The sequence below is a fragment of the Lotus japonicus genome, chromosome 3, assembly GCF_012489685.1.
Source record: "Lotus japonicus ecotype B-129 chromosome 3, LjGifu_v1.2".
Classification (NCBI taxonomy): Eukaryota; Viridiplantae; Streptophyta; class Magnoliopsida; order Fabales; family Fabaceae; genus Lotus; species Lotus japonicus.
This window is the reverse complement of record NC_080043.1, coordinates 43,367,774-43,439,862: the sequence shown is the minus strand read 5'-3', so window position 1 is coordinate 43,439,862 and position 72,089 is coordinate 43,367,774. Positions and strand designations below refer to the sequence as shown.

At 39.1% G+C, this 72,089-nt stretch overlaps 1 protein-coding gene and 2 long non-coding RNA genes across 4 annotated transcripts; 1 reads left to right on the top strand and 2 right to left on the bottom strand.

The window, feature by feature from the left end:
• Nucleotides 1-8,800: 8,800 nt before the first annotated feature.
• LOC130742893 (uncharacterized) lies at nucleotides 8,801-12,868 on the bottom strand. The gene is made up of 3 exons (XR_009021300.1): nucleotides 12,469-12,868; nucleotides 11,026-11,082; nucleotides 8,801-9,328 (listed from the first exon to the last, which is right to left on the bottom strand). It is a non-coding gene; the product is annotated as an uncharacterized LOC130742893 (long non-coding RNA).
• A 29,723-nt stretch (nucleotides 12,869-42,591) lies between these two features.
• On the top strand, nucleotides 42,592-51,923 carry LOC130742892 (uncharacterized). Its single transcript, XR_009021299.1, has 4 exons — nucleotides 42,592-43,028; nucleotides 43,886-44,002; nucleotides 45,738-50,039; nucleotides 50,991-51,923. It is a non-coding gene; the product is annotated as an uncharacterized LOC130742892 (long non-coding RNA).
• Nucleotides 51,924-52,785: 862 nt separating this feature from the next.
• On the bottom strand, nucleotides 52,786-57,167 carry LOC130742890 (disease resistance protein RUN1-like). Of its 2 annotated transcripts, XM_057594990.1 has the most exons (7): nucleotides 56,916-57,167; nucleotides 56,229-56,805; nucleotides 54,851-55,949; nucleotides 54,474-54,755; nucleotides 54,237-54,308; nucleotides 53,535-54,035; nucleotides 52,786-53,454 (listed from the first exon to the last, which is right to left on the bottom strand). In XM_057594990.1, exons 2-7 carry the CDS (start codon nucleotides 56,717-56,719, stop codon nucleotides 52,867-52,869), a joined length of 3,033 nt encoding a protein of 1,010 aa, XP_057450973.1. In that variant the 5' UTR covers nucleotides 56,720-56,805; nucleotides 56,916-57,167; the 3' UTR covers nucleotides 52,786-52,866. The 2 variants fall into 2 exon arrangements, with proteins under 2 accessions (XP_057450973.1, XP_057450972.1); XM_057594989.1 differs by having other exon boundaries at nucleotides 53,535-54,308.
• Nucleotides 57,168-72,089: the final 14,922 nt, after the last annotated feature.

Here is a 72,089-nt window from a genome sequence, read left to right as displayed (position 1 = left end):
CTGCTTACAGCGGGGGCTGTTATATATTTTGTATATTAGTTTTATTGCTTTTCATACTTGGGTTTTATTTAATTCAGTCTTGTCTTAGTTATTATAAAAAAAAATATTCACGTTTTTCCGCATTAAGTTTACTTTTGGTTACTAAAGTAACGCCACCGAAATCAGGGTGTTACACTTTTAACATAGTGTTCCTGTGACAGCCAAAGTTTCTTCTCTTTTCTATCACGCATGATTCTTATACCAAGAATCTGCTTAGCAGCTCCCATGTCTTTCATGGCAAATGACTTGCCCAATTGCTTCTTAACCTGTCAATCATGGAAATATTTTTCCCAACAATAAGCATGTCATCAACATACAATAACAGGATAATGAAATCATCATCAACAAACTTTTTAATAAAGACACAGTGATCAGAAGTAGTCTTCTTGTAGCCTTGCTCACACATAACAGACTCAAACTTCTTGTACCACTGGCGTGGAGCCTGCTTCAAGCCATATAAGCTCTTCCTCAACCTGCAAACATAGTCCTCCTTGCCTTCAACAAGAAAACCATCAGGTTGCTTCATGTAAATCTCTTCCTCCAAATCACCATGAAGGAAAGCAGTTTTTACATCCATTTGCTCTACCTCCAAATCAAGAGTAGCAGCCAAACTCAACACGGTTCTAATGGATGACATCTTCCCCACAGGAGAAAAAATCTCATTGAAATCAACACCCTTTCTTTGTCTGAAACCTTTCACCACCAATCTGGCTTTATACCTCGGAGATGTAGAATTACTCTCTTGCTTCACCCTGTAAATCCACCTGTTTTTCAAAGCCTTCTTGCCTTTTGGCAATTTCACCAAATCAAAAGTGTGATTATCATGCAAAGACTTCATTTCATCTTGCATAGCATCCAGCCACTTCTTCTTTTCATCACTCTCCATGGCCTCTTGAAAAAACTCAGGTTCACCACCATCTGTCAAGGTAACATAGTCATCAGAAGAATACCTGGTAGATGGTTTCCTCTGCCTATTAGACCTCCAAGGTTGAACTTGAGGTGGTTCAGGAGCTTCACCAAGATTCTCATCTTGTGACATCTCATGTTCCTCTTCAACATCATCAACAGGAACATCTACATCATCTCCAAGCTGCTGCTGATCATCAACATCATCATGTTGTTCATCATTCTGAACATTATTCTCACCAGTACCCAAATCATGAACAGGTGTCCTAACTGGATCAACATCAGACAAACTGCTATCTCTCTCGGGTGTAGTCTTCTCCATCTTATCAATGTCTTCAATGGTTTGGTCTTCCATGAACTTCACATCACGGCTTCTAACTGACTTCTTCTCAACAAGATCATACAACTTGTAGCCAAATTCATCTTGACCATAACCGATAAAGATACACTGCCTTGTCTTCGCATCCAACTTGGATCTTTCATCCTTTGGAACATGCACATATGCCCTGCAACCAAAGACACGCAAATGATCATACCTAACATTCTTGCCAAACCAGATTTTGTCTGGCACATCTGCATTCAAAGCAACTGCAGGACAGAGATTAATAACATGCACTGCCATGTACAATGCTTCACCCCAAAAGTGCTTAGGTAACTTTGCTTCAAAAAGCATACACCTAACTCTCTCAATCAAAGTCCTGTTCATCCTCTCCGCTAAACCATTCAGCTGAGGAGTTTTAGGAGGAGTCTTTTCATGTCTGATACCTTGCTGCTTGCAATAAACATCAAATGGACCACAATACTCACCACCATTGTCAGTACGAATGCATTTCAGCTTCTTGCCTGACTGTCTCTCCACCATAACATGGAACTCTTTGAATTTCTCCAGAACTTGGTCTTTTGTCTTCAAAGCATAGACCCAAAGCTTCCTGGAACAATCATCAATAAAGGTTACAAAGTAAAGTGCACGACTAAAAGACTTTACCTTCAACGGGCCACAAACATCAGAATGCACCCATTCAAGCAACTCGGACTTCCTTGAGGGAGGATGCTTCTTGAAGGATACTCTAGTCTGCTTGCCAGCCATGCAATGAGAACATTTCTTCAACTCTGCACTCTTCAATCCTGGAAGCACATCCTTTTTAGCTAAACAATTCAGCCCTTTTTCACTGATATGACTAAGCCTGCGGTGCCACAAAGAAGCCTCCATATCCATGGCGTTCACACTTTCTCTAGCAACCATTGCTTTAGTCCAATACCGTTTATTAATTTTCTCCCCTCTGGCCAAAACCAAGTTACCTCTGGTGAGTTTCCATTTTCCAGAACCAAAGTGATTATCATAACCACCCTCATCAAGCATATGCACAGATATCAAATTAAAGCGAACATCTGGAGCATGTTTGACTCCTCTAAGCAACAACTGCACTCCCATGTTGGTCTGCAAACAAATATCACCAATACCAACAACCTTAGACACACCATCATTGCCCATCTTCAACACACCAAAATCACCAGAAGTGTAAGATGTGAAGAAATCCTTCCTTGGTGTAACATGCAGTGTAGCACCACTATCAATTATCCACATGCTCTCATCTGATACAAGATTGACTAAATCATGGTCACGGAGAATAATCAAATCATCACAAGTAGCAGTAGTAACACGGTCATCATCATCATGATCCTTCTCTCTCTGCTTGCCCTTGTTGCCTTTGCTCTCCCGTTTCCATATAAAACAGTTCTTCTGTATGTGCCCCATTTTGTGACAATAGTTGCACTCTACATTCTTGTATCTGGACTTGGACTTACTTCTGTTGTTCTCTCTACTTGCACTTCTGCTTTTCTCTCTATTCCCTTTCGGTTCCTTTTTCTGACTTCTCCCCCTGCTCTCAGTAACAAGTACCTCGGAATGAGATGAAGTACCCTGTGCCTTCCTTCTCATCTCCTCATTAAGAATGCTGCCCTTTACATTTTCAAAAGAGACAACACCATCTGGGGATGAATTAGTAATTGAAACTCGAAAAGTTTCCCAAGAGTCTGGTAGAGTATTCAGTAGCCATAGCCCCAACACTTCATCATCAAACTTGATGCTCATTCCTGATAATTGATCTCGGAGCCCCTGAAAATCATTCAAGTGATCTTAAATAGAAGTGCCCTCCTTGTACCTCAAATTCATCAAGGAATTCAACAAATACAATTTATTATTCCCTGATTTAGAAGCATACAAAGACTCAATCTTTTGCCACAAGGATCTTGCATGTTCCTCACTAGCAATGTGATTGTAAACATTGTCTTCTACAAACTGCCTAATGAAACCACAAACCTGCTGATGTTCAAAATTCCATTCCTCATCAGACATATCTTCCGGCTTCTCAGTAGAAAACACAGGACGATGCAACTTCTTCACAAATAACAGATCCTTCATCTTGCCCTTCCACAAGTGATAATTAGTGCCATTCAAGCAGATCATTCTATTTGTGTTTGCCTCCATCATTCAAACAAGTCAAACAGCCCCTTAACCGAAGAGCTCTGATGCCACTCTGATGGGAAATTCAACACAAATAACAATAACAACTCTAACAAAGCAATGCACAGCGGATAATAATTTCCCCAACTTGCTGAATCTGTGAGGAGCAACAACAAATAATGCAGCAACTAAAAATCACAAACAAAGAGACACCAAGATTTTTAACGTGGTAAAAACCTTCTCAATGTGAGAAGGAAAACATCCACGGGACCAAGCCAGTAATAGAGCTCCACTATAATCAAATCAGGTTACAAGAGAGTCTTAATACATAGCACAATTCGTGCACAACAATGGCCAAGCAACTAAGCAACAAGTATGAAATAGAGAACCAAGAAAACCAGAAAAACCAGATTTTGCAGCTACTGTCCGACGCAGTTTTCTCCCAACACATGAATCATCTCGCCGATCACACCGTTCAGATTGAAGAACCACGAGTCACGAACCTGCTGTCCAAATTTCAGCCCGATCGGACGGTGAACGAAGGCGTGGCGGCAGATCTAAAAACGCTGCTCAGACTTTGTGCGAAAATCCTTTTTCTTCTCTTCTCTCTCACTTTTCTCTTTGCTTCTCTTGCCAAATTAGACCTCTCTCTCAACCCTAGCTGACCCCTCTCCACTTGTTTAAGTGAGACAAAGTGGGCTTACATATTTGGGCCTTTCTCCACATAGGAAGGGAGCCCAAAACCCCAACAAATCTCCCCCTCACAACTATGTGGAGAGAACCGCCAAACCGGCGATCTCACAGCAAGTTTCAAACTTGCTTCTCGGTAATGCCTTTGTCATCATATCAGCACCATCATCATCTGTATGAACTTTGGCCAATTCCAACAACCCAGCATCCAAAGCATCGCGTATCCAATGATACCTCACATCAATGTGCTTGGACCTAGAATGAAAAGTTGAATTCTTACCAAGATGAATAGCACTTTGACTATCACAAAACAACAAGTATTTGTCCTGCACAAAACCAAGCTCCTGCAAGAATTTCTTCAACCAAATCAATTCCTTGCATGCTTCTGTAATGGCAATGAACTCTGCCTCAGTAGTGGACAATGCAACACACCTCTGCAATCTGGATTGCCATGCTACAGCTCCCCCTGCAAACTTAATCAAGTAGCCTGAAGTGGACTTTCTGGAATCAATGTCTCCAGCCATATCAGAATCAGTATAGCCCACAAGGGTAGGCTTATCACCTCCAAATTAAACCTCTCTCTCAACCCTAGCTGACCCCTCTCCACTTGTTTAAGTGAGACAAAGTGGGCTTACATATTTGGGCCTTTCTCCACATAGGAAGGGAGCCCAAAACCCCAACAGTACTGTCACATGATTCTATCTTATGCAATAATGCCAATCTGAGATATTTCGAGGACTGGAAATATGACAATTTTCAAAAGTCGTATGTGATGTTTGGTTGAGATTCATTACAAAATCAATGATATAATAGTGGAGTGGGAGAAACTTCCTGGAAAATCTCCTAATGCTAATGTTTTGTTTGGATGAGAGAAAGAAAGAAGAGATTATTACGGATAAAGATGAGAAAAATATAGTAGATTTTATAAGGTATTTGTTTTGATAGAAGAATGTATCTAAAATGAAAAGGTGAGAGGAAAGAAAGAATGACAAGTTTCCCTCTCCTTCATTTGATTGAACAGAAATAGAGAAATGAGTTTTGATATCAAAAGACGTTTTAATCTCTTAAATGGAGTAATATATAAGGTTAATCATCAAATTGGTCCCTGTCTTTATAAGGTTTTTGAGATTGATCTCTCCCTGAAAAATATTGTGCTTATGGTCCTCATGATTGCACCATGTTTGTGTCTAGTCCTGGCCGGAGGGCGGAGCTCCGGCGAGCTTGATGACCGGAGTTGACGTGGACTGATGACTGGATTAATGATCCAATATGTGGAATTTTTTATTTTTTTTTAATTCAAAAACTTAATTTAAAGTTTTTACCCCACAAAATCTCTTAATAGAGTCCTACCCCAAATCAAACTAACCCAAAATCAAAATCAAATCTTCTGAACCGTAAATCAAATAACACCTCCAATCTTCAAAATAGATTAATCAAAATTTGTATTTTTTTAAATCAAAATCCCTTGGCTTGTCCTTCAAATTGCTTCTCCCTCAATTCAATCTCCTTCACTCTTCCCTCAAATTGCTTCAACCTCTACATCAAATCAAGCTCTTCCTCTTCATTGCAGTGAGCAATTCTCACCGAAAATTCACCGAACCCTTTTTCCTTCATCTTCACCCTAAGCCCCTTGTCAATACTGCGTAACTCAATCTGCTTCGCCCAGAGCTCCTGCTCCCGCTCCCGAATCAACCCTTCAACCACGCAAGGCCTACTTTCCTTCGCGCCGAGGTCGAGGCCATACATCTTGATTTCTATCTCACGCTCACTTATTAACCGATCCATCATCTCCAGTTTGCAGTTGCAATCCTCTTCCTTCAATCTCAAATTCCTCTCGCACTCGCCAATTTGGTTCTGTACTGATTTCAGCGTCTCTTCATCATTTTTTCACTTATACCCTCATTTAATAAATTTTCTCCCACTTATCACATTTCATATTTATCAACTACAACTCTTTTCTATTAAGTACATTCTTCTCTATCCAAGTATAATTTAATAGTTGCACATGGTACTAGTAAAATTAAATAAGGATACTTTAGTAATATTACCCTATCAATAATTGTTAATTTGTTATCTTACTCTTTGTGTCAAAACCTTAAACAACAATCTTTGTGGATTAGAGGGAGTAGTTGATTAATAGATGTATAAATTGACTTAAACATCATTATATAAAGTTAAATTATATTAAGAGAGAAAATAATAGTTATTGGTTAAGTAATTGATGAGAGTTGTGATAAGTAAAAATAAGAGGTGGTATGTAGGAAATATAATATTAAATGAGGATATAGATGAAAGAAAGTGAAATAAATAGTTTTAGAAGTCTAAAACAACAATATTTTTTAAAAATAGATGAAAAGCTAACACAACAAAAGTGATGGAATTCAAGGAGTAGCACATGAGAAAGTACATGATACTGATCAACAATGGTACTAATTAGACTTGGGTAATTGTTAAACGCACCCTGACATTTAATTCCACCCCCTTACATATGTAAAATCCAAAAACTCCCTTGGATTTTCTCCCTACGCATGCGTGAGTGTTCTCTACGCACTTCAAAAGTGCGTTAACTACGCACTTCAAAGTGCGTAGGTAGCTCTTATGAAAGTAGACTATTGGAGCTTTCTAAAAGGTGGTCATAAGCCTAAAACGGATAAAAGATAAGGGAGTTATGCCCGTTACAAGTTAAGGGAAGAACTTTAAAGGGCATGACTTGTAACGGGCATAACTTCCTCATCTTTTATCCGTTTTAGGCTTATTACCACTTTTTAGAAGGAAGGAGATGAAAAGGGAAAGTTTTTATTTTAAAGGGGTATTTTTGACTTTTCACCATTTTGAGGGGGTGGGATTAGATGTCAGGGGGGTGCGTTTAACAATTACCTTAGACTTAAGAGCACGAATTCTTATTCTGCAAACGAAGTCCTTAAACTTCAAAGATAGTACTCTTAGTCTGTGACGTTACTCTACATCAACATTCTTGGTTCCTCTTTTATTTTTCGTCCAAAATCTAACGGATTTGGGGACCAAAAATGCAATTAAGTCAAAAAGTTAATTAAAAAAAAAAACCAGAATTATTCTTCATCTTCATCAAGTTCTTCATCTTCCTTCATTCATCTCCATAAAAATGTCTAGAAATTTAACAAATGGCTAAACTCAAACCCAGAAATCAAAAGAACCCAAAATCATTTTCTCTCCCACCTTCACATTCCCAAAATCATTTTAGCACATAAAAAATAAGCTTTATCAAACCAAATTTCCACATGCAATTTCTACAATTTCTATGCGATACACGCGAATGGTGAGCACATAAAGGGAAGGGAGAAAGTAATCGCGGGAGGGGAGAGAACCAGAAGAACAACAAATCGATGATGAGGAAGAAGGAGACTCTCCCTGATGCTCGTGGCAATGCAAAAGGGCTCGTGAGGAACACGATGCCCGCCTCTGCCATTGCCCACACTCCATCTTCTCCAACTCGTCATGGCGAGAGCTTTATCTAGAGATCTGATTTAACACTTTCTGCAAACTCTTTGGGTGTGGCTTCAGATTTTGTGGCTCTCAAACATCACAAACAAAAGTGAGAATGAATTGAAGATTTAGGTATCACAATTTGGATTTGGAACTCATGATTCCCTTTTACCCTTATCCTTCTTTTCCCTTTCCTTTCTACTTTGAATTAATGTGTTGTTGGTTCTCCCTCCTTCCTTTTCTGGTTCTTTTTTTGTGGGTATCATGGCATGGGGATTTATGGGTTGTTATTTCTATGAAGATGACTTTGGATTGATGATTTTGATCTTGCACCAATCAATTATAGAGTTTTCTTTCCAATATTTCTTATTGGAACTAAAATCTGGATTTTCCCGGGTAGTAATGAAAAGGATGATGAAGAATGTATGAAGAAAGAGATGAAGATGCTGAAGTTCTTGATATTTTTAAAGGTTAAGAACTTCGTTTGCACAATAGGAATTTGTGGGGGACTAAAAGTACTTTTAATTCGGCTTCATCTCTCTCCCAATAAACATCCACATCATTTAAAATGATGACCTTTGGAACAAAACGAGGAGAGTAGGGCGAACCTTTCTATGGAAGCGGCATCACGAACGACGACCAGGACTAGGGGACATAAGGGTTGGGTGGGATGAAGGGTGAAAGGTCCAAGGTTCGAACCTTGAGGAGGGACTAATTTACTAACTTTACTAACAATTAACATTTGCTATAAAAAAAAATACAAACGACGACTGAACATTATTAGGGTTCCAAGACAAAGGGGACCATAATCAGAAAGAAACGAGGCTAACAAGCGCGGAAGCAAAGCACAAGGAAAATTAAATCCAAAGAGATTTGGAAAGCCCCGCGAGAGGGCTCACGCGAGAGGAGCCCCCTCAAGCGGTAGGATCGAAACTTGCTATGATACCAACTTGAATCTGATGAAAATATATTTCTGCGTATATTTTATATAATAATACTTGACTATCTACAAAATATATATAGACTAACAAAGAGATAAAAAGAAACTAAATCTATCTAAACCTATCTCTATTTAAATAGATACTAATCTAAAATAGAGAAACAAAACTTAACTATATCTCTATGAGATAAGACTTATAATAAACTAAATCTTAACATATAGTCAACGGTTAAATTAGTCCCTAATATCGTAAGCGAATTTGATTTAGTCCTTCAATGGAGAAATTATGTTTAGTGGCAGTAAAAAACCAGTAATTATAAAAATGACAGCCACTAAACGTAATTTTTCCGCCGAGGGAGTAAAATCAAACTCGATTACAAAATCAGAGACTAATTTGACCATTAACCCTTAATTTAACATACAATGGAGAATTTTATTAAAGCAAACTTCATTACTAAAAAAAACATAAAATTCATATACTGGAACTCTTACCAATTCTAATGGAACTAGATGTATTTGCTCATAAGAAGTCACTCAACGTAGGGTAATGGGAAATCAAACTAGGATAAGCTAAACATAGAATATATAGGTGTTGCATAAGCTAAACATGGAATATATAGGTGATTAGGTGTTGCACATAAAGTTTTTTTTTAAAAGGTGTTGCAGATGAAGTCACTGCAACAAAAGAAAAGAATAAGGGTGCAATATAAAAGGAACATCCATTTGAAAATAGCATTCACCTATTAAGGCATGAGGAGAGCTCCTGCATGACCACCATTGCCTTGAAATTCAATCTTTAGACTTGCTGGAGCTGCAATAACAGTTACCTGGGTCAAGAAAAAAATTAAATGATATTTGAAGTTAAGACTTCATACAAAGATTATGTTATCCTTAAGTCACTATGTTACTATCCCAAATTCTTTAATTGAAATAATTTGTGCAGAAAGTGAAGATTAATGCCATTGCAGCTCCGATAACAACTTTATATATGGTCATTTTTAAAAAAGAAGATTATCACTGGTAAACACATATAGCAGCACTATCAAAGGTAAATAAAAGATTATCATAGCAGACTCCACATTTCGAGCACTATCAAAGACTTACAAAATAATCATCAAATAAATTTATTAAAGAAAATGATTTGGATGCATTATAATCAGATACAAGGTTTCCTCTACAACTACGCCTCCTTCCCCCAGCAGCTACGGAGACAGAGCCTTCCACAGTTTAATAAAAGAATATAAAAGGTTCAGTTCTACTAATTATATGGCATGACATGTAATTCATGATATAGAAACTCATAAGTAATTCACTTTCACATTCCTGACAAATGCTTATAGCAGATCTTATAAGAAAGTTCATAATAAATATTTCACTTCATTCCAAAGGATCAAAAAAATTTAGTAGAGGTTAATGGTGCATTAAACTTTTAGTGTTTATTTTAATAAGCTTTGTTTGTATTTTCCTTCTCTTTTTTCCTGGAAAAATTTCACTAAATCTAAAAACTAACATAAAACTAATTCTTTGACCAATGAAGTGTCCTCTCTACAAATTAAAAAGTTCAATACAGGAGCATTTAGTAATATCAGTAGCAATTCTATACGCAAAGTGTGTATCTTTTTTCTGCAAATTTTGTCAAGTTACCGGGAAATAGTCTCTCAATGGGAGTCCCAGCCTTAGAAATAGACAACCCCAAACTCTCCATATCATTTTTGTCTACCTTCCTTTCTTTACTCCTTGCTTTTAATATTTCCTTCTAACAAAATTCAGACCTTACACCTTCCTCAATCAGAAATATGAAAAAGATAGGAACAACAGCATAATAAATGTGTATGAGCAAAGAGGATCTAAATACTTAAAAACACTCTTAATAAATGTATAGATGAATGCAGTTCATTCTTAATCAAAAAGCATAAAATGTTAGAAGGTCGAGTTTTGGGTTTTCCCTTGCTTAATTAGAGAGTATTTCTGAGTTCCTTTAAGTTTCATCAACTAATTGTTTTCCTAAACTAGACAGAAAGCACCAAGCATTAACTACATTTAGTGTTTGTAATGTATGTTCTTTCAACTTTCTCAGCAATCACATGCACACAATTTTTGCATTAACCAATGGATAAGAACTTTCCAAAGTATACTTAGATCAGTAGTGAACTAATAAAAGGGATTCAAATCTTCAGTGTATAGAATATCTGAGGGGAGAGATGCGAAATTCAGGGGATAGAGGCGAAAATCTGAGGCAGGTTGTAGTTGTAGGTTCAAGAAGAGCATAAGCGTATATTGACAGTAGTTGTAGTTTCTTCCCTCATGATTGGTTTCTATATAATGATGAGGGTTTTGGGGAGAAAGGCTAGGAGCCAGTGTGATGTTTCAGGGAGTTGAAGATGAAGTAAATTCTCACATTGCTATCACCTCTCTGAAATTATTTCGCAAGTAATTTTGCAGAAGTAAAAACCAACCGATAGAAGCAATCTCAGAAATTTCGCAGGGCATTTTGTTAGGAGTTGAAGATGAAGTAAATTCTCACATTGCTATCACCTTGAGAACGAACCAAAACATACAAGCTTTTCTCCTTTTTTATTAACTGCATCAAGACCACATTTTAATGGTTAGCAAATCATGAAGCAGGTTAGAAGAAAATATAGAACCATCTAGAGAGATTAAGAGAGAACAGGTAAACCAGAACTGCTTTGGTTAGTTGGTTTGCTTAGTCTTTGATAAAAAAACCAAGACAATGGCACATCTCAGTGAAGGTTTGCAAATCATGAAGCAGGTTAGAAGAAAATATAGAACCATCTAGAGAGATTAAGAGAGAACAGGTAAACCAGAACTGCTTTGGTTAGTTGGTTTGCTTAGTCTTTGATAAAAAAACCAAGACAATGGCATCTCAGTGAAGGTGCTCAAATACAAGCTTCTGCAATTACAATCTATATAGCAAAAAATTAAGACATGTATATATACATTGGGGACTATCACGCCATAAATTAGTCAACCATCAAATAATATATTTGTTGACAAGCAATCTTGCTTTTAGATTCAAGCCAACAAAACCTGTTTCACAAGGGATATAACATGTCCTTAGGCTTAGAAATAGACCACCAGTATACCATACCCTAAAACTTTTTTATAAAATTATCAATAAGTAATTCCTAGGTGCACGTTTGAGGACAAAAAAGATAAAATGGAATTGAACACAAAATATAAGCCAAAATGCAGGGGAAGTAGCCACCTGATAAAAGTAATCAAACAATTCCATGAAATAAGCTCAAGAATGTAAAGTCATATTGTGCTTTTTAATTTTTTCAAATTGTCCCATTTTAAGGTCATTAGGTCAAGGCAAGCCACAAGAAACTGAACCCAAAATATTTTCGTTGATTTAGTTCTATCTAACAAGTTTCAAAACCAACACTATAAACAAAGAAACAAGGTTATCAAATCTAGAAAATACATCATGTTAACAAAAACAACATCAATTGAAACTTTAGAAATAATAATATAAAGTCATTTATGTGACCCTTACTCAACACCCGCTTAAGTTTTTGGTATAATTGATTGTTTGACATGGTACCAGAGCCATTAAGACCAAGCCGTCAAGAGCTCGATCCTTTCCCCCAAACCATTCATATGACCCTTACTCAACAGCTTAAGCAATTGGGATAGTTGGTTGTTTACTTGTTTCACATAAACAAAATAAAAATCATAAGATTTGAAGGGGGGAAAAAAGATAATAGGTAGCAAGTGCATTAACTATTGGTTAACTCAAGACTCAAATGATCAGTTTTGTGTTAACTCAAGACTCCAATGATTAGTTATGTTCTACATATGCTAAAAGATACGGTGGTTACTTAATGTGCAATTAAACAAGATGAGGTGGATGAAGACTAAAATCTAGAAATGCTTGTGAGAGCAAAATGATGAGTTGAAGAACAAAATGAAGTCATTGAAAGGTTTGCAAAGATAGAGCACTTACCTACACAATAAACAAGTGATGATTAAAGCAATTGACATAATAGTTAAATGAGCCCCATCGGAATCGTGACGCAAGGCGACCTCGAAATTGAGAGCTTCGTCGGCGACATCAGCTTGTACCTAGCGTCGCCCATGTTTCTGAAGTCTGCAAGCAAGCTCCATTGACACCAGAATATGGTCACAGAAGAGAAGTAGGGATAGGGGAGGATTTGGCTTTTGGTTGGATTGCTTAATTTGTCTTATGGGTTCTGGAATGTTCAAATTTTGAGTGTGTTTCACGTTGTTACGCATATAAATAGGGATTGGCCTTGTAATTGAGATATGTTGAATATTGTTGAGATAATGAAACCCCTTCTATCCGTTTGTTCTCTCTTCTCTGTCCCTATTTCCTCTCTTCTCCCTCTCTGAGATTCTGGTTGTATTATTGGTATGAGAGCACCTATCTAGGTGCACCTAAACCAGTAATAAAAAAAAAAAGGATAATTTGTGGTGGATTCAGTTCGAAGAGCTGTGCAAGAAGACGGAAGAAATACGCCTGCGTGAAGAAGCTCGCCAGCGTGAAGAGGCAGCGGCGGAGTACGAGCGGCACGTGGCAGAATACCATCGGTACATGGCGGCGTACGAGCGGTACGAAGCCAAAGTGGCAGCGGCGGCGGCGGAGGCCTAGCGCATCGCCAAGGAAGAGCACGCGGCGGCGGCGCGAGAAGCGTCGAAGGTGTCGGCGATTAAAGAAAAGGAAGAAACAGAGTGTGCGATCTTCGTGTAGAACCCGCAGAACGGGTCTCCCATGGTGATTCCGGACCCAAACAGCAGCGATTTCAGGTCCATTGAAGTCGTCGTACCTCGAATTTGGGAATCCAGATTCGTATTTTCCCAAATTAAAAATCTAGGGTTCAAGGAGCCCCAAATCGAAGTTTTAGGGTTCCCCGATGGTGATTTGTCCCAATCCGCCGATGTTCTCTGCAATTACAGCGGCGATCTAACTTTCGGAGGAGGAAGAAGGCCTCCACGGAAGCTACCGGACGTATTCCTTTCCGGCGGAAACCCCTGCTGCTTGGTCAGAGAGCGTTACCTTCTGGTCTTGTCCAAGCGTCCACCGGCGAAGCCGCCGGACTCAGTTCTTTGCGGCGGAGAACTGTCCTAGGTCGTGTACTCTCGCCGACCACCTCGAAAACTGCCTGATTCCTCACCTTGCGGCGGAGAACCTTGTGTTTGGACCTCAGTCATGGCGACAAGGCCGCCGGCGAAGCCACCGGACTTCGGCGTCGGACCGGACACGGCGGCAGAGGCCACTGATTCCATAGCTCAGCGGCGAGGGGCGTGCGTGCGTGTGTGTTTGGTTGCTACAGGGACAAAGCGAAGGAAGAGGGATGAACAGTGCTCCCCTCCGAGTGGGCCAGGCCCAAACTGCTCTTGGAAGGACTTGGGCCTTGCAGGAGGAACAAAAACAAAAGGTCCAAGTGCTGCAATGGGTGGACATCAGCTTGTGTTGGCCCATTCGTTTTTTTTTGAGTTTTCTTTCATTTCATTGTTGCTTCGAGACCATGTTTCTGTGTGTTACATTTTCTTGTTTTTAATGAGGTTTGGTTGTATTTTGTTCTTGTTAGTGTTTGGATTTTGATGAGTTTCCTTGAGGACAAGGAAAATTTTAAGGGGAGGGATATGTTATGCATATAAATAGGGATTGGCCTTGTAAATTGTAATTGAGATATGTTGAATATTGTTGAGATAATGAAACCCCTTCTATCCCTTTGTTCTCTCTTCTCTGTCCCTATTTCCTCTCTTCTCCCTCTCTGAGATTCTGGTTGTATCATTTATCCTCTCACTGATTATTTCTGGGTTCAGAGTACCTCTACTCTTCAGTCTCAATTATTAATCTCATATTTCAAATTCCTTAGGGGGAGTTTGTTTAAGGTTTGGGATGACATTCCCAGGAATGTTATTCTCAATGGGCAGTGTTTTAAAATTCGGCTCGGTCATCGACTCGGTCGATGTACTGAGTCAATGAGTCACTGGTCGGATCAATGAGTCACTGGTTCGATTGCTTAACTCGGTGTATTTTAAAAAATTATAAAAATTAATAATATTAGCTAACACTAATTAATAAGTTCATACTCTATAATCGGTTCAACTGCGTAACTGATATGTTGAGTGTCTCGGACCGGTTAGGTGATCGAGTCCCGGTTGAACTGGTCGGACCGGTCGGTCCGAGCCGAGACTTAAAACTATGTTCCAATGGGAATGTAAGATTCTCAACCCTTTTCATGGGAATCAAGTTAAAGGAAATCAGTTTTCAATCTTGTAACAAACGCAGGAATGTTTATTCTCAACCTTCATATTCTCAGGCGTCTCTTTCCAAATTATGAAACAAACGCTTCCTTAGTGTTGAGTTTTGGCCCAACTGTAACACCCCCTTTTTCTCATTGTTTTATTTAAAAATGTATATTAGAGTTTAAAAACATATCAAGGGAGTATTACACTTCTTCACGAAAACTCATTAAAATGAACACTGATTGTGTCTGAAAATTTATAAGTTCATATGGTTTTCAAAGAATAAATTATTCCTGCCAATAAAATTTCTAAACCAGCCAGATAATTCTATGATGCATAAAATCACTTATTTAAATAGGTTTATCTTCCTTGATATTCCAATAAAATTCATCATACTCAAAACTGAATTTCATAGGCACTTCGGCCATCAACAGTACGACATCGCCATAATTTAGAAAATTATTCAACAACTTCCATAAGGAGAGGTTATAAAATCCTCTCAACAGAAGTGTAAAAGTAACATAAATATCTAGCCAGTGTTACATTACAGATCAAGACACTTATTTTATTATAATAATAATAATAACATAAACTAAGACTCTCCGAAGCTACTCCTCATGAGCCACATCTCTACCTCCAGTACCTGAGCGATGTCGCATAGAACATCATTCCAACAGAAGGGTAAGAACTTACATTGTATAAAATATAGCATAACAAAGAGCAAGTAAACAATTCAGATCCTGCTTTATAAACTCTTCACATTGTCTTTAAAATCTGAGTGATTATAATATTTTCTCTCAAGACAGTTTCACAATTCTTATTAATGTTTCGGAAAATTATAAGCTTAAAGAAGAATAATAATTCAACTTTACCACAACAGCAAAATAATTCACCAACAAATCACCAAACACATAAAACCACTGAAAACGTGAAACTTAGTGTGTGAGACTCTAATGTATGCATGTGGTACCAATTGTTAACCTTAGCGGTATCACCGCGTCCACTCCAGACAGTTAACCACCAATGAAGTCCACGCCAGACTTCCAGAACCACTCCAGTTCTGGGACAAACCTCAGTTTTCCGATGAAAACCGACACGTTGCCTCTTGACTAAATGAAGTGTATTTCGTGCAAAAACTCATAAATTAAAACATGCAATTTGAGACCACTCCAGCCCCAAATATATAACATATTTTCTCACCAAATTCCATAACGGAAATCACACCAAAATTGCACAAAATAACACTTCAATATAATTATCAAATCATTCACTATTCCACCAACATACTAGCAACACAAAATCATCAAATGTTTCACATCAATTACCAGAATCAGTTTCAGAATCAATCCCAGAAATAAGCAGAAACATAGCAAACTTGCATATAATCCTGGTACTAAATGAGCAGTCCAAAAATTATGAAAATTTTACCAAACATAGCCTTATACGTTAGCTTTCATATAAAATTGGTTTCACCCAATTTGGAATTCTGTAGAGAGAGTTATGCTCTCTACAGCACAGGCTGTTAGGGGGTCTGCGAGCAGAAACAGAGTGAACTTGCAGATAATTCTGGTATTGAACCAACAATCCAAAAATTATGAAAATATTATCCAACATAGCCCTATGAGTTAGCTTTCATACAAAATTGGTTTCACTCAATTTGGAATTCTGTAGAGAGAGTTATGCTCTCTACAACACAGGCTGTTAGGGTATCTGCGGGAAGAACAGAACAGAACCCAATTTTCCCCAGAACCTCAATTTCGCTCAAAATCAATTTTGCTCACCACATGTTCACACTCAACACAGTCTCTCAGTTCTGAATTTTCAAAGAAGATGGGGTTCCTTCATGTTAAACTCAACCTCTGTTATTCTACAATTATACAAGGTAAATTCAAACACTTACCTTCTATGACACCGGTACAAAGCCTCCTTGACCCTTTTCTTCTTGAAGATCAGATTCTAGGTTTTCTCCACCTTTTCTCCTCTCCTTCACCTTTCACGTGTTCCTCTGTTCTGCTGCTTCTCTAATCCTAATTTTCTGATTTCTCTCTTTTTAATTCTCTCATAACCCTTAAATAATCTTACAATGGGCCCCACTCCCAACTACTCACTTAAAACCTAAAACCCTTATTTATCTATATCACATAATAACTTAATTATCTAATAAAATCACTTAATTACCTTATCATCTAATTAAATCACATAATCACATAATCATCTAACTAAATCGCATAAATTATCAAAATACCATATAGCATAATAATAATTAAGATAAAATAATAAATAACCTAATAACGAAAAGTGGGGTGTTACACCAACTGTTTGTTTTGGCGGGGACTGGGGTGTGGGGTTTATGAATATTATTGTAATCTGGATTATTTTATGTTTGTAACACTAATTTTGTGTGATTAAAACTTTTACGTGTTTCTTTCTACTCTAATTTGTATTCGCTTTATTGTTCTAACACTTAGCTTTCAAATATTTGTTGATTGTCATTCTCCCGATTGTTTGACTAACTACCTTCAATTAAATAAAATTCATTACTGGCGGGCTTTTGTAACAAATTTTAGAAAATGATTTCCATAAATGATGAGAATGTTATTTCAATGTATCTTTTAAAATAAGCGTTTTAGTTAATAAATTCAATTCCCATATCTATTCTTAAGATTTACTTAAGTAAAATATTTAATATATAAAATTTGAAGTAAAAAGAAAAATTAGTGGGAAATAACTTCTGGGAATATAAGATTATCCATCCATGGAGATGGGAATAAAATTTTGGAGAAAATAAGGTAAAGTGCATGTCTGGGAAATCCATAGCATCTTAAAATAATTTTTTCAAAACCTATACCAAATATGAGAATGTTACACTTTCAACCTTATTTACCCAAAAAAACGTTTAAAAATACCTTTATACCATTAATGATTAAAATAAATGTAAAAGGCATATTTCACCCCATAACATAAAGTTATAAACAAAACATATAACAAATTTTAACACGATAAATAAAAATATAACTGTAACAAATTTTAAAGCATCAACCTTCAGAAGAGTCATCTGTTACCAATTGTTAGAAGAGCAAGGAGTACCAGAGAGGGAGAAACATACAATCGCAAGCAATGGAAAACACGAGATTTGTTCACGCAGTTCGGCCGATTTCCCTACCTCCGCAACTACATAGCAGTTGTAGTTCCTTTTGATTTCAGATCCAATCACTGGTTAAGTTTACAGTGTTACAAGCCAATTTATATAGGAATACTAATTGTTCCGTACTAGGGAGATCTGACGTCGGAAACTGACAGAAAGTAAACCCTAGCAGAGTACTAAAAATATCACAAAAGGAATATTCTCATTAAATGTTCAAAAGGTGCTTTTTACAAGGGGTTGACCTCTCCTTTTATAGAGGGAATGGTCATAACGTGGATTTTCTCTGTACTTGGGCCTGACAATCGGGGCCCAAGCCTTTATACATATAAGACAAAACTAAAGGAATTCTTCCAGCTGGCGCGTGGACCCATCCAAAAGAAGGGCGGGCTTCGACGTTGTTCCACAAACCCCGCCATGGCTGCTTTCGTTCATCTAAATGCTCGATTTGGGCGGGAATAGGGGATACTTATGTCCCGCCCAGTCCACATGCCCCCAAGACATGAGGCTTAAGTAAGTTGAGTCGAAATGTCTTTATACGTTGCTTCGTCGCCTGCCTTTATCATTTACCTCGTTCTTCTGATAATTGTGTCGCCGTTCTTTCATTTGTGTAGGTGACATGAGACTTAGGTTCCTTGAGCCGAGACGTCTTTACAGTGTATCGCCATTCTTTGTAGTCATGGGCCTGTCGTCGCATTCTCGCCTTTTCATGTTCCTTTATATGTCGCCATTTTTTATCTTTGTCGATACATCGCCGTTATCACACCTGTCAATCACGTCTTTTCAACTGACGCACGTATCCTTCTTTTCCGGGATTTTGTTATCATTTGCCATAAATGCAGTTGCGCGTCTCGAGGAGTTATGTCTTTTCGTTTCATACCTTTTCAAATTTCAAATCCCACGATCCCACGATCCTTCGCAATCTTTCCCACTCATTCTCTCTCTTCCTTTTTCTTCTATAAATACCCTTTTCACCTTTCACTTTTCACTTTTCTGAAAACCTTTGCTTTGAAAACTTTTTCATCGCAGCTTTCACTCTCTTCTTTGTTCTCCGGTGAACCTTGCTCACTCCGGCCGTCGTCATTGCGCGGTGCTCCCCCATCGCCGACGTTCTCTTTACTCAATCCTCCGCTTCTTCCTCCGGTGAGTCCTTCCCCTTTCTCTTTTCTTGACACTGTGTGTCTTCTTCTTTCTCTGTTTGGACCTGTTCATCTTCTTTTTTATTTTTATGAAATTACCCAGCATGTCGACACAAAATTTTAGCATTTCCTCCTTAGAGCTCACTTCCCCTTCTACGGAGGGGGAAGTTTCTGCCCCCACCGTTATCGAAATACAATCCTCGCCCTCCACTCACGAGGATTCCGGTCCCGCCGGCTCCGTTGATTCTATTCTCTCCTCTAATGGAGATTTGTCTTCGCCCGAATGGCGTTCCAATGCGCATTTAGTTGAAGATAAGTGTCTTTGGCGCTCCATCTGGGGTAGCCTTGGAAGCATCAGTTCGCTTCGAATATCTTCTCAAGGGTTTACAAAGATAAATCCCGCCACCTCTAATAACGAAGATCACCTGTTAAATGTTCTTCCCTGTGGCGAGGATGATTGCGTTCTTTTACGCAAGGAACCTACTGATGAATCGCCCGATTTCTTTTTTGTTTATGGTTATTTTTTCTTGGATTTGAATATCAAACTCCCTTTCTCGCCCTTTATATGTCACGTTCTTACCTTTTTGAACGTGGCGCCTTGTCAACTTCAACCCAACGCCTGGGGCTTTATACGCTGCTTTGAAATTCTCTGTGAACAGTTGAGTTGCACTCCCACCTATCCCTTGTTTTTCATTTTCTATAAGACAGTCACCACAAAACCTACATCTATCAAGTGGGTTCCTCTTTTGGCTCGCAAGAACATGAGCCGATTCACCGCCCTTAAGAGTCATTACAAAGTGTGGCAGAAAAAATATTTCAAAGTCATGGAGTCGCCTGAAATGAATAATTTGTTTCGAGATTCTAATAACAACCCTCTCTTCCCCTTTTACTGGACAAAAAACCCTCGCCGAAAAATATCCGTTTCATACGACGCCTTGGATGAATCCGAGCAGGCCATCGCCGATTACCTCCGCACATTACCAGTAATCTCTGGTCATGACTTGATTGAAGCGTCAAAATCCGGCACTTTAAATCAATTTTTTAGTAAGTTTATAATTTTTGCACAACTTGTTTTTCTTTTTGTTCTTGTACCTCGCCTAATTGATGTTTTCCATGCAGCCACGATGGGAAAAAGCAAGATTGATGCCAACCCCCTCAAGATGAAGGAATACCTCGCCCAGTCTGCTGCGGCGGCGAAGAAAAGGGCCGCCGAGACTGAGCAAAAGAAGAAGAATGAAGGTACTTCGGGCTCTGATAACGTCAGGGACCCAAAGCGCCAAAAAACTTCAAGCGCTGCTGGTGGTAAACCTCTTCACCAATCAACTCTTGATCCAAAAAGTCGTCCGACTGAGAAAAAGAAGGGGCATGACAATGTCCCGCCACCTTAACCGGATTCAGGCGCACTGATCAGCCGCCCATCAACTCCATTCATCCAAGCTGGCCCTAGCTCAGCTATTGGTGGCGAGGCTCCTCCCCCTTTGCTGAGCCTATCTGATCCTTGCTTCAACGGATTGGATTTTATGAATCGCACCTTTGACAACCGGATTCACAAGGATGTTTCCGGTCAAGGCCCCCCCAACATTGCTTCTGTGGCGATCCATCATGCGCTCTCTACCGCCAGTACTGTGGCGGGAATGGCTCAGTGCGTGAAGGAGTTGAAAGAAGGCGGCTGATTATAAGACTGCCTATGAGCGAGCAAAAGCCGATGCTGAGACCGCCAACAAAAACCTGAAGGCTGTTGAGGAGAGGTGTGCTAAGTTAACTGATGACTTGGCGGCTTCTGACTTGCTGCTTCAAAAGACCAAATCTCTGAAAGAAACTATCAACGACAAACACACTGCTGTTCAGGCCAAGTGCCAAAAACTGGAAAAGAAGTACGAATGCCTAAATGCTTCCATCTTGGGGCGTGCTTCTCTCCAATTTGCTCAAGGCTTTCTGGCGGCCAAAGAGCAGATTAGTGTGGTTGAGCCGGGCTTTGATCTTTCCCGTATTGGGTGGCTGAAGGAGATCAAGGATGGTCAAGTAGTTGGTGATGATGACATTAGCCTCGACCTCCTTCCCCAATTCGATGATGAAAGTGAGCCTGAAGAAGATGGCGAGGATGGGAATGAGTAGCACAAGAATGAGGATCACGAGAAGGAAGACCCTCAAGCTGGGACAAGCCAGGGAAACAACGCCAACAATGAGAACCTGGCTTGAATTTCTTCTTTTATTTCATGAAGTTAAAATTTTGCTTTGGGCATTGCCCTGTCTTTTATTATCATTCCAAATCATGTATGGGCGTCGCCCCCTTTGCCTTACTTTCAATGGATATCATTTTAAGTTCATTCGTTGTTACCTTTAGTTGTTACCAACTTTTGTTGTTACTTAGGTTTGCATACCTTAGCCGATTTTTCGACGAGGCTTGGTTTCTAGTGGCCACTAGAATTGCCAAGGCTTTTAACATTTGATGGTGACACTTTCTTATTCCGAAAGGTTTACTCGCAGTATTGCATACTTTGATACGATTTGCATTGCATGAACTCGTAATATAAATTATATTGAATTAAAAAATACAGGCGATTCTGTTGAAATAACCTTTTCATTAATTTTCTTTCACATGAGAACAATTGTCCCATTCTTTTTACATGCCGCCTCATTAAAAACCTCTCCAAAGAAAGGAAAAAAGAGTGCGGCTTCATTCACCTTTGGTTGTTTCTATTAACTAAAATACTGCTTTAGATGAGAGGCGTTCCATGTTCGTGGAACCTTTTGACCATTTAGTTGTTCCAACTTATAAGCTCCTCCTCCAACATCGCCTATAATCCTGTAAGGCCCGCCCCAGTTGGGTGAAAGTTTGTTGTGTTTATCGGGTATTGTATTTTTTCGGAGCACTAAGTCTCCTACCCTCATTTTTCTAGGCACTACTTTCGTTGAGAATTTTCTTGCAACCTTCACTTTTCCCGCCTCATTCCTTATGTGAGCCTCACGTTGTTCCTCGAGCAGCATGATTAGATTTGCTATTAAATTTTCCCCGTTGTCATTCTCATTAAACCGAACCACTCGCCAATTTTGGTTTTCAATTTCAACTGGGAGCATGGCGTCAGTCCCATAAGTTAAACGATACGGGGTTTCCTTTGTGCTTGACTGTTCAGTGGTGTTGTATGCCCAAAGAACGCCTGGTAGTTCCTCCGCCCAAAGCCCTTTTGCTTCATCCAGTTTCTTCTTTAAACCTTTCAGGATAACCTTGTTAGCCGATTCAGCCTGCCCATTGGTTTGTGGATGTTCTACAGAGGCAAATCGCATCTCGATTCCCATTTCTGTACAAAATTCGCGGGTAACATTACTTGTGAATTGTGTTCCATTATCCATTACTAACGCCCTGGGGACCCCAAATCTACAAACAATCCTTCGCCACAAGAAACTCCTGACCTTGGCGGCCGTGATAGTTGCCACCGCCTCGGCTTCTATCCATTTAGTGAAGTAATCAACCGCCACGATGATATACTTCATTTGTGCCTTCGCTACTGGGAATGGTCCCAAAATGTCAACCCCCCACATAGCAAATGGCCAAGGTGCCATCATGGTTGTTAACTCTTCTGGCGGAGCCTTGTGCAAGTCAGAGAAGACTTGGCATTTTTCACATTTCTTAACATACTCAAGACAGTCCTTCTTCATTGTCGGCCAATAAAATCCAGCTCTCACGATTTTCACCGCCAAGGATTTCCCGCCTATATGGCTTGAACAAACACCTTCATGGACTTCCGCCATTATTCCATGGGCGTTCTTGGTGTCAACGCATTTGAGCATAGGGGACATAATTCCCCGCCGATACAACTCACCATCCACCACTGTGTAAAAACTGGCTTCCCTTCGTTTCGCTCTTGTGTTCACATCGTCATCCTTTGGAGGGTTTTCTAGGAAGATCTTGATTGACTCCATCCAAGAAGGCTCGCCTTCAATTACTGACTTGACTGCTTTCAACTTTATTTCTACCAAATCAATGCTCGGGCGAGGCAGGGTTTCCTGAATGACTGTTTGGTAATTGCCCAATCTCCCTGTGCTCGCCAATTTTGCTAACACATCTGCCCTCTCATTTTGGCCCCTCGGGACATGTTCTATCTTAATTTCTTTGACCTCCATCATCAATTTGTGTACCACTTCCAAGTATTTGGAAAGTTGCGGATCCTTTACTTGGTACTCGCCTTTCACCTGTTTAACCACTAACTGCGAATCTCCCTTGATAAATAACTTTTGGACCCCCAGCTCAATGGCTAGCCTTAAGCCGGCGATCAAAGCCTCATACTCAGATTGATTGTTGCTCGCCTTGAACTCGAACTTTAGAGACTGTTCAATGATCATTTTGTCTGGACTTTCAATTGTTATCCCAGCCCCACTTCCAGTCTTATTAGAGGATCCATCCACAGATAGGACCCATTCTCCTCGAGTTCTCTCGCCTTCCGTGGGTGTTAATTCCGCCACGAAGTCGATTAAACTTTGAACTGTGACTTGGCCCCTTGGCTCATATTGTATATCATACTCTGACAATTCCACTGACCAGCTAACCAATCGCCCTGATAAATCAGGCTTCTGAAGTACTTGTCTTAAGGGGACATCAGTTTTAACTTTGACTTGGAAACTTTGGAAATAAGGCCTAAGGCGCCTCGCAGTTTTCAAAATCGCCAATGCAGCCTTTTAAATTTTTTGGTACCGCAACTCTGCCCCCTGTAAAGTATGGCTCACGAAATATATAACTTTCTGCTTTTTTCCTTCTTCTTGGAGCAACACTGTACTCACCACCTTGTCAGTAACTGCTAGATAGAGCACTAATGGAACGCCTGGTGTTGGCTTGGAAAGTACTGGCAATGTAGCCAATGATTCCTTTAATTTGGTAAAAGCTTGTTCGCATTCCTCTGTCCACTGAAACTTTGAATTCTTTTTTAAGCATGTGAAGAATGGGGCCGCTTTGTCACCCGCCATTGGCAAGAAACGTGACAAGGCGGCCATTCGTCCTGTCAAACGCTGAACTTCTTTGACACTTGTTGGGCTTTTCATCTCGAAGATCGCCCTTCCTTTATCAGGATTCACTTCTATTCCTCTCGATGTCAACATGAATCCCAAGAACTTTCCTCCCTGGATCCCAAAAGAACACTTCTCAGGATTCAACTTCATTTGATATGTTCTTAATTGAGTAAACACTTCCTTAAGATCGCCGCCATGATCACTAGCCCTGGCGGACTTTACGATCATGTCGTCCACATACACCTCCATATTCCTGCCCACTTGTTTTGAAAAGATTTTATCCATGAGCCATTGGTACGTAGCTCCCGCATTCTTCAATCCAAAAGGCATTGTCTTGTAACAATAATTCGCCTGATTGGTCATAAATGCTGTACTTTCTTCATCCGATGGATGCATCATGATTTGATTGTAGCCCGAGTAAGCATCCATGAGACTTAAAAGTTCATTCCCCGACGCTCCATCCACAAGCTTATCAACATTGGGAAGTGGATATGAATCTTTAGGACATACTTTGTTCAAGCTTGTGTAGTCCGTGCACATTCGCCACTTCCCATTGGATTTTTTGACCATCACAACATTGGCGAGCCATGTCGGGTACTGCACCTCACGGATGAAGCGGGCCTTGATTAGTTTCTCAGTCTCTAATTGTACTGCCTTATTCTTTTCATCACTCATTCTCCGCCTTGGCTGGATGACTGGGGTCGCCCCTGGTCGAATAGCCAATTTGTGAGTGATCACATTGGGGTCAATCCCTGGTACATCATTGATGGTCCATGCAAAGAGATCCAAATTATCACCCAACAGCGTGATCAACCTTTCCTCTTGTTCCTTTGTCAAACTGCTGCCAATCTTTAAAATTTTATCCTTAATTTGCACTTGCTTGGTTTCTTCCAGAGGTTGTGGGCGGAAATCATCAGCATCGTCTCTTGGATCCAAACTGAATCCCTCTTGCGGAAAGATTTATGTGATTCTGTGACTTTCTTTGGCGGCCTTACGCCCATAAAGCGCCACACTTCTTAGATAACATTCTCTTGCTGCATTTTGGTCCACATGTAATACCCCAACCTTTCCATTGCAGGCTGGATATTTAACGGTCAAATGAGCTGTTGAAACGACCGCACATAGCTTGTTGAGGGTGTCTCGTCCCAAGAGTACATTGTAGTTGGCTCTGCACGCCAGGACTAAGTACTTCACTTGAAATTTCTTTACAAACTCTCCTTCGCCAAAAGCAGTTGGTATTTCCACATATCCTCGAACAGTGACACGGTCCCCTGTAAACCCTACCAAGGTTCCTTTATACGGCCTCAAGTCTGACTCTTTTAGCCCCAGGCGATCAAAGGCATCTCCATAAATGATATCCGCCGAAGACCCCTGGTCTAAAAATACTTTCTTCGTGACATAATTGTTAACCCTGATTGTTACCACAATTGGATCGTTGTCATGGGGAATCACGTGCGCAAAATCCTGAGGAGTAAATATGATAGGGGAGTGATTCACCCAACACTCGCTTTCGCTTGCCTCATGTACTGAGTGTACAGCCGCCACATAGCGTTTTCTAGCCTTACTTGAAATTTCACCCCCGCCAAATCCTCCTGCAATGGATGAACATTCCCCAACAGGATCGCCCAACTCTTCCACTATCTCCTTGCCTTTGCCTTTGTCTCCTTGGGTGATCCTAGCGACTTCTGGCGTTGCTGTGTCTTTAACGAAGTTTGCCAGATGACCAGCCTTAATCAGACGATCAATTTCCCGCCTCAAATTCCAACAATTATCCGTCATATGCCCCAACGCTTTGTGGTACTCGCACCACCTATTGGTATCTACATTAGCTGGCGGTCGCCGCGGTGGTGGCGGGTACTGCACAACATTTGTTTACCCAACGGCCCTTAAAATGGTGCTTAAGGGCGCATTTAACTTTGTAAGTGGAACTGGAGCTGGCGTAGTACCATGCTGACCAGTTGTGGCTGCAGCGGGACCTTGAGAATTGCGGTGCCATGTATTTTGAAATCCTGGTTTGGAGTTTTGATATGGTCCCGGTCTTGGTACACGGGGGGTTTGTGCTACCCTGGTTTCCTTCCCCGCCTTAGGTTTATCCTGCGAAACTCCGCCGGAATGGGCTTGCTTGCGTCCTTCCTCTCTTTCTTGTTTTTTCTGATCATCCTGCTCAATTAATATGAATTCCTGAACACGAGCACGAAGGTCCATCATGTCTTTTGCTGGTCGCCTCGTCAAGTCCCGATTCAAATCACCCGCCCGAAGACCATTTTTGAAAGACGCAAGGCAAACATCCGGATTGCCCTCCTCCAGTTGAACCGCCATTTTACTAAATCGCGCCATGTACTTCTTGAGCTTCTCCCCTGGCTGTTGATGTATGCTGATAAGATCAAACATGGTTGCCTTGGTAGTTTTATTGGCGGAGAATTGAGTTAAGAACTTTGTGGACAAATCAGTAAAATTGTCAATGGAGAAGGGCGGTTGACGGATGAACCATTGCATCGCCATCCCCTTGAATGTTGATGGTAACAACCTACACTTCACCTCATCTGTTGCTCCTCCAATAACCATTTTCGTGTTAAAATAACGCAAGTGTTCCATGGGGTCTGAGTCGCCTGAAAAGGCGTCCAACGCCATCGTTTGCAGATGCTTTGGTATGCCCACCCGTGTGATGGCGGGAACAAAAGGCTGGAATTCAACAACGTCTTCGGCCTCGAGCCGTTGTTCTTGCTTATAGTCTTGTCGCTGAGTTAAGTACTGCACCTGGGCTTGCAACTGCTCGTTCTGGCTTTGTACTTTTTGCAAAGTGTCCAACATTTGTTGCAAGGCCGCCGGAGTGATTCCCGTCACCACCTCTGGCGCTTTTCTCGGAACGCTGGTTTTGAGGTCATCCAGATTTACATACTCAGGCGGCGCTGATCGTCGCCTGACTCCTGGATCTGATCTAGCTATCAGATCTGAAGGTCTTCCTGGAGCTGCATTCACCAACGAGACCGGTGACTGCGCCACCGAGTGAACCCCCGCCGAAGAAGCCTCCTGCTCCGGCTCTTGAGGTACTTCGCGGTTGTTGTACCGTCCACCGCCACGGCCGCCGTGACGACCACCCCTCCGGCGATGATCGCGGCGGCCCACACCACACGAACGAGTTTCCATGGATCTTAAAACGCACCTTCTATGTCAAGTAGTAGATCGAAGTAAGACCCACAGACGGCGCCAATGTTCCGTACTAGGGAGATCTGACGTCGGAAACTGACAGAAAGTAAACCCTAGCAGAGTACTAAAAATATCACAAAAGGAATATTCTCATTAAATGTTCAAAAGGTGCTTTTTACAAGGGGTTGACCTCTCCTTTTATAGAGGGAATGGTCATAACGTGGATTTTCTCTGTACTTGGGCCTGACAATCGGGGCCTAAGCCTTTATACATATAAGACAAAACTAAAGGAATTCTTCCAGCTGGCGCGTGGACCCATCCAAAAGAAGGGCGGGCTTCGATGTTGTTCCACAAACCCCGCCATGGCTGCTTTCGTTCATCTAAATGCTCGATTTGGGCGGGAATAGGGGATACTTATGTCCCGCCCAGTCCACTAATGATTCAAATTACAATAATACCCCTAGATAACCCCCTGTCATTCCCGTAACAAACATCTATTGCCTCATGTGCATTATGGAGACCATCCTTGGTCTCATGTACATTCTGGAGACCATCCCTGATCTCAAGTACATTCTGGAGACCATCCCTGGCCTCATGTACATTTGATCACTATGAGCCATACTCAACAGTCCAGCCTAGTGCGAGATAAATATATAAGTTTTCCCACTAGCTGCTGATACATGTCTTTGTCTACAACATTGTCTTCTTCTACTTCCAAACATTAGATTCGGCTCTATTGGGGTGCTTGCCGGTTTGCAAGCTATCTCCTTGAGAAAATCTACAATGTATTCTGTTGAGATATAAATATCCCTATCTTGGAGTGGGTCACCTCAATACCTAAAAAATATTTCTGCTTCCCCAAGGTCTTCATCTCAGAATCTTTGGCCAGACATTGACTCAACAATTTCTGTTCCTCATATACTAATAATATCGTTACTTTCCCTGAACTGGAGTGCTTAATGAACAAAGTATGGTCCCTTGACTTTGTTTGTAACCTAGGCCTGTCATAACTTTAGTAAACCTACAAGTTAACATGATAAATTAAGAAATTAGGAAGTTTGAAACCTATAATCCTTAATTTCTATGGCTGGCCATATGTTAGTCTTAGCACTAAAATGAGAGAAAATAAAATCCACAAACAACAAAGAAGAATTTCAAACCCAGTGGTGGATTGCAAGTTAATAGACGAGCAAAAAATCACCAAAGAAATTTAAGCTCACAATTTAAAAATTAAAAGGTGTTGCAATATCTAGACCAAATGCAGCTCATACATTGATGATTCCCATAAAAAGGTATTTTTATATCAATGTATTACTTTATCCTTTCTCTTTAACCATTTTAACGTTACTGGTGTGATCATAGGATGTCACAATTCACAAACAGCCCAGAAAGTTGAAGCAAGGTTTGTGTTTTCTTGGGTTGGCCTATGGTAGAAAGATAGACAAACACGGATAGAACTTCTAGAGATGAAAGTTGTCTAGAACTATAAAACATAGAAAAAGTTTGCTCATATCAGGCAGATAAAGTAAAATTTCAAATCATCTTCATTGGAGTTGCTGCAAGATGAAATTACTTACCAGTGTCAGGATCTTTTTGCCAATAGCATTGAAACAGTAAGGTACAATAAACTGGGCTTAGCCATTCTGTATAAGAGAAGTTAACATCAGTATCTAGACCGAATGCAGCTCAAACTCCAACAAGTTTCTCATGATTTATGAACTACGACAAGTCCCAAGTTCTACATTAAATAGTTCAGCAATAAAACCAGCTCTATGTAAATAATAGTATTTATTTAAAATTTATCATTCTCATACCATAACACAAAACAAAGAAAACAATACTTCTTTCCCATACCTCAAATACAGAAGATCAAAACTCTAATTTAATCAAAGAACAGAAAAGTCTCTAATAAGGTTTTGTCATCTACTTTTCCATGTAAAATATAGGCCTAGATAAGGTAACATTCACTGAATTAACCAATTGGATCTTCAATCATGCTTATACAATGTAATGGATCACACTGATATATCTAAGGGAGTCTACTACATGATGAGTCAAGACAAATTAGCATCAAAACGGTGTAAAACCACGGTTAATACAATAAAATTGAGAAGCCAGAGCTACCCAAATTCATTTTAAATTTGTACACCAAAAGTAAACATAATCAGCACAAAAGAATACAATTAACAAATCGAACGCATTGAACAGTTGGAAGCGGAGGGGAACAAAGCTTAAATCCGTTTTACCAAATCAAAAACTCCTTGGGGTATTTTGAAAACAAGGGGCATGAAAGGGCTGTACTTGGAGGAAACAAAAGGAAATTGAGAATACCCAAAAGCAATCAACATGAACGTAGAAGTGCCCCCCCCTAAACTGAAATAATGGTGCAAACCAACTTCATGGGGAGGCAGCAATGAGGAATAATATTGTGGAACATACAAGTGTTATTGGGGCTTTCAGCATTAAGTTTGGCCCTCAAACAAACTGTGGAGGAAGTCACAGAAACAGAAAACGCAAGAATGGTGAACTGAATACAGAGAACCACATGACTTGAAAATGGTTCTCACATCATTTTATAAACTGAGATTGTTAAAAATGGTGTTTAAAAAGCTGATATATAGGTATCCTACGGTACTAAGTGTTAGATATGAAACCATGAAGCAGCTTGGTATGATTGCTCTGACTTCACTTCCATTGTCCATTGCAGTCTTTCTTAGTTTTCTCCACTTCAACCATTGCATCCACATTTTTCCAACATCTGTTTCTGTCAATTGTACAAGAATCAATTGAGCACAAGTTTGCCGTAAGGCTCGCCTGTTCCTGCACTGCAATGCATATAATAACAACAAAACAACTCATTCTACTTTAACTACTCTGGTTTAGTATCCTCTGTTAGAAGTCCCACATTGGCTAGAGATAGAGCCAAGATAAGCTTTATAAGGGTAGTGCAAACCTCAACTCTTGAGCTAGCTTTTGTGGTTGAGTATAGGCCTCTCAATTTCTAATATGGTATCAGAGCCTATCCTAGATCCATTTGTTGTGGAGATCACCCATATTTGGGCCACCCGTTGTTGATCCCACGTTCCAGTCTGTTCAATCCTGGACGTGAGGGGGTGTGTTAGAAGTCCCACATTGGCTAGAGATAGAGCCAAGATAAGCTTTATAAGGGTAGTGCAAACCTCAACTCTTGAGCTAGCTTTTGTGGTTGAGTATGAATAGCCAATGAACACACATTCTTTAGAATGAAGAGACAATTTATTAGAGTTATAGGGTCTAAGATAAGGAAAACAAGTTGAACCAAAGATTTTGAGGCTTTTATAATCTGGAAGTTTGCCATAAAGTTTGGAGAAGGGACTGTGTCCTTGAAGAGTAGCAGTAGGCATCCTATTTATTAGATAAGTGGCAGCTAAGAAGGCATGATCCCAATATTCAAGAGGAATTTTAGCATGGGAAAGAAGAGTAAGACCAGTCTCTACAATATGCCTATGTTTCCTTTCCACACTACCATTTTGATGGTGTGTGTGAGGACATGTTAACCTGTGAACAACTCCCAGATTTGCAAAATGAGAGATTAAGGGTTTAAACTCCCCTCCTCCATCAGTTTGAACACTTTTGAGTTTGTGACCAAACTGAAGTTCAACCATGGATTGAAAATTAAGAAAAGTAGCACATGTATCTGATTTTCTTTTCAAAGGAAAAATCCAGGTAAAGCGAGTGAATGCATCAACACAAGTAAGAAAGTAATAAAATCCACAAGATGACTCTTTGGAGGAAGGCCCCCAAAGGTCTGCAAAAACTAATTCAAAAGGAGTAGAGTAAGTGGTAGAAGACAAAGAAGAAGGCAATCGATGAGATTTGCCTAAGCAACAAGCTTTGCAAAATGAAAATATGCTTTTATTGCTGGGAATTGGTATATTACAATGAGATAAAGCAAGTTTGAGTACATCATGATGGGGATGACCCATTCTATAGTGCCACAAATCATACAAAGAAATATTGCTACTGCTACTACTATCAACAACATCAGCGTGAGTGTTGGATTGTGTAAAAGAAGACAAAGAAGGTAAACTACTACTGGTAGCAAAAACTGCTTTATTGACCCTAGGCTGTGAGACAAGAGCAGCCTGGTGATGCTGAAAGGAAAGTGCTGAAGAAGACTGGCTTGAGGACAAAGAAGCTCGAGTGAGAGGTCCATCAAAGGAGTAGAGACCATCTTCACCCACACATCCTGTGAGAAGAAGCTCAGAGGTGTCCTGATTACGAACACAACAGTAAGTAGCATGAAAGGAAAAATACACATTGTTATCCCTAGCAAACCTACTTACAGAAACAAGATTCTTTGTAATGGAAGGAACTAACAACAGTTTATTAAGAATAAGAACAGCTTTAGGGTTAAAAATTGAGGGAAGAGAAGCTGAACCTATGGATTGAATAGGCAATCCTTGACCATTGCCCATGTAAATCTGTTCTGAGGAGCTCACTAGACCGTTATCAATAAACACAGCAGGGTTATTGGTGACATGGTGAGTAGCACCAGAGTCAGGAAACCACTGTACTGCTGCTGCAGCTGTAGTAGGAGAGGGACCCTGAGAAGGAACAGTAGCAAGCATTGCTTGTGGTGGTGCTTGAGGTGGTGCAGTAGGAGGAGTAAAACCTCTGGGAATAGCTCCTGCCTGTTGTTGTGGTCTGGCAGAAAATTGAGAGCCCAAAGTACCATGTACAGTAGGAGGTGCACACCAAGGACCAAAAGGATTGTGCATTCCAGCTCCAAGACCAGTATAGGGACCAAAACCTCCATATTGAGCATTAGGAAATCCCAGATTTCCTCCAGAGAACCCTAAATTGAGTCCAGAAAATCCCAAATTTGCTCCAGGAAACCCTAAATTCGTGTAGGGACCAAAACCCCCAAATTGAGCATTAGGAAACCCTAAATTCCCAAATTGAGCTCCAGAAAACCCTAAATTGGGTGCAGTAGTCGAATTTCCAAAATTGGATTGACCAATAGCACCATTCAAACCATTCGATGCTGTCGCAGGCTTCGACCAGCAAGAACTAACATCATGACCAAACTTGTGACAAAACGTACACTAGAGAGTGCTGCAACCTCTCCCGCGACCGCGTCCACGGCCATAGCTACCTCCATAGTTGCCATTGGTGCTTCCTCCATTGTCGCGATCGTGCTCATCACTCTGCACCGCAGATTGTGACGCTGAAGGTGGTTGCCACGGAGATGATGGAGAAGGATTGGCCACCGGTGGTGGTTGCGACACTGGTGCAGGAATTTGAGAAGGAACTTGGGTAAGAAAAACAGATGCAGTAGAATCTGCATGCTGCTTCTTCTTCATGCGCTCAAAGCGTGCTTCATGAGCAATCACCATGGCCTCAACTTCAGAGATCGTGAAAAAGGTGTCACGACTGTAAATCACAGTCATCAACGCACTATACTCATCTGGAAGTCCATCAAAGATGGCTTCAAGATGATCACGAAACAGAACTGGCTCACCAATCGAAGTCAGTGTATTGACAATAGTCTTGATTCGCTTGAGATACTCTGTAGCAGTCTTTGTTCCTTTTGTGATTGTCTTCAATTCCGAGCGCAGTTGAGTAGATTGAGCCTTGGAATGTGCGTTGAAGAAAGTATGAATTTCCTTCCAGATCTGCCATGAATGTCGACACTGAACCACTGTAGGAAGAAGAGAAGCAGATAGTGTTGAGAGCAACCAAGTAAACAGAGTAGAATCTTGTTGCTCCCATTCAGAGTATGCTGAATTCACTGTTTCTGTCAATCGATCTTCCTCAGTCAAGAACTGTTCTGGAATTTGCAGTGGATCTTGAATGAACTTCTGCAATTTGTGAGCCCTAATCACTCCTTCAACCAGTTGTTTCCAGGAGTAGAAATTCGTGTCATCAAGCTTGATGACAGCATGAGTCAAAGCTTTCTCATGCAAAGAAGAAGATGAGGGAAGCGTAGAAGAAGAAGATGAGGGAAGCGTTGAAGATGAAGCTTCTACCATTGAACCTAAGCTCTGATACCATGATAGAACCAGAGAAAACGAGAAAAGGGGAGAGAGAGAGAAGAGAGAGAAACTGTAACAGAATCTGAAACTGAATCTCTATTTTCATTATGCTGAATATTACAATAGTGAGTAGATGACTTATATAGAGTGCTGGTAGCTTGCTCTTCAAGCTAACTATTCAGTTATCAAATCCTAACTGAATCCTAACTAATAACAGCTGTCATTACAGCTGTATCCAGCTGTCGATATTTACATATCCCTATTCTACCCTTATACACTTATATCCTCTGCATCTTGTGTTTTTTTCACTTCCATTGTCCATTGCAGTCTTTCTTAGTTTTCTGACTATCAAGATAGCTGCTGCTTATCATTCCTTACATCAGGTAAAATCCCCTTAGAAACTTATTAAGTGCCTCTGGTAAAAAAAACCACAATGGCTGAAGAACAAAGCACCCTTTAGATGACTGCATACTGCATAGTAGCAAATGAGAGTATAATTTAGAGACCGTAAAATCAATTCTTTGAGTAGAGGATATTTTCGTTCTTTGAGTTCCTTAAAGAAACATTTGAAGTTGTGATCTTTAGAGCTCCTGGTTTCTGCTTACCCGTGCATTGAAAATGCATCTATTTGAAATATATTCTATCCCATAAAACTAGAAGCTAAATGTTTGTTCTGTTTTGGTCTTTAATTATATCACCTGATTTCTTTTTTTTCAAGGGCAAAAAATATTGGCTTAATACATCAGAATGCCCCTGAATTTGTAAAGGGAATCAGTTCCAGGGCCTGGAAAATTTTCACATCAAATTAGGTCCCTAACAAAAAAATTTTAATTCAATTAAGGTCAAATGCTGTCAAACCTCAATTTTGTCCTAGTCATCAATTACACGTGGCTTTTATAATTATTTTTTAATTAAAAAATTATAATACTTTATTTTTTTAATTCCAACTCATTTATTTAAGCAGAAAAAAATAAAAAACTTAATAAAATCTCTAATCTAATAACCCTTAACTAAATAATAACCTAATCTAATAATAACAAATTCCTAATCTAATAATAACAATTCAGCCCCAAATTGAACCCTCCTAAGTGATCTTCAGCCCCAATTTGAACCACAACAGGTAAAAGACAGCTTCATAACCACAACAAGATGTGTAATTACCAGTGCAGAGAAGCACTATCATTTGCAGAGAAGCTAGTACAATGGAAGAAGATAGAACCACCATCAAAGAAATTAAAACCACAAAAATCCATTCCCTTCAAACCCAAGCCTTCAATCACAACCACTGCATAGCTAACTGGACCCAGAACCTCAAGCTCCTAAATCAGAACAACACCCACTTCCCCTGTCACTGAATCTTCAAGCAAACAAATCTCCCTAAATCAAAACCAGAAAGAGACGAAGAAGAAAGAAACCTCTTCTCAATCACCACAAAGCCAACCATGTTCCAATCAAACCCAAAGCTAACCTGACCTTCCCTTCTGCCGTCCTCCTCTTCCACGCGCCGTCGCTCCTCACTGTTGCAACCACCGCACTACCGTGAGCCTTGCCATCTCGCCGCACCGTTGAGACCTCCATTGCACCACCATCTTCAAATCGTGGATCTCTTCAAGATCTTGGTATTTTCTTCCCAGCCTCTGTCGATTCGTCAGCTACTGTGGCCTCCATCGCCGGCCGATTGTGCGGAAGCTTTCTTCCTTCTCTCCTTCTCGCCAGGGATCAGTTAGAAGGTGGCGGCTGGTTGGAGGAAGAGGAAGGTCGGCCGTGTTTGGAAGAAGATAGTGAAGAGAGGAAGGAGGAGAGGGTTTGATTAGGTTTTCAAATTAGGTTAGGTTTTTTCAGGTTAGATTAAGTTTTTTTTAATGACTTGGAATTAATAATAAAGGAATAATAATTATTGGTTTCTAAAAATAATTATAAAAGCCACACGGAAATGCCATGTCTGTTAAAATTTAGACACATCAGCATCAGACACGCATTTGGCCTTAATTGAATTAAAAAAAATTTGTTAGGGACCCAATTTGATGCGAAAATTTTCCAGGCCCTGGAACTGATTCCCTTTACAAATTCAGGGGCCTTCTGATGTATTAAGCCAAAAATATTTATTGAATTATAAAGTGTCGAGATACAAGGATCACAAATCCAATCAAAAGAGGCAAAACCCAAAATATTCTCTGCCAGATCAAAACCCAAAACTGCCAAGGAAAAACCAACTACCAAAATCCCAAGAACAAAGCCTCCAAAAAAACAAACGAAAATAAATCATCGAGCCGAGATACAAGTCCTCTCGAGTCTCGATAAAGGACAAGCCACAAAGGCTCAGCAATATGTCAAAAACAAACCTGCCAACAAAAAACAAAAAGACCAAATCTAGCCATAGTTTCAGGGGCGACAGCAACGACATCATGGCCAACTCCAACAGCATCGGCAACCACCTCAACCACCGGAGGGCCACGTGCACGCTCTGATTCCATCGGACCCGCATACCAACGAGATCAAAGCAAAACCCATTGTCATCACAACCCAGATAACAATGGACAGAACGACACCCAAAGACCCCAAACAATGCATCTTCATGTCAAAACCCCGTCAAAGACATAATGTGGGTGACACTAAACATGTGATCGACAACTTACCTATTGGCTAATGCTAAAAACGTTCTTCATTACATTCTTTTTTTACTCCCTAGCTAAGATGCTGTGCCAGTGATCATTAATTTCCATAATTTCCATATTAGTAGAAAGATGGAAGTTCTTATATGTATGGACCAACTTTCATGTCTTTAATTTTGAACATGATATGTCAATCACCTAAATGAAGGGATGCCAAATTCAAAACTCAATCAATAGTCTTTTAGAACAATTGGACAGATTATATTATGATTGTCCCACAAGTATCTGATCTTAGATTGGTTGTAACATTTAATTGAACATAGCACATGCTTACTGTATGAATATGATTAAAATAACATGATCATGCAAGTAATTACAACGATCATGCATGACTAGCTGATGAGATTACCATAGTATTCAGCTAGTATGATAGGTGTTAATCTAAAATAGGAAGTCTTCTACAGACAGGCAGTGGATATCAATCGAGCAAAGGAATGAGAAGTAAAGAAATGCAATGTGCTAAAATAGTCTAGAGTTAGTGTATCATCAGATAAATCATTTAAAAATCCAAACTATCAACAATCTTAAAGATGGTTTGGGATGAGGTGAAGTCATCCATTTTTTTATTTAGCAGAACAATACCCATTAAAATCCATTATCGGTGAGTTCTTCAGAAGTTATACTTTTTTACCCTGAGAATACCTGGGACTCTTGTTTTAAAAACCCGGCCAATTACACTGATTATTTAAAAATTGATAGACTTTGTAATAGACATAAAGTAAAGCCACTAGGTAACTTTTCCTTAAATTAAAAACAAACTTACCTTTAATCTTTATTTCCCTGTTTAAAGTTTCAAATGAACCATCGTGAGTACTTGTCCAAGTTTTCATTACTTTGCATTCGCTCTACCTTCTGATTGAACCATCTTCTTCACCTTTCTCCTCAACAACTCCAGCTTTGTGATTATTTGATCAACTCTATTAGGAAAAAAACCTATCTGGCTTTTATTAACAAATTTCTCAAGCGTCGATTGATACCACTTGAAAGTAGGAGAAACTGTATTATTATTTCTTAATCATAATACAAAGGGTAATTACATTATATAGTAGAAGACTAATCCTAAATAAGGAAATAACTAATTATGTACACAATCTCCTAATAAGAGAATAAATCTCCTAATACTGAATATAATATTCTAATAATAATTCTTATATTAATTCCTTATTTACAACACCCCCCTCAAGCTGGTGAATGGATATCTATCATTCCCAGCTTGCAAGTAAGTTCTCTAAACCGCTCCAAGGGAAGTCCTTTGGTGAGCACATCAGCCAACTGAAGTCCTGAGGGGACGTACTGTGTAGATATAAGACCACTATCCAATTTCTCTTTGATGAAGTGTCGGTCTATCTCTATGTGCTTTGTTCTGTCGTGTTGGACTGGATTGTGCGCAATACTAATGACAGACTTATTATCACAGAAGAGTCTCATGGGAGCTTCATACTTTATTTTCAAATCATCTAGTATGATCTTCATCCACAACAATTCACAAACTCCTTGAGCCATGGCTCTGAACTCTGCCTCTGCGCTTGATCTGGCAACTACATTCTGCTTCTTGCTCCTCCATGTAACTAAATTTCCACCCAAGAACATACAATATCCAGTAGTGGATCTCCTGTCAACAATTGACCCTGCATAATCTGCATCAGTATAAACCTCCATAGACAATTGCTCACTCTTCTTGAACAACAGACCCCTCCCTGGACTGGCCTTCAGATACTGCAAGATTCTATCCACAGCCTGTAAGTGTCTCTCCTGTGGGTCATGCATAAATTGACTGACAACACTAACAGGATAAGCTATGTCAGGTCTAGTGTGAGATAGATAAATTAAAGCCCCCACAAGTCTCTGATATTGAGCCTTATTAACCCTAAGGTCCTCCTCACTGCTTCCAATCTTGTGGTTTTGCTCTATCGGCACTCCCATGGGCTTACAACCCAATTTTCCAGTCTCTTTGAGAAGATCAAGGACATACTTTCTTTGAGATATGAAAATCCCTTGCTTCAAGTATGCCACCTCCATACCTAGGAAATATTTCAGCTTTCCAAGGTCCTTCATTTCAAATTGGGCTGCCAACTCTTTCCTCAGATTCTGCTTCTCAAGTTCATCATTACCTGCAATGATCATATCGTCTACATAGACTGACAAAAGAGTGAGTTTACCATTTCGAGTATGTTTGATAAAGAGGGTATGATCACCTTGGCTTTGTTTATAACCCAGAGACACCATAGCATTAGTGAATCTCCCAAACCAAGCTCGGGGTGACTGTTTGAGCCCATATAAAGCCTTCTTCAGTTTGCACACCCTATTTCTTCCTGAAGTAGGGTCATACCCTGGTGGAATCTCCATATACACCTCTTCCTCAAAATCTCCATGCAAGAAAGCATTTTTAACATCAAACTGTTGCAACTCCCAATCAAAGTGAGCTGCTAAGGAAAGAATGATCCTTACGGTGTTCATTTTTGCTACCGGAGCAAATGTCTCATCATAATCAATTCCATAGGTCTGGGTGTATCCCTTTGCAACTAGCCTCGCCTTATACCTGTCAAGTGTGCCATCAGATCGGTACTTCACGGTATATATCCACTTGCAACCTACTGTCCTCTTGTCATTTGGCTTCTCAACAATCTCCCAAGTGCCATTTTTGTCCAGTGCATGCATCTCTTCATTCATGGCTTGAATCCAGTTCTTATCTTTTAAAGCTTCTTGTACTGATGTAGGGACTCTAATAGAGTTAATAGCTGAAATAAAACTTTGATGCTGCACAGAAAGATTTTGAGTAGACACAAATTGGGATATAGGGTACTTGGCACAAGATCATTTTCCTTTTCGTAAGGCAATAGGTACTACATCAAGGTTATGCTCATAGGAATTACTAGGCTCAGGGTTCGGAACACTTACCTCAGGATCAGATGGTTGGTCTTGTTGTTGGATCAGGACGGGTTTTACTTTCCGCTGGTACTTTATCCTGAACCTGTCAACATTATTTTGATCCGGTACTAGTTCAGGACCATTGTCATCATTCTGATCTGGTACTAACTCAGGACCATTGTCATCATTCTGATTTGGTACTTGTTCAGGACCATTGTCATCATCATCACTGTCCTCAGTGATAGGAATGGAGGAAGGCATCAAGGGCTCCTGTAGAAGAGGAATAACAGACAATTCTGGAGACTCAGCTTCCTGAGTATTCCCCCCTGAAGCTGAGGATTGGGATAAAAAGACTCTGATTCTTGAAAAGTAACATCCATGGATATATAGACACGACGACTAGGAGGATGATAACACTTGTATCCCTTTTTATCTGAGGCATATCCTATAAAGATGCACTTAATAGCCCGAGGATCTAACTTATCCCGATGATGACCATGAACATGTACAAAGGCGGAACAGCCAAATACACGACTTTGAAACCCTGACTTAATGGGCACTGACAGAAAGAAGCTAGTCATAACCTGCACAGGACTAACATTAGATAAAACCCTAGAAGGTAACCTATTAATTAAATAAGCAGCCGTCAAGAATGTTTCCCCCCAATAAAACTTAGGAACATTCATTTGAAAGAGTAAAGCTCGAGTGATTTCAAGAAGATGACGATTTTTCCTTTCAGCAACCCCATTTTGTTGTGGGCTGTCAACACAAGTCAACTCATGAACAACACCATTTTTTGTAAGAAATTCAGAAAAATTCTTGTTAACATACTTTTTCCCATTGTCTGACCTTAACCTCTTAATAGGTTTCCCAAACTGTGTTCTAATCATGTGGAAAAAGTTAACAAATAATTGAAACACCTCAGACTTATCTTTCATAAGAAAAACCCATGTAATCCGAGTACAATCATCAATAAAAGTAACAAACCATTTTGCACCAGAAACATTAGAAATGGACGAAGGTCCCCACACATCAGAGTGAACAAGATCAAAAGGTTGAACACATTTATTATTACTAGGAAGAAAAGTTGAACGATGATGCTTAGAAAACTGACAAACATCACAATGAAAAGATTCGACTGACACTTTTGAAAATAAATGGGGAAACATAGTCCTAAGAATACTAAAAGGGGGATGCCCAAGACGCTTGTGTCGCAACCATATTTGAGAAGTATTCCAGGACTTTGAACTCGTCTGATGACACTTGCTTTCCTCGTGCTGCAGACAGTATAACCCGTCCTGTTCCTTAGCAATCCCAATTATCTGTCCCGTGGCAAGATCCTGAAAAACACCATGAGAGTGGAAAAAGGTTACTGCACAGTTCAAGTCTCGAGTGAGTTTATGGATGGACAAAAGATTGTTAGAAAGCTTTGGGACATGAAGCACACGCTTTAAGGGAAGAGATGGACTAAGGTGAATGTTACCACATCCCGTAATCTGGTTTTGGGATCCATTAGCAACAGTGATATAATGTTTTCCAGGGTAAGTGGAATAAGAAGATAAATGTGAGGGGTGAGGTGTCATATGATCTGTAGCACCAGAGTCAATAATCCAGTCATTTTCAGTACTCAAAGCATTAAGAGATAAGAAGGTAGAACTCTTACCAGTCATTGTGAGAGAACAAGAACCAGAGGGCTTACTCAATGAGTCCATAAAAGCTCTCAGGCGCTCCAATTCTGCTTTGCTAAGGCTAGGGACATCTTCTACTGGTGGTACAGGTGGGACTTCACCATCATTCTCCATGTAAGAAGCTGTGTGATTTTCACGCCTTTGCGGAGCACCTTTGGACTTGCTCATATGTGCAAGGACGTTTTCCCTTCCATAAAGTTTGAAGCAGTACTCTTTGGTGTGACCAAACCTCTTACAGTAAGTGCAACGATCATCACGGTTGAAGCGATCATCACCGTTAAAGCGATCATCACGGTTGGGGCGATCATCACGGTTAGGGCGTCCGAAAGAGGTGGATCCTTTTATGGGACCCTTTCTAGAGGCTAAGGCTGCACCATCAACTGATTTGTCTTCCACCATCACTGTCCTCCGAGTTTCTTCACCACGAACTATAGAGAACACCTTTGAGAGAGAGGGGAGTTGCTCTTTACCCAAAATTTGGACCTGAATCGAATCAAATTCAGAGTTAAGCCCAGAGAGAAACTTAAAGATTCGCGCTTTTTCAATAAACTTATTCAATGTTGTGGAGTCAGAATCACACTTCATCTTCAGATTTGATACTGATCTAATTCAATCCAGAGACCATTCAAGGTCCCATAGTAATCTGTCACAGAGAGAGTTCCTTGCTTAGAATTGAAAACTTTATTTTCCAATTCATAACAAGCTGAGATCTTGTTTCTTAGAGTATGCTTGTGCCAGATTATTCCAAATCTCTTTGGCAGTAGGGAAAAACATATAATTCCGGCTAATTTCCGGAATCATGGAGTACCAAAACCAGGTCATAATAAAAGAATTCTCTTCACGCCATGTGTCATATTGTGGATCAGTTTCAGCAGGGGCTGTTTCTTCAATATAAATCATTTTCTTGCAACTTATGAGAGTGTGACGGACGAGCTCGGACCATTGGAGGTAGTTGTGCCCATCCAAGCGAAAGGAACCTTGTAATACCGGGAGATCTTTGTGGGTCAAAGGTGGAAGAGAGACCCCTTTCACTCCAGAAGTGAGTTTCTCCTTAGGTATGGGAATCTCGTCTCCAAACATACTGAGAGATGTTACTGTAGAAGGGAAACAAGAGGAAAATAACAGAAACAGAGAAGATTGCACTCTCCTTGAATGGAAGAACCAAAGGCTTCTTAAGAAAAAACACCAACAAAGTGAGGAAACGACCCTCGGAAATAGGACCAGAAGGCACGGGGAACCCTCTCTGTGCAATCGCAGTCAGGAACAGAGGTTGGCAGGCCGGTGATGAAGAGCATATGTGTGAGACCCAAGTTTTTAAGCTTAGAATAAATTAATTAAATTCATATTCACGATTAGGTTTCGATGTATCATGAAGGGAACCTGAACAAGTGTTTATCGAATGGAATGAACTTATGAAGGAGAAAGTTCAGGAAAAGGCTAAGAATAGTATTAAAGTCGATATAAGTTATAGCGTGACTCTTATTCGCTTACGCCTAGGGCAAGAGCGTTAGTAAACGATTAATTTACCCTCAAATCACTATAGGAACTAATTCCAAAAATCTTCAGAGGAATGTTAGAATTTCTCTTAATCCTTTCTATGACAAGCGTTTCGATACGAAACCCTGAGACATACGAACGTCCGATTCCAATTCTCGGAGGTTTGCCGAAACCAAATCCCTGATAGCTCAAGAAACCTAAAATAAACGGTCGATGAAGACTTTTTCTATTCGGAGCTTCAAACGAAGATTCCACACGCGTACACTGATTTCTTTCGATGTTTCTAACCTTTCTTCAGAAGGAAGTTTTCTCATCCGACATCAATTGCAAAAAGTAGTTTTGCGGTATATTTTGAAGCATACTACGTTCAAGCCATTTTCTCACTTAAATGAACCCGATGCAAGTATCGTCCTTTCTTGGATTGATACTTAGCTTAATTGCATAATATGACAACGTCATATTTGTTCTAATTGTCTAACAATTATTCTTTAGCTTAATTCTTACACATTTTCTTGTCCATGGATCATTTTATTTTGCTCAAAGTGATTCAAATTTATATTTCATTATTTCACAGAGTTCCACATAATTTTTGATATAGTAATATATCATCCTTATATTTTTCTCTTAACTTTGTGAGCTAAATCATTCAGTGTCCAAATCAATTTGTACCGATTAATAAATATCTTATCATTTTTCCATGCATATCCCTCCTCCACGTCCCACAAGTCAAGGTGCCACCAATCAGATTCCCTCCCTCTCATTCTCGTCCACTCTCTTTCTCACTTGTGACTTTTCCTTCTTTTCTTCATAATATCTTTCTCTCTTCTTCTTCTTCTGCAGACTTCTCTTTCTCTTCTTCTTTTCTTTTCTTTTATTCCTTGCAACACTTTTTCCTCTTCCTTAGTTACAGCACCATCTTCCTCTTTTTCTCCTTCTAATACACAACATCATTTTTCCTTTCTTTTCATTTCTTTTGGTGCAGCTCACCAATTCTTTCCACTTATTCTTCCTCTCTTTTCTTTCCCCTGAGCAGCAAAAAACGCACATCATGGTCCATTTTCCTCCCTCACGTGATTCCTCTCTTGTGCAGCACCATCATCTTCATCTTCCAATTTTATGGTAAAACTTCTTCTCTTTTCTTTGCTCATCTTTTTAGTCAATTAAATTTACCCTTTTAGTTTCCACACCTAGTATCTTCATTAAAGTTATGACTATGAAAAAGATCTAGTGAACAATGATTTTCATTTCCAAAAAGGTTGAGTTATTATCTTTGTAAAAATTTCAATTAGAGCTTTTCCCAAAGTGCTTTTATAAATGTTATTTCCCATAACTGGATCTATAGATTTCACCGATTAGTTTTCTAAAAAGTTCTTTTTTTGACTTAAGTGATTTTGATGTTTTAGTGATTTTAATTTAAGCTTTGATTAGTTGTTTTTAAATGTTTAAAATAACTTTGGAAGTGATTTGGGGAAAAATGAAAATTTGTACATGGTTATGTAAGGGTGGCCGAGGCTATGGCACATATTTTGGGTGTGGAAAATTAATTCTGAAACGTGTTTTTGTGTAGTGAAAATCATAAGATAAGTTTGAGTACTAAAAATTTATTGTGGGAAAACTTTGGGCTTAAACACAAGAGGTTGAGAAGGTTTGGGTTAAACTTTCATTATAAAAGTACTGGGGTTTATTTAATAAATTTAGTAAAGATTGAGGGCTGAAAAAGAACTTACTTTTATGTGAGGACCTTTTCATGATTATGTGCTTGTCAAGGGACTAGGGTTGAATTACTTAAAAGTTGAGGAGTTGTTTTCTAAAGGGGCCTTTCTTTAAAACTCACAAATATTTTATCTTTGGACTTTAGTCCTTGAAACATAAAGTTTGTGCATTTAGCCTAAGTGAGCTAGAAAGATTGGCTAAGTTTGTTCTGGAACTTTAGATGTGACTTTAGAGGCTAAGGTTTAGTATGTGAACTTGTGAAGGGTACGAAGGACGAAAGCGCCTTGCGACGAAGCTAAAGAATAGAAGGAAGCGAGCCGACGCGGAAAACAAAGATGTGATAGGATTGGAGTTGCAGTTTAGGAAGAAAATTGGCTAAGGTAAGGGTAACTCGGTTTTAGCGCGTCTTTGAGTCTTGCCTGCTTTTATCGCACTGCCTGCGTTTGAGATGAAGATGTTTATATTGATTGGCAGATGATTATGATTATTATGTTGAACTGAGAAAATGTTTTTTGGAGGCTTCGGCCGAGTGAACTTATTGAGACGTGTATCTCCGTTTTCTGAGAGGCTTCGGCCGTTTACTGGTTTCTGTCATTGAACTGAGTTGGTATGCAATTGAATTGAATTATGTTTCTGATAATATGAATAACATGTGATTATATTAATTAGATTATTGGATTTGAGATTGTTGTTTGAGTGACCACTGAGTTGGATGAGATGTTTTGGTTTGCTTGAAGTAGCGATGAGGTGGGTTTGTCCCACGGGATTGTCCCGTCTTTCGAGGCGTTATAAAGTGACATTCAGGCAGAGCTGTCAATACGGGTCAGCCCGACCCATATGGGTCAGCTCGTATGGGATGGGTTGAAAACGGGTTGGGTTGTGTCAACCCGGGGTCCAAACGAGCCAGAAAAATATGAACCCAACCCGACTCGCTACAAGCTCGCGGGTTGGCGGGCTGGCTCGCGGGTTGAGTGAAATAAATATAAAAATTTGAGAAATTGGATTAGAAAATGTTTAAAATGTTATAAAAAAATAATTTCAAAAAAATACTTGTAGAAATTGGTATCAACTCATAAAAAAGAGGTTTATCAACGCAATTATTTTTATCTAACATTTGAAATATAGAAAAAGAATTTAGTTTACAGGATTTAAGAACACAATTATTTTACTGTCACATTTAAAATGAGATAAATAATATAATAACAATAAATAAAACATAAAAAATTGACTCAAATTAAAATAACTGAAAATTTCCATTTTTCTATCTAAAATTAATCCATAAAACTAACATGGAATTAAAGAGAAATAAAATAATTTTTTTAATAAAAAATAACTCTAGCCCGACGGGTTGGCTCGCTTGACCCGCGGGTTGACTTGTCTAACCCGCGGGTTAAACGAGCCGGGTTGCACTAACCCAAGTTCTTTTCGAGCTGGAACTTAACCAACCCAACCCGGCTCATTTAGCCAACCCGTCGAGCTGACCCGCGGGTTGGAACCCATATTGACAGCTCTACATTCAGGGGAGTCCGTTCTCCGTCTGTCCCGTCTTTCATGGGTGTTATTAAGTGGCAGTGGAGTGGATATTTTCACATGACTGTCCCGTCTTTCATGGGCGTTATTAAGTGGCATTCAGGGGAGTCCGTTCTCCGTCTGTCCCGTCTTTCATGGGCGATATTTGGTGATAGTTCAGGGGGGCTCCGTTCCTTGCTCTATCCCGTCTTGCGAGACATTATTGATCGATCCATTTTGGTTGCAGCATATAGTTGCATTATAGGGCAATAATATTTGCTTCTGATGTTTTGGTTGATAATTGGTTTGTTGTTATATTGTTAAGGTTGTTGATATCTGATTTGTTGTTATATTGTTGAGGTTATTGTTATTTGATTTAAATATGTTATTATGTTGCTGATATCTGATTAAATCTATGTTGTTGATATCTGATTTGATTTCATGTTGTTGGATATATGTTGTCATCTATCTTGAACTAAGTTGATAGCTTATGTGCCATGTATGCACTTAAATTTGAATAGCATGATTTTCTCTTTTTATGTGGTAGGTTCATGGAGTTAACCCTTTCTATTTGTTATTTGTTGTTTGGGCGCTTAACGCTATTAGGCGATGAAGAATCTTCGATGAAGGTTGACCTTCGTACGAGTTTGAGATGAAGACTTGAAGAATTATGGAAGACTCAAAGAATAGAGTCGGGTGTAGGGATAAAGCCTTTGGTTAGAGAGCTTACCGTTATTGGTTTAAGCTTGCATAATGATTTTATGAATTTATATTTGAGGTTTCTAGTAGGTTCCGATGCATTGCTTTCCTGCGGTTGGTCGTAGGGAGTATTTCGGATTTATGGTGTCATTGCATAATAGGTTCTTTGTTGAGTTGTTTCTATTGGTTAGGTTTTGTAGGTTGGGTGCTTTCGGGTACTTGCCTTATTTAAGGCTCGATGTAAATTTATTTACAGTTGAGAGTATGCATGACATGTTTTGAAAATACTTTGAGAAGAAAAAATAATACTTGTGTTTATAAATTCTTTTGGAAAACATTGCATATTTACTTTATCAGATTGTTACTGTAACCCCTGAAATTCGGGGCGTTACATTGTGGTATCAGAGCTTTGGTTGAGAAACCAGAGCTTGTTGGGGAATAGGTATTCTGTGTTAGGTTGTTTGAACTTTGTAATTGATCAGCTGGGTGTTGATCGATTGACAGAGTGTTACCATATAGATAATATGATTAATTGTTTATTTTGTCTACTAGTTGTTTCTTGTTGTTATTGTTTTCTTGAACACTAACCCCTTAGCTTTTGACTAGATGGTTAGTACCCCCACAAAAATATTAACTATACTTGTTGTTTGCGTGCTTTGTTCAGTGATCCAGGTAGAGACTATATGTTGTTGAACAGGGAAAGAAGTTTGCATTAGGCACATTCCTTTGACTGTTGTGTGCATTCTAATTAGGACAATGGTATAGGGTTTAGAGCAGTTTCTAAGTCTTAAAACTTGTTTTGGTACAGATATGTTAGTAAGGAAGATAGAAGCTTAGAATGAATCGTAAGGGAGTGTTGTTTGAGTTCCAGGAACTAAGGTTGTACTTCTTCTAGATGAAGTTGTTAGAAATTGAGTAGATTAAGAGATGATCTTAATTTAGATGTGACCACTTGCTGAGATAGACTCATTGACCTTACTAGTGAGTTTTTTCTGAATTTTCTTCCGCAAGATATTGAGCCTGATCAACTTAATATTGAGGGGTTGATATTTGGAATCACAGCTGGCATGGACTATGATAGGAGTATTGATTGGATTTGATCGATGATTAGTCGAGTTTGAGAGATAAGTTTATGATAAGCACTTGATTGTAGAGGAGTGAGATTTAAATCTTTGAAAGTTGACGATTGTCGTATAGTCGATAATTAGTGTCCGCATGATTACTCTAAGTAGAGGTAGACTAAGACAAAAGATTCAATGCTGGAGAGTCTTAAGTATTCTTTCGAAAGTTATAAAACCATAGGCTATGTGATTTCGTGCTAATTGCACTAAGAGACTAGACTTGATGGATTACCTCCTAGTTATACTCTAGAGGTATAAGTGCTGATCAAGCAAAGATTTTGGATTTCTGAGGAACATGTTAAGTTTGACGACTGAGAGTTACTAAGTTGAACTTGAATCTTGGGGATAAGATTAACCTGGTGAGTTGAGAATCACGTACGAGTACGAGAACTTATGGTTGTAGGGGTGACAATAGAAGTTGAATCTTAGAAGATTGAAGATCCGAAGATGAGTTTCGGGTTAAATACATTGAGGTATAATATAAGAGTGATCTTGAAGTAAATGAATTCTAAGATGTGTAGAGTGTTAAGATGGATGATAAGTTGATGATTTGATTTGTGACTAAGAGAAAAGTTGATTGGATGGTTATAATGAGGATAGTTTCAGAAAGAGATGACAATAATGGAATGTTAGATATTAAGATGATGATATGTCTGTTGAGACGCCGTCGGTCAGCATTGGGGCTAGAAGGGTGAAACAATCGAGGAGGAAGCAGAGTGCTTTAGTGAAAGTTATTTGGAACAAAGACACGGACGGTGCTATATGGGAGTTAGAGGCAAAGGTCAGGGAATAATATCCTGAGCTTTTTACTGAACTCTAAGTTTCGAGGACGAAACTTTCTTTTTGGAGGGTAGTAATGTGAGACCCAAGTTTTTAAGCTTAGAATAAATTAATTAAATTCATATTCACGATTAGGTTTCGATGTATCGTGAAGGGAACCTGAACAAGTGTTTATCGAATGGAATGAACTTATGAAGGAGAAAGTTCAGGAAAAGGCTAAGAATAGTATTAAAGTCGATATAAGTTATAGCGTGACTCTTATTCGCTTACGCCTAGGGCAAGAGCGTTAGTAAGCGATTAATTTACCCTCAAATCACTGTAGGAACTAATTCCAAAAATCTTCAGAGGAATGTTAGAATTTCTCTTAATCCTTTCTATGACAAGCGTTTCGATACGAAACCCTGAGACATACGAACGTCCGATTCCAATTCTCGGAGGTTTGCCGAAACCAAATCCCTGATAGCTCAAGAAACCTAAAATAAACGGTCGATGAAGACTTTTTCTTTTCGGAGCTTCAAACGAAGATTCCACACGCGTACACTGATTTCTTTCGATGTTTCTAACATTTCTTCAGAAGGAAGTTTTCTCATCCGACATCAATTGCAAAAAGTAGTTTTGCGGTATATTTTGAAGCATACTGCGTTCAAGCCATTTTCTCACTTAAATGAATCCGATGCAAGTATCGTCCTTTCTTGGATCGATACTTAGCTTAATTGTATAATATGACAACGTCATATTTGTTCTAATTGTCTAACAATTATTCTTTAGCTTAATTCTTACACATTTTCTTATCCATGGATCATTTTATTTTGCTCAAAGTAATTCAAATTTATATTTCATTATTTCACAGAGTTCCACATAATTTTTGATATAGTAATATATCATCCTTATATTTTTCTTTTAACTTTGTGAGCTAAATTATTCAGTGTCCAAATTAATTTGTACCGATTAATAAATATCTTCTCATTTTTCCTTGGATATCCGTCCTCCACGTCCCACCAGTCAAGGTGTCACCAATCAGATTCCCTCCCTCTCATTCTCGTCCACTCTCTTTCTCACTTGTGACTTTTCCTTCTTTTCTTCATAATATCTTTCTCTCTTCTTCTTCTGCAGACTTCTCTTTCTCTTCTTCTTTTCTTTTCTTTTATTCCTTGCAACACTTTTTCCTCTTCCTTAGTTACAGCACCATCTTCCTCTTTTTCTCCTTCTAATACACAACATCATTTTCACTTTCTTTTCATTTCTTTTGCTGCAGCTCACCAATTCTTTCCACTTATTCTTCCTCTCTTTTCTTTCCCCTGAGCAGAAAAAACGCACATCATGGTCCATTTTCCTCCCTCACGTGATTCCTCTCTTGTGCAGCACCATCATCTTCATCTTCCAATTTTATGATAAAACTTCTTCTCTTTTCTTTGCTCATCTTTTTAGTCAACCCTTTTAGTTTTCACACCTAGTATCTTCATTAAAGTTAGGACTATGGAAAAGATATAGTGAACCATGGTTTTCATTTCCAAAAAGGTTGAGTTATTATCTTTGTAAAAATTTTAATTAGAGCTTTTTCCAAAGTGCTTTTATAAATGTTATTTCCAATCACTGGATCTATAGATTTCACCGATTAGTTTTCTAAAAAGTTGTTTTTAAATGTTTAAAATAACTTTGGAAGTGATTTGGGGAAAAAGGAAAATTTGTACATGGTTATGTAAGGGTGGCCGAGGCTATGGCACATATTTTGGGTGTGAAAAATTAATTCTGAAACGTGTTTTTGTGTAGTGAAAATCATAAGATAAGTTTGAGTACTAAAAATTTATTGTGGGAAAACTTTGGGCTGAAACACAAGAGGTTGAGAAGGTTTGGGTTAAACTTTAATTATAAAAGTACTGGGGTTTATTTAATAAATTTAGTAAAGTTTGAGGGCTGAAAAAGAACTTACTTTTATGTGAGGACCTTTTCGTGATTATGTGCTTGTCAAGGGACTAGGGCTGAATTACTTAAAAGTTGAGGAGTTGTTTTCTAAATGGGCATTTAAAGGGGCCTTTCTTTAAAACTCACAAATATTTTATCTTTGGACTTTAGTCCTTGAAACATAAAGTTTGTGCATTTAGCCTAAGTGAGCTAGAAAGATTGGTTAAGTTTGTTCTGGAACTTTAGATGTGACTTTAGAGGCTAAGGTTTAGTATGTGAACTTGTGAAGGGTACGAAGGACGAAAGCGCCTTGCGACGAAGCTAAAGAATAGAAGGAAGCGAGCCGACGCGGAAAACATAGATGTGATAGGATTGGAGTTGCAGTTTAGGAAGAAAATTGGCTAAGGTAAGGGTAACTCGGTTTTAGCGCGTCTTTGAGTCTTGCCTGCTTTTATCGCACTGCCTGCGTTTGAGATGAAGATGTTTATATTGATTGGCAGATGATTATGATTATTATGTTGAACTGAGAAAATGTTTTCTGGAGGCTTCGGCCGAGTGAACTTATTGAGACGTGTATCTCCGTTTTCTGAGAGGCTTCGGCCGTTTACTGGTTTCTGTCATTGAACTGAGTTGGTATGCAATTGAATTGAATTATGTTTGCTGATAATATGAATAACATGTGATTATATTAATTAGATTATTGGATTTGAGATTGTTGTTTGAGTGACCACTGAGTTGGATGAGATGTTTTGGTTTGCTTGAAGTGGCGATGAGGTGGGTTTGTCCCACGGGATTGTCCCGTCTTTCGAGGCGTTATAAAGTGACATTCAGGGGAGTCCGTTCTCCGTCTGTCCCGTCTTTCATGAGCGTTATTAAGTGGCATTCAGGGGAGTCCGTTCTCCGTCTGTCCCGTCTTTCATGGGCGATATTTGGTGATAGTTCAGGGGGGCTCCGTTCCTCGCTCTATCCCGTCTTGCGAGACATTATTGATCGATCCATTTTGGTTGCAACATATAGTTGCATTATAGGACAATAATATTTGCTTCTGATGTTTTGGTTGATAATTGGTTTGTTGTTATATTGTTAAGGTTGTTGATATCTGATTTGTTGTTATATTGTTATTTGATTTAAATATGTTATTATGTTGCTGATATCTGATTAAATATATGTTGTTGATATCTGATTTGATTTCATGTTGTTGGATATATGTTGTCATCTATCTTGAACTAAGTTGATAGCTTATGTGTCATGTATGCACTTAAATTTGAATAGCATGATTTTCTCTTTTTATGTGGTTGTTGCATGGAGTTAACCCTTTCTATTTGTTATTTGTTGTTTGGGCGCTTAACGCTATTAGGCGATGGAGAATCTTCGATGAAGGTTGACCTTCGTACGAGTTTGAGATGAGGACTTGAAGAATTATGGAAGACTCAAAGAATAGAGTCGGGTGTAGGGATAGAGCCTTGGGTTAGAGAGCTTACCGTTATTGGTTTAAGCTTGCATAATGATTTTATGAATTTATATTTGAGGTTTCGAGTAGGTTCCGATGCATTGCTTTCCTGCGGTTGGTCGTAGGGAGTATTTCGGATTTATGGTGTCATTGCATAATAGGTTCTTTGTTGAGTTGTTTCTATTGGTTAGGTTTTGTAGGTTGGGTGCTTTCAGGTACTTGCCTTATTTAAGGCTCGATGTAAATTTATTTACAGTTGAGAGTATGCATGACATGTTTTGAAAATACTTTGAGAAGAAAAAATAATACTTGTGTTTATAAATCCTTTTGGAAAACATTGCATATTTACTTTATCAGATTGTTACTGTAACCCCTGAAATTCGGGGCGTTACAACATGCCTCCAAACAGTATAAGCCAACAATGGCAAAACAGAAAACGTTACCAGATAAAAGGGCCGTAATAAGACTGCTAGGTTTTTTTTTCGCAGAAGCAGAACTCCCAAGATCGGGAGCTCTGATACCAACTTGAAAGTAGGAGAAACTGTATTATTATTTCTTAATCAGAATACAAAGGGTAATTACATTATATAGAAGAAGACTAATCCTAAATAAGGAAATAACTAATTATGTACACAATCTCCTAATAAGAAAATAAATCTCCTAATACTGAATATAATATTCTAATAATAATTCTTATATTAATTCCTTATTTACAACAATACCAGTCCTCAATAGGTCATATACTCCATCGTCATGTACAAACCCTTTTCCATGAATACTCTCTCGAATTCCTGTAGCAGACTTGCTTCAACTTAATAAAATTCGATGGTAGTTTATGTTCTGCCAAAAATTTGGAAACTTGTTAGTTTAAGACCCAGTAACAATACCTGGAATTAGATTTGCTGCATATTAACTCAACTTACATAAAATGACATAGATTATTAAGGCAACTAATATGATTTTTGAGTTTGTAATTTTTATTATTAGTGACTTTAGCCTTTCTTTCCTTTTCACACTTTCGTATAAAAAATGTACATGATAAAGTGTATCGTTGTCAGAAATTTAAAGATATAAAGCTATATCCAAGATGATAATGTACCTTTTTTCCCTTGAAATTTTGACTATATATCATCGTATCATCAATTTTAAGTTACCAGAACATAAGTTTCTGCAACAATATTGAGTTGACTATGATAGAGCACCAGAAATTAACTCATGAAATATGTACTGTTGAACACAAATAACATAGTTACAACAATTTACTTGCTGTCCTAGGGACTAAAGTCTCTCCTACAGAGAATGTTTTCTGTCCACAATCTACTAACAACAATAATAAAATTCTCCCTAAAAAACTAGAGATATATCCCAAAAACAGCAAATAACTTCCAACAAGCAGTTTCCTATTATTAAATACACTTTTGAAACAAAACTGCAGATCTGCCACCACTTATTTTCTCAAAATAATTGCATTCAGTTACTCTTGCTGCTCTGACCCATTCCCATCAGACTACAACAATCCATGACTCAATATGCTTATTATCAAATGAGAAGTGTTGTCAGTTAGCATAGACACTAGCATGGTAAGTGAGTAAAAAGACAAAATCCCCATATCATCAACTTTAAGACACAAAAATCAGGTATTAAATTAATGAATGACTAAAAATTTATAACATTAAAAGAGCCTTGTTGTACTAAGTCTTACCTCAAATAAATCAGAGCTTCTTTGATGAGACAGTAGCCAAATTGAAATGTCCATGCTTTCTTAGTCCATTTAATGATATGGCTATCCATTTGTTAAAAGCATGTGCTTCCTAACTGAAGAATTCCCACTATGCGTCATTTTCCGGTTTAATTTTACCAGGTCCTCCTTAAATAGCCAATGATACCCACAACTTTTCACCTCCATATGCAAACCTTGGGGCTTGTGAGTTGAGCAAATCAATTTCACACTATCGAAATCATGTGTTCCTGCTGGTGTAAAACTTTTACGGCTAATGAATGCTTCCCGACTGAAAAATAGTAGCACCAGGTGATTTGATTCAACTGTGAACAGATCTTTTACTATAAGCATCGGCATAAAGTACACAAAGTTACCCTTTTTCATTTCAAAAATGAAACAAAATGAGCCTTCTCCAAGAATAAAAGTTGGACCATCATGATTTTTCCTTGTACAACCCAAATTAGTGGGCTCAACATGTGCCACCAATGCTGCACAGCAGGCAATTCCTATGCAATTTTCATCATGCATATGAGGAATAAGATCCATGCTCATTGAACTACCAGCACTTTGTTTATTAAACCACCTTGGAATTTCAGTTCCAGGAATAACAATGTGAATATCACCATGGCGAAGAGAGGATTGCATGTGCACCTGATATGACAAAAACTTGTTATGCATTGTTCACATGCACATGAAAAGAGAGACATGGAAAGGAAGGATGGGGTAGGCACCTCAAGGAGTTGTATCATCCATGAAAAAGCCATGTTATAACATCGCTCAATCGCAATCAAATTGGGGCAGTTGAAGATATATAATCCTGCTACATAGTGATCGAAAGATGCTTTGCTTCTTACAGGGAGCTCTGGTAAATATTTCAGCAGCTTACAGTGTTCCAACTTCAACTCTAGAAGTTTGGAAAGTTCCTTGATGCTAGAAGGTAGTGTAACAAAATTATTTCCATTCAAGTTTAACCACATTAAAGAATGTAAACAGCCAATAGCATCAGGGACTTGAAATAGATTGCAGAAACTTAGGTCAAGCTCTTTCAAACATAGGAAATGAGGCACAGATGGCAACAGTAAGCCAATTGATTCTTCACGCCTTCCAGAATAAAACCAATGGAGAGGGAACCTAACAATTTTCAGGATGGAGGATGTTGATTGTTTCTTGATACTACTTTCATTTATTTCAAGTATCTTCACATGTTCGGCATGCCCCGGTTTCCCTAACAACTGGTTAATGTATAATTTTGAGCAGCCAGAAAGATTTAGATATTCAAGAGAGCTAAGATGAAAAATAATATTGGGAATACTGACTAGATTTGTACAATATGACAAGTTCAAATTAACAAGCTTTGTCAGAATGCCAATGGAAGGATCGATATGCACAAGTTCTATACATTCTTGAAGTTCGAGGGACTCAAGATTTGGTACCTCCCTAAAATCCGGTGTTTTAATAAGATTTCTGGAGTAAGAAAGATCCATCACTCTCAAATGGTGCAGAGGCTGCAAAGAAGGGTCAACAAAAGGAGACAAATTAGATCTCATTTAAGCTTTATATTGTTTATTTAATTAACTCAGAGAGAGAGTAAAGAACAGAACATCATACTTTGTCTTATTATTTATTAATCGGAACAAAGATAAAATAGAAAAAATAGTAAGTTAAAGTACCTTTGAGTCTTTCAATAGTTGTCTAATGCTACTTCGATGCAGGACCAATTCAACAAGTTTATCTGGTTCGAAGTTTGGTGGCAAACACCAGAAAGGATACTTTTCCCAGCAAATGTGTTGTAATTCATTGGAAAGATGATTGAGACTTCCTGAAAAGATGACACCTTGGAGAATGAGCAACTTAAGGTGACTCATTTTTGACAAAGCACCTGCTTTCATGGTTGTTTCCGGAAACTCTGGTATATGTCTTCTTATAACTATGGCCTCAAGATTTTCAGTTGCCTAATACATTGCCAAGAAGAACAAAATTTTGAACATTTTGAGTTATAGAATAGAGAAAAATGTCAATATATGATTTTGTTGAATATCCATTTTACCATATTTTGTAAGATAACATTGTGTAGATCCTTGTAGTCCCACAGCCTGCTCCAGTTTCGTGGTTCTTTTGGTGACTTCTCTCTAACAATACTTCTGCCCAACTCTTTCAACAAGTCATGCATTGTAATAGTCTCATCTTCAAGGATTATGACCAGCGATTTTTCAACGAGATTTCTTATACCTATTTTAGGATAAAATCCACGAATATCTAGAAGATGTTCCACATATTCCCTTGATTGTCCATGAAAGAAACAAGAAATATCTAAAAATATTTCCTTTTCTGTATCCTTCAGTGCATCAAAACTAACTCGAAGCACATCCATAATATCTTTTTCTGGATTTTCTCTTAGCCTAACCAATGAACTTCTCCATTCAGAAACATCTCGACCGAAAAACAATGAACCCAATACTTTAATTGCTAATGGGAGGCCTTTAGCATACTCTAGTGCCTCATTTGTCAAGTCAAGGTAATCTCTTACGATATCATCACATTTGAAAGCTTTTCTACAAAACAATTGTAGAGCATCTCGATAATTCAAGAGTTGAACTTTGTAAACTTTATCCACTTGATACTCTTGCAAGATATGTTCATCCCTTGAAATTATGATGATTCTACTTCCTGCACCTAGCCATTCACGTTTTAGAGCCAATTTGTCCAGCTGCAGTACTCCATCAACATTATCAAGAACTATGAGGACCTTTTTGTGGCGTAACCTATTTCGCATCAAATTAGTTGCAATGGCAGGATTGTTCAGCTGAAGACTTTCCCCATTTAAAATTTGACTAAGAATTTGCTTTTGTGCCTCAATTGGACCATAGTCTCCAAAAAGTTTACTTATATCATCAATGAAACATGATGCATCAAATTGATTACAGATTCTGCAATATAAAGTAGCAACAAGTGTTGACTTCCCTATTCCACCCATGCCACAAATCCCTACAACTCGAATATCATCATTTGAGTCTAGAACCAAAAGCTTTTCTAATTCTTCCACTCGTGACTGCATCCCAACTATATCATCGGAGGGAGTTGAAAGTTTGCGATCCAATAGGCGTGTTACCTCCTTAATAATTTTTTCAATCTCTCCATATTGTGGCCTAAAAGATCAAGGATAGAAACACCAACTCATTACATGACAGCCCCAAACAAAAAGTAGAAGGATATATGAAAAAACAAAAAATATTTAATTAATTTATTAAAACTCTTACCAACCATTTTATAAATTCAATTAATAGAACATTGAAAATATGTATAGGACACACATACAGCAAAATGGTTATGTATGGGGAAAGAGTTTCAATGAAGAAACCATTGAAGTTTTGTTGCTGTCCCTAAAAGTGCTAATAATCTACTGCGGAAAAAAAAGGATAACTTACTTATCGCTTACATCCCATCCAGAGAGATTGGCTACTCGTGTTAGAGCATCCCTCCATGTTTGAACCATCTCTAAATTATCTCGGAATCTTTCTTCATGCTCCACAAAGGCTTTTCCATAATTCCCAGTTTGTTTTCTCACCTCAGATGGACTCACATCATAGAAAATAGGCAGAACAGTTTGCGATACTTCAACGTTATCGGCAATCTTCGCCAGTTCTTGTAAGCACCATGTGGAAGAAGCATAGTTTTTTGAGAAGACCACAATCAAAATTCGGGATCCTTCAATTGCTTGTAGAAGCTCAGTGGATATACTTCCCCCTTTTCTGAGCTCTCTATCATCCCTGAATATAACAAAGCCTTTTGTATGGAGAGCACCAAAAAGATGATCAGTGAAGTTATTTCGTGTGTCTTCGCCTCTAAAGCTCACAAACACATCATACTTCCATATCATCCAAGATGAAGAGCTGCTTTGGATTCCCTTGCAATCCATTGCGATAGCGAAAAAGCAGTTAGCTAGCTTGATGAAAAGGAGATATTATTTATTAACTTTGAAGATGATTCAAGTTCAAGGAGAGTCTGTTTAGAAATGAAAGAAACCATGGTAAGTGAGAAATAAATATAAAGCATATACTGAAACTAGTGTAATTTAATTTCAAAAGAATTTAGTACAAAAACAGTTTACCCACCAGTCACCACTACTTATCGAGACCATTCATCTAATTCTGCAGGATACTATTCACCTCAGCGAATAAATCAGTATAGAAAAACGAAAATCAAGTTTGAGGGTTTAGGCAAAACCGTTGGTCCAAAGCCACCGTCAAACACCATGTCATCGACGACGATAAGATTGTAGGGGTGTGGATCTGATGCAGTGTCATCGCCTCGTCTTCATGAATTGTGAGAGTAATTTTGTTCATGAATGGTGGAAAGTTGACTAATAAGTAATAACAGAAAATCGTGAAACAGACACATGAAGGAAAGAAATGCAAAAAATCTCAAAATTCAAATGAATCAATTCAATTTTCTTAAATTTGTAAATTTTATTGTTTGGTTAAGTAGTTGCATTTCTCAATTTTAATTTTTTTTTATGTCACGTTCAAAAAACAAATTATGTGAAGTAATTAAAAAAAATTATTTATTAAATTTTTATTTTGTTAAAATGATGATAAATTAAAAAAGTATTTTTAATGGAAAAATTCAACGAAACTACAAAGTTAAGGCATCTCTAGACAGTCAAGGATCAGCTGTGTCCAAATGCGTATCAAGGCAAGTAAAGTCACGTTGAGTGCTAACTCCCAACTTAGCAACGCAATTTGTTGGACCATTGGCTTCTCGAAAAATATGATGCTAGCAAATATCTCAGTTGCGCGTCAAAAGGAGATGGATATCCATAAACAAACTCGCTCACGCATGGAAACAAAACTTCTCATGACGAAGCATATCCACAACATCCCACCAATCTGACTCAGTGTAAGCCTTTCTAATATTGTGTTGCCAGAGCAACAACAAACTCATCCTCATCGCCTACAACACACCTAACAAAGGGTCCCCTCCTTGCATGCTTGCATAAAACCCCGCCAACTAGACACCATGAGAATTGCAAATAACCCCACGCATCATACAGTTCTGAGAGTGATTATAAGAACCATCGACTGTGAGAGAGACAGAGCCCTCCGGAAGAAGCTTCCAACACAATTGCTGCAAAGAGTCCAAAATCTGGTCTTTATGACTTCATACTGTCAATTCAATTAAACCATAATTTGAGATTGTCACAAACCTGAAACAGATTCGAGTAGCCTCCAAGGCTAGTGTAGCTGATCTTGCTGGCTTCCTTTAGCTGCTCATAGAGGAAAGCTAATGCCATAGCGCCCCATGCATACTCCCCAACTTTATCTAAGTAAAAAAAACATGCCCGGGTATGCAACCTCCACCTTATTGTTCGTCTTCCCATAGAAGATCACCATCCCCACCAATCGCAGCAAGAAGGCTCTAGCAGCTTTCTTCGTCAATCCTTTCTCAGCCATGTCCTCAGCCACCTTGAGGAGCCATGTATAACGAGCATACAGTCCATTGGACTTCCGAACCTCATCTTCAGCCTATTCACGAGTAACACCAAGCCTCTTAACCGGTTCAACAGTAGCCTCTTCACGATTCAAATTTGGGAGAGTAAAGAACTTCCCCGTGACAGGGATGTGTAGCAATGAAGCTACACCATCCAGTGTGATGGTCATCTCCCCGAACGACATATGAAAAGAGGAAGTCTTCGGGTGCCATCGCTCCACAAACGCCAACAATGTAGCCTTATCCCCCGAGGGCAGGTTGCATGTCATCAAACTCAATAGACCAGCCGCCTTACCCTTCCCTTTACGTATCTGGAAAATTACTTTAGTGTTTTCCCCTTCCCGTTCAAAGCATTCCCATGATGGTAAGTCTTCAAGACACTCTGAACTGTCTCATTTAGTTTTTTGTAAGACCTTTAAACTTGACATGCTACATGTCTCTTGAAGTTCTTCAGCAATGTCAACTTAAAAGCCCCCCTGGGAAGTATATTTCCTCCTTCTCCTCTTGCACATCCTCATCCTGATCAGAACCGTCTGCCTCCTCCTCACAAAAACCCTCATCCTCCTCCTCCTTCCGCTCCTCATTCTCCTCATTAACTCTTGCATCACTCATGTCATCATCCTCCTGAGGTTGATTTATAATGTGAGGGACATCTTCAGGTTCAGGCTCTAGTACTGCACAAGATGTGCGGGCTTCTTCACGCTTTTTATGTTTGGACGTCGTAGGAGGAACACTACTGCACAAGATGCGCGAGCTTCTTCACGTGGGCAATATGGATTCTTTGTTCTTGCCATATATGTACCAAGATTTGAATGCTTGACATAAGACACAAAACAAAAATGGGAGAATGAAATTGCAGATCACTAAAGTGCGTCTAAATCGCACTTTCAATGTACGTAGGAAACACACTTTAAAGGTGTGTGGCTATCACACTTTTAAAGTGCGTTGCTATCGCACTTTAAAAAGTGTGATTCGATACATAACATGTGGATCGGGTCGATAACTTACCAGATTGCGACGAGAAGAAGAAGGTGGTGGTTGGGTGCGGCTATTAGGGTTTATTAGATTAGGTTTTTATTTAGGTAGCGTTTGGTAGACAGGTAGGAAGAGAACGGAACAGGACACATGAGTTCCGTTCTGTGTTTGTCGTGTTTTTAAGATGGAACAGAACGGGACAAAAGGCTTCAGGAACGGGACACTTTGAGGGGTGGAACGGAACGGAACACTCTCTTAAAACTTTTGCAAGTTCAAAAATACCCCTAATTTATATTTGAAATTGTATGTATCTAAACAATTTAAAATCACTTATAAAATTGAAAGCACTTATTATATTTGTAGACAAAATAAAATAAAAATCTACTTTTTCAAAAAAATCACTTAAAATTAAATCAATTATTTTTTTCAACAGTAAAATTAGAGTGCGTTTGTAAGCAATGACAAACGAGCCAATTAGAGTGCGTTTGATTCAACTTATTTTGGAAAAATCACTTTTTAGTCAAAAAATCACTTTTAAAGTCAAAAAAATCACTTTTTTAATCAAAAATCACTTTTAAAATCAAAAAATCACTTTTTTAATCAAATATCACTTTTTGTGTTTGTTTCAGCTGAAACTGAAAACAGATTATTTGAAACAGTTACTTTAGCTTATCATGAAAACCTATGATGATAGATGAGAGGAGATAAAAAAAATGATTTTAATTAGAGTAATCAAACACGAATCAATTTAATTAAAATAAAATCAATTATTTTTTCAAAAGTAAAATCAGTTTTTGTAAGCAATGATAAACGAGCCAATTAGAATGCGTTTAATTCAACTTATTTTGGAAAAATCACTTTTTGTGTTTGTTTCAGCTGAAGCTGAAAACAAATTATTTGAAACAGTTACTTTAGCTTATAATGAAAATCTATGATAATAGATGAGGGGAGATAAAAAAAAAAGTGATTTTAATTAGAGTAGTCGAACACGAATCAACTTATGCTTTTCTCAAAATCTCTTAAAAAAATTATAGTTAAAAATCAATATTTTTAATCTAAATAAACGAACTTAAAATAGCTTAAATAGATAATTAGGTTTCTGCTTTTTTCAATAGCATACTAAAACAACTTAAACAATATATAAGTGATTATTTTAAAGAAATAAGTGATTATTTCATGAAGTAAGCAATAACAAACGGTTTCTATGCAAAATGTTCAATTGAGTTCAATTTATTTTCCTCAATCAAATATTAAACATGCAGGGTTATATATGTAATAAAATCATGGTTCTGTTCTATTGACTTGGAGTTACCAAACACAACACATAGAACATTATTGTCCTGTTCCATCATGTTTTGTCCTGTTTCGTTCTGTTCTGTCATATTTCGTTCCGTCACCAAACGTTACCTTAAATTAGGGATTTTATTAAGTTTTTTATTTTTTTTATGCTTTAATATATGAGTTGGAATTAAAAAATAAAGTTTTAGAATTTTTCAATTTTAAAAAAATTAAAAATGTCACGTGGAATTGCTGAGTAGGATAAAATTGAAGTCTGGCAGCCTTTGTCCTTAATTGAATTAAAAAAAAATTATTGGGACACAATTTGATGCGAAATTTTTTCAGGAATCGGAACTGATTCCCTTTACAATTACAGGGTCATTTGACCATTTAAGCCAAAACATTATCTGTTAAGGGAACTGTTATTCAAACCCTCTCACATATATTCCAATCCACCTTTAAAGTACAAAAAATACTAAAATGCCTTTAATGAAATGAAAAATATGAAGGTATGAAAAACGGTAGAAAGCGGGGGGGGGGGGGGGTTTGAATAACGTTTTCAAGTAAAAACTTCCACCTTAAAGATTCTAGCAAATCTTTCGAGAACTTAAGTGCTAAAGATAAGAGATAGAAAAGCACACAAGGATTTTTATCCTGGTTCACTTGATAAATCCCTCAAGCTAATCCAGTCCACTTGTCAAGGTGATTTCTTCCTTCTTAGAATGAAGGCAATCCACTAATCAGGTAAAGTGTTACAACTGCACTTGAAACCTACAAGTGACTAACAATTACACTGACTTAGCTCACACTAAGATTCACTCTCTTAGTCTTCTCTAGGATCCGATCAACCTTGATCTCCTAAAGGTAACTTAAACAAACTGTTTAACAAAGAAGGTTTACAAGAGATTTGCTTCTAAAAAGCTAATAGTAAACACAATGAATTCAGATGAAAGAATGCTTGAAGGTTTTTGAATATAGCTTGCGAGTGTGTAATTCTTCCAACCGCATCTTTCAATCTTCAGCCTCTATTTATATTCCAAGGATTAGGGTTTGAACGCTGCATGGAAATGCTACCGTTGGAGGGCAGTTCTGGAAATTCCAGCTTCTGCTGTGGCTGAGAACGTTAGGTAGGTCGTCAGGATGGTACAGTTGCTTTTGTACTTGGATAGTGACTTGACCTTTAAACCTAGGAGACTTCTGATCAGGGGAAAGCTTCATGTTGGGACTTGTGAAGCCGGTTGATCAGAGTCAGAGGGAAAGCACAGATCCTCTGGACGTTGTATCTTCTGATTCTGAACTCAGAGGGAAGTACATGGTCTTCAGAGTTTCTTGCTTTTGGACATCAGAGTTTCCACTATTCAGCTTCTGGATCTTCAGAGTCTTCTACACCATCAGAACATCTGAACCTTCAGTGTTTCTTGGTTATCAGAACTTTTGGATCTTCAGAACTTCTAGTGATTGAGTCCACATCAGAGCTTGTATAACTTCAGATCTTCTGAAGCATTTCTACTGTTCATAGTGAACATAGATGTTGCGAAAGCGTTGCTTGGGTCACTCTTTATGCACAGTGCTTCTGATTTGTGTGAGATTGAATTGAGGTCAGAGCCTGTAAACAGCACACTCAGAAAAACACGTTATTGTTCATATCGAAAGGTTAACTTGTAATCATCAAAACATAAGAGTTGTACTACACGATCAAAACTTGATCTTACAATCTCCCCCTTTTTGATGATGACAAAACTAAAATTTTTGATGAACAATTCTTAAACAATAAACTGAATTCACTCAGAGTTTAGAGATATAGAATCAGACTTATCCTGATGTGAATAGTTTATCTTGCTCAAACAGAATCCAAGTCATAGCTTGATTCTGAGCGTAGCTCCCCCTGAATCTAAGACTTAATGAAAACGTTAGAAGAGTCTAGATTCTGAGCTAATAAGCGTAAGAGTTCAGAGTGAAGGCGCATGACATAGATGAAAAAGAATAATCAGAGCGCATAAGTATTCAGAGTCAACGATAAGTGGTATCAGAGTCAACTATATATCAGAGTCAAATGTAATCACTTCAGAAGAAGTGAAATGTATTCCTTGTATTTGCCCAGTGACACATCTATGGTCATAAAGGTGGAACTCTTAAATTCTCCAAAATAAAAATAAATCACACTAACACAGCTTACACATCAAAAACTTGGTTTACTCCCCCTTTTTGTCATAAGCAAAAAGCATGGGGTGTGAAAAACTTAGCTTGAAGTACAAGGTACTCCCCCTTAGAGAAGGTCTAAGTTTAAGAAAATGGAGAAAGAAACGATGCATGAACGAGAGTTAAGCGAAATAAAGAAAGGAGTTAAATGCGGGAGAAGAACGTTTACCATCGGCCACGGGAGTAAAGAGAACTTCAGTTACCAAGGACTTAACCTCGAGAAACTGCAGGAGCAATAACTTCCAAGAAGCGAATGAAGCTTATATAAGGCGGGTTAGAGGAGGGTAAGCTTTACAACTCGATCAAGACCATCAAAAGAAAAAAAATGGCATCACACATGGTAGCACTGGAAGAGCTCAGAAGGAAGGCCTTTGAGGAGGATATGTTCCTTAATATAAGGCATCCAGAGGGTACAAGGACCATATCAGAGCTGACAAGGACATTGCTAGAGGAGGACCTGCGTCCAGAGTTGAAGAGAGACTTAGAAGAATTCCTTGCTTTCGTAGAGGAAGTGCAAGAACTCAGCCAGCTTGAACTGAAGCTGCTGGAAGAAAAAGAAATTATGGAGAAAAAGCTCAAGACTGCAGAAGAAATTCTGGAGAGGGATGAGCTAAATGTCAGTCTCAACAACATCCAGTATTCACTGGATCGTCTGGAGAAGGAGAGGTCAGAGCAGCGCCAGGAGTGCAGAAGAATGAGGAGGGATCCTCCATTCTAGAAGTTAGGAAACAAAAAAATGTATGATGTAAACACAAAAGGATTATGAATAAAAAGATTTTTGCAAACACAGAGAGACAATTATATATATATATATATATATGCAAAAAAGTAATCACAAACGGACCAAGGAGAGAAACTAAAGTAACTTAAAGAAAATAAACAGAGGTTAACAAAATAAAACAAAGTTAAGAGAGAAAGACGAAGAGATCCTAAGACTAGGGTTTATCAGATCGACGCAGAAGTTCCATCATCATTTGCTTCATGTCAATTAGCATAGACTCATGAGTGTCAAGACGTTGTTCCATGATGTCGAGTCTGGACGAGCTTGACTGTGTAGAGCTTGAAGGAACAAACTGAGCAGCTTGAGGAGCTGGAATGGAAGCAGACGCAGCAGGAGTGAACACTACTGGTGCAAGTGCTTGGCATCTAAGGGCCTCAGCCTCAGCTTCAAGTCGTTCTGCCTCTAATCTGGCTTGTTCAGCTTGAGCTGCTGCTTGACGTGCAGCTTCTTCTACTTGCTCTTGCTTTCGTCTGGCCTCTTCAACAGCTTCAAGAAGCTTATGTCTCTGTTGTTGTTCATGAAGAGCCACCCTTCTTGCAAATCTCTGCTTGGCAGCCTCGATCCTCTGATCCCTTTCCGCAGTCAGATGCTGCATCATAATGGGAACCTGAGCCACTAGCCAAGTGCTCAGACTGTTCCACTCTTCAGCCACAGACTCAGTATTCTCACTCAGGTCAGTCTGACCTTGTACATTGCGTAGCATCAAAGAAGCTTCATGATTGAAAATATTGATGCACTCAGAGAGAGAGGTGGGTCTGAGGTGAGTGTAGGGAACTATAGAGAGGTTGGTTTCTGGAGAGGCTGGGTGATTGCTACTGTGAGCTTCAGAGGCACCTTGGGGAGAGCCAATGTCAAAGGTTTGGACATGAGGTTTAGAGGCTCCAAGGTGTGGTTCTGAAGTGTCAACCAGAGGATTGGGTGATCTAACCGAAGAGTGGTTAGACACAGATTGTTCTGGGTCTGGTTGAACTGGCTCTAGTTGGACAGGGTCAGGTTGAGCTTGTTGAGCCAAAGGGTCTGCCTCATGTAAGGGATTGGCCAAGATAGGTTCATCTGGGTCAACTAGACGTTCAGGTCTAGGGCCAGGATATCTCCTAGGGCTTGGACAAGTGAGGTAATACTCTTCTAGGGTAGACACCTTTTCTTTTCTCACCTCCATGAATTTTCTAATTGATTCAGAGTTATTGGAAGGGGAGGAGTCAGCAACATTTGTTGGGAATGATACAGGTGTATAGGCAGTGGAGGAGTCTGTATCAGTGGTTCTGGCAGCTTTACGTGCTGATGCTCTGGGGACAGAGTGATAAACGTTCTGGGATCAGGTTCTGTTTGGGTAAGAACAGGTTGGTCAGGGATGATGGGTTCAAAGGTTAATGGGTTGTATTGGATGGTAATGGGAGAGGTTGGTTCATCTTGTCTAGATGGTTGGTTCTGAAGCATGTTCCAGAGAGGTGCTTCATTTGGAGAAGGTTGGAAAAATGAAGACCTTGGTGAATGGGGTGGAGAAGTGGTTTGTGCAGCTGGTTGGGATTCGGGAATAGGAGTGAGTGGGTTTGAAGATCGTTTGAGCATAGCAGAGATGGGGAGTGCATCAAATAAATTCAAATCATCATCAGAATCAACAGCAGACTTACGTGATGATTGTGCTGATGACCTAGTCACTCTGGAAGGAGTTTCAATCCTTCTGATCACTTGAGCAGCTGGTTCCACCCGTGTAGGCTTTACCACAATTCTGACCTGATTCTTCTTCTTCTTGGGAGGAGAAGGACCATCCTCATTATCACCATCATCACCATCATCTGGCTTGCTGGTATCATCATGTTTCCTCTTTGGCTGGTCAGTCTTCTTCTTCTTTTTCAGAGGGACATCAGATTCCTCAGAGGATTCTTCTAGGATCATCTTCCTCTGAACTTTCCTCTTGGGAGGAGAGTCAAACTCTGGAGCTGGGGGCAATCTTCTGAAGAATTCATCGACATCAATCTCAAAGCCTTGTGCCCTTAGATCTTGTACATAGCACCTGATAGCTTCTGGATTGTCTGCCTGGGTCCACAAAGGGTAGTCGTTCAGAGGCACCCTTCTCTGTCTGATTTCAGAAGATGTATCTTCATGAGCTGGGGCAATATTCTTCTGGACCATACCCATCTTCTTCAAAGAATTGGCAGTGAAGACATCACTGACGATGGTGGTCAGATCCTCTGTGCATCCAGCATTGACCAGATCTTGCACAAGGTTGCTCTCAATGAAGAGATCTGATAGCAATCTCCCAAAGGGGATATACTTGATGGCGGACTTGATGGAGGCAGTAGTTCTCGACTTCTTGATACACTCCTTCAAGTAAGAGAACAGGAAGAAGGGGAGGCAGATCTTCTTCTTGTCTTGGATAAAGAATAACATCGCCTTCTGGCAGAAGTTGATGTAATCTGGGGAACTGCCCTTTGGCCTCTGGTTGATACAGTGCAGCAGAATCTTGTGCCAGATTCTGAGCTTGGGATGAAGATCCACCACCTTGTAATCAGTCTTGCCCGGTTTGTATGTGGTGTACAGAGCCTTGTTGGTTGTATCCTTGGTCTTGGGTTTCAGCTTCGATTCGGTCAGTTGAAATCGATACCCATGTGCAGTGTCTGCACCCAGCAGATTCACGAAAGACTTCTCAGTAATTATAATTCGCCTTCTAGCAATGTGGGAGACCACCTGAGTGTCATCGCAGTCAGCGTGCTTCCAGAACTCCTTAACCAATTTGTCATACACCAGTCCTCGAAGTGTGTTGAAGTAATTTTCTCAGCCTTGAACACGGACTTCAGGACGAAGATCATACCCATTTTCAGCAAGATTGTCGAGGTCGAATCTCCATTCTGCCAGTACTTGAAGTTCTTCAGGAGCGTACACACAGTGAACGGCACAGCCCCGTTCTGCAATCGAAATTATCTGCTCTTGAACTTGACTTTGAGCAGGAGCTTTAGGACCCAATTGGCCTGTAGCTTGACCTACTACCATGTGAGGGAAATTGGTCGCTTCAGCTCTGGTTTGTCTCACCATTGTTGGAGCGGTTGAAGGTTTTGGGGTTGAAGATGAAGTTGAAAGATGAATAGAGAGCGAGAGATAAATCGTGGGTAAGAGGTTTTGGAAAAACTGAAGAGAGAGTGTGTAAAACCGTAAGTGTAGGAGAACGTGTGTGTATAATGGGTTTTGACAAATAACCGTTGTTGATTCAAAAAGCAATTTAAAATCAACGGTTAAAAATTAAAGATAGATATTATCAGGAAATATACATATCACACGCAGGAGAGAAGCACATCAACACTCATTATGACAGACTGTCACACGGGCACAAGGAACTATGCATCAGAGATACTGACACACCTTTACTGTCTCAGCTTCAGAGTCAGCACCAGTGGGTACATAAACTCTGATAGAGTTACCTTCTGGACTAGACAACTTCTAATGAAGAAGTATCATAGTCAGAGGTTCTGATCCATCTTCATACTGGACAAAAGTCCATATTCAGATTTTTCAGAATGAAATTAAATCTATCCTCTGCTAAGGGCTTTGTAAAGATATCTGCCCATTGATGGTCAGTATCAACAAACTTCAGAAGAAGTACGCCCTTCTATACATAATCTCTAATAAAATGATACTTTACCTCAATGTGCTTTGCCCTAGAATGTAAGATAGGATTCTTACTCAATGAAATTACAGCAGTGTTATCACAATAGATTGGGATATTGCTCTCAAGGATTTGATAATCCTCCAGCTGATGTTTCATCCAGAGCATCTGAGTGCTGCATATTGCTGCTGAGATATATTCGGCCTCTGCAGTTGATAGTGCAATGGTTGATTGCCTCTTGCTTGCCCATGAGACTAAGTTGCTTCCCAGAAATTGACAATTTCCAGAAGTACTTTTTCTCTCTGTTCTATCTCCAGCATAATCAACATCACAATAACCTGAAAGCTTATACTCTGATGTTTTCTTATACATCAAGCCAAGGTTAGTGGTACCTTTCAGATACCTTAGGATCCTCTTAACGGCAGTTAAGTGGGTTTCCCTTGGATCTGATTGAAAATGAGCACATAAGTGAACACTAAACAATATATCTGGCCTAGATGCAGTTAAGTATAGAAGTGAACCTATCATACCACGATAGAGCTTCTGACATACTTTACCACTTTCATCTTCTTTCTCCAGAATGCATGTAGGATGCATTGGAGTCTTGGCCACTGTAGATTCCAGCATATTAAACTTCTTCAGAAGTTCTTTAGTGTATTTGCTCTGATGGATATATGTTCCTTCTGGTGTTTGATCAACTTGTATTCCCATAAAGTACTTAAGTTCTCCCATCATACTCATCTCAAATTCAGCCTGCATCATCTCAGAATATTCTTTGCATAGAGATTGATTAACAGAACCAAATATAATATCATCAACATAAATTTGCACAATTAAGATATCATCTTTGTAAGTTTTGCAGAAGAGAGTTGTATCTACTTTACCCCTTACAAACTTATTCTCCAGAAGGAATGAGCTGAGTCTCTCATACCATGCTCTGGGAGCTTGCTTCAGACCATATAGTGATTTCTTCAATTTGAACACATGGTCTGGGTTCTTCTCATCCTCAAAATCTGGGGGGTTAATGAACGTATACTTCCTCTGATATATATCCATTTAGGAAGGCACTCTTAACATCCATCTGATGTAGAATTATGTTGTGATTCACTGAGAAGGAGATCAACAGTCTGATTGCTTCTAGTCTAGCTACTGGAGCAAAAGTTTCTGTGTAGTCTATTCCTTCCTGCTGGCTGTAGCCTTGAGCAACTAGCCTTGCCTTGTTTCTGACTACATCTCCTTTCTCATTCAACTTGTTTCTGAACACCCATTTTGTTCCAATAACATGGACATTCTCAGGCTTCTTCACAAAGCTCCAAACATCGTTCTTTGAAAATTGATTCAATTCTTCTTCCATGGCCAGAATCCAGTCCTTGTCCTGAAGAGCTTCATCAATTGACTTGGGTTCAATTAAGGACACCAATCCTTTCAGACTAAGCAGGGTCTCTTCAGACGGTCTGAAGGCTGATCTGGTTCTGACTGGTTCATCTTTGTTGCCCAGAATCAATTCCTTAGGATGAGCTGCAGTGATTCTGCTCTTCTTTAGAGTTTGTGAATCCGAGGGACCAGCTTCTTCTTCTGGTTCATCTTCCTCTGGCTCAGCTTCCTCTGGAGCTTTGCCTTTGTCAGAAACATTAATGCTTAAATCTGCAAACTTCTCAACTAGCTTTGACTGATCAGAGTCAAGCTTATCGTCAAATCTGACATGAATAGATTCTTCAATAGTCTTAGCATCAGTATTATAAAATCTAAAACCTTTAGATCTCTAAGAATAACCAAGTAATAGACATTTAGAAGACTTAGCATCAAATTTATGCAATCTATCCTTAGTATTGAGAACATAACAAACACAACCAAAAGGTTGAAAGTAAGAAATGTTGGGTTTTATGTTCTTCCACAATTCATAGGGAGTCTTATTCAGAATTGGTCTCACAGAGATTCTGTTCTGAATGTAACACGCTGTGTTTACTGCCTCTGCCCAAAAGTGCTTAGCCATGCCAGTTTCTTGGAGCATGGTTCTAGCCATCTCCTGAAGAGTTCTGTTCTTCCTCTCAACAACACCATTCTGTTGAGGAGTTCTGGGACAAGAGAAATCATGTGCAATTCCATAGGAATCAAATAGACTCTCAAACTTGTCATTCTCAAACTCTCCACCATGATCACTTCTGACACGCACAATCCTACAAGCCTTCTCGTTTTGCACTTGGGCTATGAAGGTAGAGAACACAGCATGAGACTCATCCTTGCGGGTTAGAAACTTTACCCATGTCCAGCGGCTATAGTCGTCAACGATGACCATCCCATATCTCTTGTCACCTATAGACTCAGTTTTCACTGGTCCAAAAAGGTCGATATGCAGAAGTTCCAACGGCCTTGAAGTTGAGACAACATTCTTAGCCTTGAAAGGGACTTTTGTGAATTTTCCTTTCTGACTTGCTTCACAAAGAGCGTCTGAAGCGAACTTCAGAGTGGGCAAGCCCCTGACAAGGTTTAGCTTGCTCAGCTGAGAAATCTTTCTCATACTGGCATGCCCTAACCGTCTATGCCATACCCATTGCTCTTCATTAACAGACAGAAGGCACTTCACATTCTGAGCCTCCAACTCAGATAATCTGATCTTATATATGTTGTTCTTCCTCTTGCTGTTAAACAGAACAGAGCCATCAATCTGACTTACAGCTCGGCAGGACTTTTGATTGAAGATAACATCATAACCCTTGTCAGCTAATTGACTTATAGACAATAGGTTATGAGTTAAGCCGTCTACCAATAACACATTATCAATGCATGGACTACTATCTACACAAATAGTACCAGTACCAACAATTTTACCCTTTTCGTTGCCACCAAAGCCAACTTCACCTCCAGGCTTAAGTTTTAGCTCTTGGAACATACGCCTTTCTCCCGTCATGTGACGCGAGCATCCACTGTCCAGATACCATGACTGATGTTTCAGTGGAGCTATCAAGGATATCTGCAACATAGATAATCTTATCCTTAGGTACCCACTTTCTGGGTCCTCTCTTGTTAGTTACCCCAGAGGTTCTGATCACCTTGGGTTTCTCAACATGATAATATAAAGGAATTTTTGCATGATATTTAGACATAGAGAAAGATCCATTTTTAAGATGAGGTTTAACAACTTCAGCAGGTAAAGGATCAGGCAATATGGTACCAGAGGGAACAAAGCATTCATACAAAGATTTAGCTTTAGGCATAGAGGGCTCATTTCTAATTGGTTTAGAATACCCAATGCCATGCATTCCATTTCTGCTCACACCATAGATCAATGAAGCCATCAGACTTCTATCTACGCTTTTAGCCAGGAATCTTTGAAAAGATTTTTCACACTTAGATTCATGCTTACTATCAGAGGCATCGCAGGCAATAACTTCTTCTAACTTAGCAATTTGATTCTTAAGCACAGAGTTAGAGTTTACTAAAGCATGGTTATCATTTTTCAAATCAGATATGATTTTCTCATGTTCAGAAGGAGTTTTAGAAACAGCAGATAAGTTCTTTTTTAGCTTCTTGTGCTTAGACAATAAAGAGTTATACTTATCCATAATATCAGACAAGGCATGTTTCAGTTCAGAGGTAGAGAAAGAAGCGAATACCTCATTTTCATCGTCTGAATTAGGATCTCATTCTGATTCTGAGTCAGAGTCAACAGCTTCCCTTGACTCTGCTCCTTTGTCTTTAACAATAGCCATGAGTCCTTGGACTTCACCATCAGAGTCAACATCCTCTGACTCTGATTCATCAAAAGTCACCATCTGACTTTTCTTGGTCTTGAAGTGCTTCTTTGGCTTCTTGTCCTTCTTCAATTTTGGACAGTCACTTTTGTAGTGCTCAGATTCTTTGCACTCAAAGCATGTGACTTCCTTAAGTGAGGAATTCTTCTGACCTGAGGATTCAGACTTTCCTTTGGCCTTTCCAGAGCCTTTGTACTTGCTCTGCCTATGCTTCCAGATTCGGTTGAGTCTCTTAGAGATCAGAGTCAGCTCATCTTCATCAGAATCTTCTGATGCTTCTTCAGATTCTTCTTCTTCAGCTTGAAGAGCTTTTGACTTCTCTGCTTTAGCCTTCTCAGATTTGGATTTTAAGGCTATTGACTTCTTCCTCAGATATTGCATCTCTGAGCGTTTCAGCTCATGGCACTTCAGTATGCTGATGAGTTCCTCTAAGCTCATACGCTCAACATCTCTTGTGAGCTCTATTGAAGTCACCAAGGGCATCCAGCTTTCAGGAAGACATCTGATGACCCTTATGACATGATCTTTAGTTGTGTAGCTCTTGTTGAGAGGTCGTATTCCAGCAACTGAAATCTGGAAAACATTTCTTCAATGGACTCATTTGGCTCCATGACGAAGGATTCATACTTTTGGATCAAAGACAATGCCTTTGATTCTTTGACTTTCTTGTTTCCTTCATGAGACATCTTCAGAGATTCGAAAATGTCTTTTGCATACTCACGATCTGTAATCTTCTGATACTCTTCGTAGGAAATAGCACTTAGAAGAATTGCTCTAGCTTTGTGATGTTGTGAGTATAGCTTCTTTTGATCTGCAATCATCTCTGACCTTGGGATCTTCTTGCCCTCTGCATCAACTGGACGCTCATAGCCATCCACAATAATATCCTAGAGATCTGCATCAAAACCCAGAAAGAAACTTTCAAGTCTATCTTTCCAATATTCGAATCTTTGACCGTCGAACATGGGAGGCTTTGCATTGTAACCATCTCTTTGAGTTTCACTGGTGGTAGCCATTGTTTTTCACACCGGCCCGGATCACTGAACACTGTTAGGTGTGGTAATCAGAACTTGCGCTCTGATACCAATTGAAGGTATGAAAAACGGTAGAAAGGGGGGGGGGTTTGAATAACGTTTTCAAGTAAAAACTTCCACCTTAAAGATTCTAGCAAATCTTTCGAGAACTTAAGTGCTAAAGATAAGAGATAGAAAAG

Coding starts and splice junctions, on each gene's coding strand:
- LOC130742890 (XM_057594989.1), bottom strand. CDS start 56,719: ATGGATTGCAAGGGAATCCAAAGCAGCTCTTCATCTTGGATGATATGG. Junction 55,950..56,228: donor GGATGGGATGTAAGCGATAA/GTAAGTTATCCT, acceptor TTGATCTTTTAG/GCCACAATATGGAGAGATTG. Junction 54,756..54,850: donor ATGTTATCTTACAAAATATG/GTAAAATGGATA, acceptor GCAATGTATTAG/GCAACTGAAAATCTTGAGGC.